The 72,089-nt window shown below is 38.3% G+C and overlaps 2 protein-coding genes and 1 long non-coding RNA gene across 7 annotated transcripts in view; 1 reads left to right on the top strand and 2 right to left on the bottom strand.

The window, feature by feature from the left end:
• LOC107811791 (transcription initiation factor TFIID subunit 2) overlaps positions 1-2,975 on the bottom strand; it is a 16,886-nt gene extending 13,911 nt beyond the window's left edge. Inside the window, exons 1-4 of one of the 3 annotated variants that reach the window (XM_016636787.2) lie at positions 2,665-2,975; positions 1,803-2,133; positions 1,127-1,288; positions 979-1,045 (exon numbers count right to left, since the gene is read on the bottom strand). In XM_016636787.2, coding sequence (XP_016492273.2) covers positions 979-1,045; positions 1,127-1,288; positions 1,803-1,834 — 261 coding nt within the window. In that variant the 5' untranslated portion in view covers positions 1,835-2,133; positions 2,665-2,975. The remainder of the gene's footprint in view (positions 1-978; positions 1,046-1,126; positions 1,289-1,802; positions 2,134-2,664) is intronic. The other 2 variants (XM_016636785.2, XM_016636786.2) reach the window with 2 other exon arrangements.
• Positions 2,976-40,565: 37,590 nt separating this feature from the next.
• LOC107778226 (uncharacterized) lies at positions 40,566-41,491 on the bottom strand. Its single transcript, XR_001646344.2, has 2 exons — positions 40,903-41,491; positions 40,566-40,815 (listed from the first exon to the last, which is right to left on the bottom strand). It is a non-coding gene; the product is annotated as an uncharacterized LOC107778226 (long non-coding RNA).
• A 9,894-nt stretch (positions 41,492-51,385) lies between these two features.
• LOC107814206 (uncharacterized) lies at positions 51,386-60,174 on the top strand. Of its 3 annotated transcripts, none has more exons than XM_016639570.2 (10): positions 51,386-51,667; positions 51,762-51,884; positions 52,152-52,272; positions 53,281-53,409; positions 53,745-53,854; positions 53,945-54,128; positions 56,134-56,328; positions 57,001-57,228; positions 57,372-57,570; positions 59,581-60,174. In XM_016639570.2, exons 1-10 carry the CDS (start codon positions 51,645-51,647, stop codon positions 59,634-59,636), a joined length of 1,368 nt encoding a protein of 455 aa, XP_016495056.2. In that variant the 5' UTR covers positions 51,386-51,644; the 3' UTR covers positions 59,637-60,174. The 3 variants fall into 3 exon arrangements, with proteins under 3 accessions (XP_016495056.2, XP_016495054.2, XP_016495055.2); XM_016639568.2 differs by having other exon boundaries at positions 51,387-51,667; positions 59,533-60,174; XM_016639569.2 differs by having other exon boundaries at positions 51,387-51,667; positions 59,471-60,174.
• Positions 60,175-72,089: the final 11,915 nt, after the last annotated feature.

The following is a 72,089-nucleotide window of genomic DNA, read 5'->3' as shown; positions in this document are numbered from 1 at the left end:
TCCCTCTTTTTCACATATCCCTCTTTAGTATTTACCACCATTAAAACAAAACCTACTTGTTTCATAGATTCAAAATCCATCAAAAAAAATACCTCCAGAGGAAAAAAAGGGTATAGAAGGGGAGAAAGAGTTACTCTTACACCATGACCAGCCGCCAGAAAACTTCAGATAAAGAAAAGACCTAGCAGTTTGAAAACATTTGCTCACTGAGGAGCCTCTAATTGCATTCAGGCAAGAAGAAAATCACAGCTAGCACAACATAAGGCATGAGAACTGCATAAGAAGGGCAAGCGGCAACGCAATCTTCAAGAACTACGGTTGTAAGTTGTAACATCTACTTGCTTTTCGCAACCTTTTCCTGAAGGTTTATGTTGAATCGTGCCAAGAACTTATTTTGAAAAGAATTTTAAGCACCATTTTTACCATGGAGGCTGTCCGTTCTTTCCAATTGAAAAGTCATGCACACATGAAACTTCATACAAATTGATCTGTTGTATACAACTTCACTAGCTAACAAACTATAGTTTTACTTAAAAGAATATTAGCAATGAAACAACAACATTCTGAGAGGCACCATCTTTTACTCTTTTAATCCAACTTTTTGGGTTCTCGCTCCTCACAAAGGAACCGGAAACTAAAACAACTGCTCCTAGGCACAGAACATTTCCAGAAACAGCTAGAAGAAGCCTTAGATGTTAATATTTCACAATGAAATCTTAAAGCCGAAGATACAGGAATTAGCATTTCACTAAATATTTATCAAGAATATATTTGTCAAGAAAAGAAGCAGATTCTAAAAAATCATAAATATAGCTCTGTCATCAACTAACCAACTAATACTCATTCTTGTCATCATAAAGGTAAAGCATGGTGGACTTTTACGGATCACAAATCCTCACTCCACTAGAACCACTTCCTCACCATGATTTTCACCTCAGTGGACTAGCTAAGAAGAAGAGATGTAATGTATCCACCCACCTGATAAAGTAAGGTTCCAGTACTAACAGCCACAAGATTACTGGCCACTGTAAATTCCAAATCATAGCTGCAGAAAAAGCAACAATAATGAATATAGTAAATTTAAATTCAAACAGCATCCATAAGTTTCACAAGTCTTGCATCTTACCAGCAACATTGTAAATTGTCGTCCATGCAGGGGAACCAACATCGTGCACGCCGAATTTGGTTGTCAGTATGTAAAACATCACCATCAAAATGGATTCCAGTTTCAGCCTTCTCTACCCAATAATCAATACGGACCTTTTTCACATTCTGCATCCAACATAACCTACATAAGTCACAGAAGTGTAAACCTCATTACTTAAATATCCTAAAGGAAATCTGATCAAAGTTATAAGACAGAAAATCTCTCTATAAATTAAAGTACCCAGATGGAAAAAAAAATTCCAATTATATCGCACTTCAAATCTGACTAGGGCGTTTAAATTTTGAGACAATATTTCCTTTTGAGTATCATATGGTGGAGACGTGTCAATTTGCAACCTTTGGGCTGATTATGGTGCTTAAACTTTAGAGAAATATAGTTATGTGGCAACACATCAGTTTTGTTGGATGAAAGTTAAATTCATGAGTTAACCAAGATTTTACATTTCAAGCCAACTCACGCGAGAATGATGTGACTTTAAGTTATTTTTTTAATAAGGACAATGTGACTAAAATTATGTTATTGCGGGTGAGCCAAAAAATCTGAAAGCACATTTCGTGCAGTGAACCAAAAATATAGTCAGCAGCACTTAAAGCTTGAGCAGTGAACCAACAAACTAAAATAAATATGCAAAAACCTGATTGTTTTCAGCTGAAGAGTCCACCCCATTCTCTAAATGCACTTCCTGTTTTTCAATCTCATCCTTCGCGGATTTTCTGCACATTATCAACAAATTTGGTACCAATTCTCTATCTAGAGATGATAAGTACACTGAACCCGCGGCATCAGCAGCTGAAGTAGTTGATGATACAGAGCACCATCTATCCCCATTCTCCAAGGGTAAATAGTGCGGGAAAACTTCAAATTCTGTAGGCTCCCCATCAACTGTAACACTGTCTATTACCAAATTATCCGCGTGCAAGCCCAAAATTCCGTTTTCTGGTGGAACTATATCAAGTTCTGTGTAACTGAAAAGCCAAAAAGTTAACACCCAAGTTGGCATTAATGTCCAAAGCTTACATAACTCAGTCTAATAACAATCCAAATACCAAGGGTCAAGGGGCAGAGCTAGCTTGAAGGAAATGGGTTCAATTGAATCCCATTACTTGTACTTGAGAAAAAAAACTTAACCAAAACAGATTTTTAAAATTTCAAATTTTTAAAGAGGTAATTTGATTGTCCAAAAAAAACATGTGAATCTCTATAATGAATCAGCTGAGGAACATAATCTCAACTATACGGTCTAAACCTTGTAGGTTTTCTAAAATTTATAATTCTTGAAATTTTACTTGGTGGGAAACAGTTTGAACATCGTGAGCTTCAACAAGAGTGGATATTCCCAGTTTTCTTGAAATTTTACTGAGTGATAATGTAATTTATCTTTAAGAATCTTGATGTTCACAGGTTTCTTGAAATTAGTAGAACAGCAGGATGCGAATTTGGACAGTAAATTCGAGAAAATGGAAAATCTTGGTGGGTAAAAGAGAAAGAAAACAGACCCATAAATTCGACGTTTGTCCATGTCGATAGAGAGACATAGCTTCTGATGACGAATCACTGCTTCAGAATTATCCCCTTTCTGCTCTTCGTTCTTCCCCTTATTACGAGCCTTCGCCATTTTTGAACACGCATATATGTATTGTATCGCTTTCTTCGCTCAGTGTAAAGACAAAACGAACACTGAAAAAAAAATGGAAAAAGTGTAAGCTCGCAACTCGCAAGTCTCAGCGAAGGTGTGGAGGGAGTCGAGGGGGTTGATTTATAGAGCTGAAATTGGAGAGGAGAGGGTCTCTGTGTTTGGGATCTGCTTGGTCGGATCGTGCCCTAGATTGCAATTTTATATCTTGACCGTCCGCGTGTCGGTGACTTTATTATTTAACGGTTAGATTTGATTTATTACGCTAAAGTGAGGAAATCTGTGGTGGGGAGATTGCTGGATATGGTGCACGGGAGCATTGACTCAATTCATTCTATACTTCATGTTATACTTAACCCAAATTGAAACATAGTACTAAACTCTTCCCCAAAAAAATATAAAATAACCAAAATGTTAGTATAAAATAAAGGTAGTAAAGTAAACTAATATATTATTCAACTCCAAGACGATGTACATAATGAACTGAAATAATGTACTAATATATTATTTATAGAAGAAAGAAAGTTGTTGTGTAAGCTTCTACTGCAAGCTGCTGTGTAAGTTGCTCGTAAGTTGCTCGTAAGCTGCTGCTACAGGTTGCTATGTAAACTGCTTGTAAGCTATTATACAAGCTACTGTGTAAGTTGTTATTGTACCATATATGGATAATCTTCTATCGGGGGTAATATTTATCCATAACGGAGTATCGAAATGATAAGCTTCTTTATGAGGCTTATTTCTAATAGAGTACTAAATAGATAAGCATATTTATGGCGGAGTCCTATATGGATAAGCTTCTTCAGGAAGCTTATTTACAACAGAGTACTAAATAAACATACATAATATAATATATTTATAATTGTAACGACTCGACTGGTCGTTTTGAATATGTAACTTCGCTTGGTAATTTAGAGTCAAACTGTGTTTCGAAGCCTTTAGAGCCTCATTCTAGCCTTCTTTTATTTGCGTGCGCAATCCGGGTATTGGCTTAGAAGGCTTATATGCACACAAAAAATTGATAAAAATAAGAATTTCTGCCTAAAAAGTTAATTTTAGTTGATTTCAATCAACGTTTTGAATAAATGAACTCGGACACGTATTTTGATGGTCTCGGTGGGTCCGTATTGAAATATGGGATCTAGGCGTATGCCCGGAATCGAATTCTGAGGTCCCTATCTTGAGTAATGAATTTTTATTCAAAATTAAAAGTCTAAAAATCTATTGTTTTTAAGAATTGATTGAATGTGTGGCATTGTTGATACCGTGTTTGTATTTTGGTTCCGGAGCCCGGTACAGATCCAATATAATATTTTTGACTTATTTGTGAAATTTGGTGGGAAACGGAGTCGGTTTGATGTGATTCGGACGTCCGGTGATAAAAATAGAGATTTCAAAGCTTTCTTGAAAATTTCATTTGATTTGGTGTCCAATTCGTAGTTCTAGGTGTTATTTTAGCGATTTGATCGCGCGAGCTAGTTCGTATGATGTTTTTAGACGGGTGTGCACTTTTGTTTTGGAGTCCCGAGGGGCTTGGGTGTATTTTTGGATCATTGGTTGAGAGACTAGTAAAGTTAAGAAACTTGGAGTTTGACCATGGTTAATATGGGGTTAAGACGGCCTCTTTTCAATGTTTTGAGTGCGCGAACAGGTCCGTAGCGTGTTTTATGATTGAAATTGATATACGGTTTGTGTTCGGGAGATTCCGGATAAGTTTCGGGGTGGTTTTGGATTATTTTGGAGAAATTTAGTTTTTGCTGGTTTCTGGTGCAACACTGTTCATCCGCAAATTGCGAACCTTTTATGGAAATTGCGAAAACATTATTCATTGGGAAATGCAAAATTTTGTTCGCAAATGCAACATCTACGCCCTGTTAAGTGCTGAGAATCCCGAGTTTTTGCTTCATTTTTTCATATTTTTGAACCCTAGCTTCGAGGTGAGGCAGTTTTGGGAGGGGATTTTCATGCCAAATCATTGGGTAAGTATCTTTAATTAATTTCCAACTATATTTAATGATTTTATACAAGATTTAACATCAAATTCATGGGAAAACCATGGAAAATTTTGGGGATTTTGTCAAAGTTTTGAAAAATAAAAAATTGAGATTTGGGAGTCGAATAAGACTCGAATTTGAAAACAAAACACATTATATGGACTCGTGGGGCTATGAATAGTCAAGACCTACTTTTGGACTCGGGTGTTTGATCGGGCAGGCCCGGAGGTTGACATTTTAGAAATTGCACAAAAATTATAGCTTTATTAATTGAAATTATTTTCTCTTGCATCGTGTGGTGTATTCAAGTCGTCATTGGCTAGATTGAGTCAAGCAGGAGCGAATTTATAGGCTAAGTTGAGTGTTGAGTTAGCCGGATCGAGACAAGTGTTTTGCCTAACTTTGTTGAGTGAATTTTTCCTCCTATTTGTCATTGTTTGCTACATGCAGGGGTGATACATATATGAGGTGACGAGCGTATATGTATGTGTCAGGGTTAATCATGCTCGGGGAGTGGATTATGTTATATTTGTGTTTGTAGAATTTTGTGGCATGCTGCTTAATGCCTTGTTTGACTCTTAGATACTAAGGATTGTGAGCACGTGATTTTTGCCTCACACGAATTACTCCAAAAGAATTCTCAAAATTAGGTCTTTTCTTTAATTGTGTGTTATTTTTAGGAATTATTATGTTATTTTCCTGATTGTTTGCATATGTTTGTGTATATGTTTAATTTTATTAACGCATTAAAAAATACAAAATATAGTATCTACATTTAGGATTTGATTTTACATTTTTTTTAATTAATAATTAGGTGTTTTATAAAAATAAAAAATTAAAAAATAATAACATATTTTTTTGTCAAATTGTGTGATTTTTTTTTAATTTAGTATTTTAATTATTCGTGATAATTATCATTTGGAGTTAATTAGTATTTTTAGATTAATTTTGGTTTTATAACTTAATTTAGGATTTTAATTTTTGAAAAATTAATAAGTAAAACAAGAAAAGGAGTGAACTAATTTGAAAAGAAAAAGGAAAGAAATGATAAATCAAAAGTTTGGGCTATTCTTCAAACCCAAATCTACAGGCCCAAAATATTCTTCAAAAACCCAACTAAAACTGGTCCAAACCCGCCCCAATACCCAGCCCATCACCATACTAAACCAAACGACGTCGTTTGGACATGCTTCAATCTGAGCCGTTAAAAATCGTTCATCCAACGGTCTAGAACGCACCCCATCACCCGTATCCGACCCAGACCCATTTTTCAGAGACCGATCCGGTCTCAAAGGTGTTTAAAACGGTGTCGTTCCATTTAGTCAGATGATCCAAGCCGTTGATCTCGTTTAATCGAACGGCTTGGATCCAATTTTACACCCCAGTATATATTTGTCCAAACAGACCCCACCCCCCTCAGAACACCCCCTCCTCTCACTCGTCTCACGTCATCTCTTCATAGACGAGTAACCCTAGTAGCCGCCACCCTTTTCCACCGCCCTAAACCCGGCGGCGCCGGCTCCAATCCGCCTGAAAACCACACCCCATGAACATCACAAGCCCCTCATACCAAATCCCTGCTCTAGTTCCCTCGAACATCCCTAGAACTGTTCGAATCTCGATTTAAAGGGATGAACCCTAGCAGCCGCCACCATTCACCACAGCCTTCTGGTGGCGGCGCCGGCTCCAATCCCTCCCAAATTAACACCCTGAATCCACCTCCCTCTCCTCTTCCTCAATCCACGATTCGTTACCCTCGATTAAACCAGAACTTGTCGAATAATGAATCAAAATTGTAAACCTAAAACTGCAGAGTCAAGATTCGTTGATACTTTAAGCTAATTTTGACTTTATCTGTGTGTTCTTGATAGTTAAAGTCAAAATCTGGTTTAAAAATTGAAGATTCGAAGGTTTTCTTCAATCATTAATGACCGGTGAGTCTCTGTCCTGATTCTATGTTTATATTCTATTAATTTTATTCTGATATTCGTCTTCCTCGTCTCTTTTTCTTTTTTGGTCAATTTCATTTGAAATTCGATCAGTTCTTTGTATAAATTATTTCTATTCACTGTTGTTTCTTTAATACTGCTCTTGTGGATTTGTTTCGTATAATTGGGATATCAGCTTGTTTTAAGACTTTGAAATCGTATCTCGTTTAATCACTTAGTCAGAATAATTAGGATTAGTTTAGTAGTTTGGTATAACTTCTTGTTTAACACTGTGTTAACAAAAATTGACTATTATAAGTTTTATGCAAGTGGTCACTAATTGAGAAGCTTCTAATAGTGGTAGGGTAATAATTGCATTATTGAATTAACTAAAGGCACTAATTTGAGTGGATAATTTAAAATGGAGAAGATAAATTGTAGTGGAAAAGACACTAATTAAATGCCCTTTTAAGGGAGCTGAAAATTAGAAGAAGAACACGGAGATAGATATAAAAGAGAGAGGCTGGTACTTAAAAATACAAAGAAAAATAACTCTGAAAATACTGGAAAAAAACTGGAAATTACTGTTTCATTGATTTCTATTTTCTGGTTTTCAATCTCGAATTGGCTGAAACCATCTTCCATATACTTTTTTATTAAATTATCTGGGGTTAATAGCTGTTTTCTTGGGTTAAAACTGGGTCGTTCCTTCCTATATCTGCTGACTACTGAGCTTTCATTTCTTTGGTGTTTCCTTTGCTATCATCAGGTACACATTTTGAACCTCAATGGTTTATGTAATGGATTTGTAGAATAAATGAGAAGTTGTCTTAAAGCATAAATTCAGTATTAGGTTGATCCGTGTAAAATTTTCTTTTCGATTCTGCTTGTGATGTACTGTGTTAGTCAGTCAAGTTTAGCTCAAAATGTATAAGTTTTCTATTAATGCGTTTAACTAAGAATTGTGGTAGATTGGGAATTGTTTGCTTGAACTCTGTAGTTTAAATTATGCATATTGAGTTTGGGGTATGGATTGTTTGGTAGAACTTTACCATGTTGATCTTCATAAAAGGTTCCTCTTCATTTATTTAATATTTGGTTCATATATATTGCTAAATATGTTAACGCTATATTTTTAAACATTTTATGGTATAAGAATTTGAGAAGTTCTAGCCGTGTTAACATTTAGTGTTAACGCTCTTAATATCGTCCTTTGTAATTAAAGGTTTGAAAGAAGAATCATTCCAAGAAAACGAGTATTCTAATAAATATAGTCAACAGAGTGTAAATGACCGAGCTATTCTTGTAAGCTTAAATCACTTCCGTAAATTGTTAATTTGATCGTGCATTTAGTCTTAAAGGGAAAGTATAAAAAATAGTATATATATAAAGGAGATAATACTAGGATAATTTTGTTTGAAATAGTTTCAAGAATTGGATTAGTTTGTTGATTCCCATTTTTTAGAGTCAAGAATCGGTTCTCTTGATTGTGATAGTTATGTGACTGTATTTTCAAATTATTGTCTTGTTATTACGTTAATTAGTTACAAAAGGTCATGGCTGAATTTTGGCCGAGTTGTTGCTCGCGTTTATATGTCAATTTTAACAAAAAGGTTTCACGATGAGTATACTAAATAGGCATAGAATATTTTATTCCTATTAGTGAAAAATAATCATAAGAGAGGAAGTGATGCGGGTTGCGAATTAATTCAAGAACATTGCAAGAAATAAAAAAAGTGCTAAGAAATCATAAGAGGATGAATCAAGAACTAATTTAAGACACTCTATAATAGAAACAAAATATAATAATACACAACTAAATGTCTCGAATCTAAAAGGAAAAATAAATGGAATATCCCGAATACACTAGTATGTTTTAGGTTGGTGTTAACTAGTCAATTTCTTTTTTTGATTATGTACACGTCCGCGTGACATAGTTATAATTTTTCAAGTTAAAATCAAGGTATGCGTTCGCACAACCTCAACCAAACTTGTCTTAATAAAATAAACAAAGCGTTATTGATTGTGGACACGTACGCGTGATATGATTTTGACGCGCCAAAAGAAAAGAGTATACGTACGCGCAACTCAATTCTTTAATTACACATAATTCAAGTGATTTAAAAGTGATAAAAAGATAATTGCACATAGATTTTTAAGAATGAGTAATTAAACAATAAAGCCAAGTATAAATTGCTAAGGGACCGTGCTAGAACCACGGAACCCGGGAATGTCTAACATCTTCTTCCGGGTTAACAGAATTCCTTACTTAGAATTTCTGGTTCGCAGACTTCAAAAGGAAAGTCGAAATTTCCTCGATTCGGGATTTAAAATAAACCGGTGACTTGGGACACCATAATTTATTCCAAGTGGCGACTCTGATAAAAATAAATAAATAATCTCATTTCGAATAATGTCACTTTAATTGGAATAAACTCCTTTATATCATCTTTCGGGGTGGTAAAATGGAGGTGTGACAGCTTTGGCGACTCTGCCGGGGACAAGAACCCAGAATTTCTGGTTCAGGGTTCAAGAATTCGAGCTTATAGTAACTGTTATATTTGGCTTTATTATTTTTTCATGTTTGTGCTTAATGTGCGAAATATTGCTCTTTATCGCTTAGATATTATCTGAACTGTATATATAAACTATTGCGAAACCCTTCTTCTTTCTGAGTCTTCTGAATTTATGGTGCACACGTGCGCGTGACCCACATTTCTGTTAGAGGTCATACCAAATAGAACGAAGTTGGTCCAAGTAACTAGGTCGGGTAGACTTTCGTGCTCCCGGTACGTTACCTCCACTTCGGCTCGAGCTGTCCGCTTGGGAAAGCCAAGTCTAGAACAGTATACCCCAGGTTTTACACTTAGAATAACTCAGCTTCATGCCGGATCCCTAGTAGGAACGTTTGTTGCATCATGTGCATTTGACTTCGGAGACTCAACACAGGAGTTGGGTCTGTCTAGGGCAGATGTACCCTGAAATGAAAAGATCATCCTGATGCATCTTACTTGTGCATTTATTTGTTTCGGATTTGCATGTTGACCAGCTTATAGGAAAAGTTAGAAAAGGAAAATCAAGGTGAGGACCGAGAAAGAAAATTGGTTGTTTTTCGGGAAAAAAAAATCCAAAATATTTTGAAATTCTTTCAAAATTTTGAAAAACAAAAGAAGGAAATTTTGTGTTTCTTTTAAAAATAGTTTTATTATTACGAACTACGTAAGTTTGATTCTCGCCGGATGTGAGATACGTAGGCAACCCACATCGGGCCCAGCTATTTTAAAAAAAAAAAAGAGAAATAGATAATAAATAAATAAAAATATGGGTACATAAATGTTGTCGTGTTGTCATAAGTAAGGCGATGTCATTCTTATCCAAAATATGTCGAATGTCCCCAAAAGGGCGTCGGAATGCTGTTTTTGCAAGAACAGCCGCCTTTGGTTATTTTTCAAAAAGAATATATAAATAAATAAAAATAAAAAATTTGACGGTTAGCAAACACAGCCTTTAAATCTTCTTCATCGAAGTGTTTTTTTAACGATTTTTTTTTTCAAAATGAGTCTTGATTTTTGTTTTTAAAATTAAAATCACTCGTAGGTACAAAATGAGCACCATCCAAAACCCACCGTTCACAGATGTAGATGAGTTTCTATTTCGGCTTCAGATGTGGTAGTATGAATTAGGAGGAGATGGTCAGAAATGGGTCATTAAGTATTTGGGAGCTCTCACAGATATTATGAAAGTTAAACCACGCGTTGATTTGATTACGGCACTAGTGACTTTTTGGGATCCTGTTCACAATGTCTTTCACTTATCTGATTTCGAGCTTACTCCCACATTAGAAGAAATAGCTGGATATTCCGGTTTTGACGGAGATTTGAGAAACCAGAATCTTATATTCTTAAAGGCTCCCTCAGTACACCGATTCTTTGGTCTTCTGAATATCAGTAATCAAATCAGAAAAAGCAACGTTGTCAAAGGGTGTTGTTCTTTCAACTTTCTATATTCAAGGTTCGGAAAGCCGGATGGATTTGAAATTCATGAAAAGGGCCTTACTAACAAACAAAACAAGGACACATGGCAGATTCACCATCGCTTCGCTTTTATGGTGGCTTTTCTAGGAATCATGGTCTTCCCAAACAAAGAGCGGACGATTGATATTCGCATAGCCAGAGTCGTACAAGTCCTCACTACCAAAGAACATCACACTCTTGCCCCGATCATTCTCTCAGACATTTATCGGGCGTTGACTTTGTGTAAATCCGGGGCAAAATTCTTCGAAGGGTGCAATATTTTGTTGCAAATGTGGTTGACTGAACATCTCCGACATCACCCCAAGTTCATGCAGTATGGTCCGGGTAAGGACAATTTCATCGAAAGTTATGAACAAAGAATAAAAGATTATAAATCTCCAGAAGGGGTGGAAGCCTGGATATCCCATTTAAGATCTTTAATGGCAAGTCAAATTGAGTGGACTTTGGGATGGCTCCCGGTAAGAGAGGTGATACACATGTCAACCTTAAAGAGTTATTTGCTGCTGTTGGGTTTAAGAAGTGTCCAGCCGTATGCGCCACAGAGAGTTCTAAGACAGCTAGGGAGATACCAAGTGGTGCCTGATGATGAAGATTTGAGTGTGCAAGTGATTGAGCTACACCTCGAAGCCACTCTCCCTGAGTCTTTAATCCAGCGGATTTGGAATGGTTGTCGATACTTGAAAGGTGAGATAAATCCGGGTTATGCTAGGTGGTTTGAGAAAAGATACCGTGTGGATGATGCATGTGACAACCCGACCAGTCGTCTCATGAGTTACCGCTTCATTTCCCCCATTTCAGCTTCTTTACGCTTCATTATCCGTGTTTTATGTGATCGAGTTTATTAGTTCGAGTTCAGAGAGGATTTGGTAAGAAATGAAACACTTAGTCTCTTTTAAGAAGGCTTAAGTTGGAAAAATCAACCAGATGTTGACTTATGTGTTAGAAGTCTCAGAAGTGAGTTCCGTCGGTTCGGTTAGCTTCGGGAGGTGATTTGTGACTTAGGAGTGCGATCGGAATGGGTTTTGGAGTTGTAGAGAAAATTTAGGCTTGAATTGGCGAAATTGATATTTTGGCAAATTCCGGTTGATAGGCGAGATTTTGATATAGGGTTCGGAATGGAATTCCGAGAGTTGCAGTCGCTTCATTGTGTCATTTGGGATGTGTGTGCAAAATTTCAGGTCATTCATACGAGATTTGATAGACCTCTTGATCGAAAGCATAATTTAAGAGTTCTTGGAGTTCTTAGGCTTGAATCCTATGTTAAGTTGGTGATTTGATGTTGTTGTGAGCATTCCGAAGTTTTGACCAAGTTTGAACGATGTCATGAGATGTGTTGGTACAATTAGTTTGAAGTTTCGGGAGTTCCGGGTAGGTTCCGGGATATTTTAGCGCAAAAATCATAATTGTAGCAGGTCTACAGGGGTTGCAGGCCCCGGAACTCACTCACGCGGTCCGCAAAAAAATGAGTGCGCCCACGGTGAGTGCTGTGCGGACCGCACAAAAGCGGGCACGGGCGCGGTAGGTGTCGCGCGGACCGCACAAAAGTGGGCGCGACCGCAGTGAAGAACCCTCCCACTGGTCATACTTCGGAAGCTCATATCTTTTGTTATACAAGGAATTTTGAGGTGATTCAAAAACGAAAGTTGTAGCCCTTCGTGTCTAGCTTCCAGAAAGGTAAAGATATAGCAATTTGGACATCAGTAGCAAAAGTTATGGCCAAAACATTAAAGCCTATCACTGCAGAGGGAGGCATGTGCGGCCGCGGCTGCAAAGATAAGTGATTTTAACTCAGATTTGGCTAGAATACATGAATCTATCACTGAATTCATCATTTAATTAGTGATTTGAGATGGAATTTGGGAAGAAAATTGTGAAACATTTCAAAAATGTAAAATGATGATTTGAAGGACCAAATGGTATCGGAATTGAATAATTTTGGTATGGTTAGACTCGTGAGGGTATGAGGATTCTGAAAATGTAAATTTTACCCGATTCCGAGACGTGGGATCGGGGCTCGGGTTTTGCTAATTTCGATATTTTTCGAATGTTTTCGCTTGGGCTTTGTTCCCTTAGCATATTATGACATATTCGTTCTGATTTTGGATAGATTCGATGTGCGTGGAGGCCAATTCGAGGTGAGTAATAGTTGTAAATGATGTCCTGAGGGTTTGAAACCCCGGATTGCACAACGTAGTGCTATATTGAGGCAAGATACGCGCTGGATGATGAGCGTGGGGTCTTTCACTAGTGGGGATTGTGACTTGGTCCATCCCGATTAATGATTTTACCGAATATTTGACTGAAATTCATTTGTTATCATCATGATTTGGGTTGATTGCCATATTTGGGCTTCGTGCCAACTATTTGAACCCTTCGGGGATTTTTATCACTGTTTTCCTCACTGCTTGACTTATTATTTGAACTCAGTCCTATTGATATCTACTGTTTTACAAACTCATCCACTTTTACTCAGAAACTAAAATGATATTTTTACATTATGTTTTGGGCTGAGGACTACTGTTTTACTAATGCCCAAGGGGATTATGATGATTTCCGGACTGAGTGAGGCCGATGGCCATATGTGAGGATATGCTGAGTGATATGAGGCTGAGGCCCTGAGAAACTATTTATGCCATGCGGTGGCTTGAGTGATGTGAGGATATGCTGAGTGATGATGCCACGAGGTGGCTTGATATAGCGCTTGGGCCGTAAGGGGGCCCTCCGGAGTCTGCACACCCACAGTGAGTGCGGGTACCCATGCGATTTGAAACAGTGGTAACAATAACACTGTATGATGCAATTTGGTCAGGTAACAATGGCTGACCATTATGCTGAGTGATTGTGAGATAGCCCGATGGGCTGATACTGTACTGAGAGTGAGCCCGAGGGGCTGATACTATGCTGAGCGATTGGTACTGTGCCCGAGGGGCGGATTTCTACTTGTTAATTACCTGTTAAATTACCTGTTTTACTTGTTTTAAAAAGGAATATCATTTGATTTCTTCACTGATTTACTGCTTTAAGTGATTTTACTGCTTGATATGGAATTGCCTTGTGCCTTTACGTGTTTTCATACTTTCAGCCATTATTTGTAATTATTACTCACTGAGTCAGAGTACTCACATTACTCCTTGCACCGTGTGTGCAGATTCAGATATAGCAGAGTCCGCACATGAGCGCTGATTCCTTCTGGGCTAGGCAGTGATTTGGAGTTACGAGGTAGCTGTTGACGTCGGTAGCCCCTTGTCTCTCTTATCCTCCATCATTTATGTTTTCTTTAGACTGTTGTATCGGATTCCGTACTTTGTAGACCTATAGCAGATTCTGTAGTAGCTCATGACTTGTGACACCCCGGTTTGGGCTGTGTCGGAATGGTTCCTGCTGTTATTATCGTTAAATTCCGCAATTTATGAATATTATATTATATGTTACTACTATTTATGATGATTAACTATTTAAAAGAGGTGTTCCGTTTTGGTCTGGATGGCCTTGTCTCCGCGAGAGGCCATCACGACCGTATTCAGGGATTGGGTCGTGATAAGTTGGTATCAAAGCCTAGGTTACTTAGGTCTCACGAGTCATGAGCAGGTTTAGTAGAGTCTCGTGGATCGGTACGGAGACGTCTGTATTTATCCTCGAGAGACTGCAAAACCTTTAGGAAAATTTCATATTCTTGAAACTCTTGTCGTGCGAACTTGTTGGTCCGAGTACTAAACTTCTGATATTCCATTCTCTCATAGATGGTGAGGACGCGAGCTACCGGACGAGGTGGACGACCACCAGTGCCACCCACTGAGGCCACCAGAGGCCGTGGACGCGGTCATAGACGTGGCAGAGGCAGAGCAGCGAGGGCAACACCTGTTGATGCACCTGCTGCCTCGGTTCCGGATCAGGCTCCCGCTATGGATGCTCCAGCAGCACCAGTTCAAGCACCAGTTGTGCCTATCGTGGTTCCGGGTCTTCAGGAGGCCTTGGCACAAATCTTATCAGTTTGCACTAGCCTGGCTCAAGCAGTTTCAGCCACTACAGCTGCTGTCACACCTCCTTTTTGCGCGCCCGCCCCGAAGGGTTAAATGCGCGATGGGAGTTTTTCCAATTTAAGTGACAATATTCGAAATGGGATTATTTATTTAATTCAGAGTCGCCACTTGGGAAAGGTTTGGCTTTTGGTGTCCCAAGTCACCGGTTTATCTTGAATCCCAAATCGAGGAAATTTTCGACTTTTCCAAATGAAGTCTGCGAACCAGAAATTCTAAGTAAGGAATTCTGTTGACCCGAGGGAAGGTGTTAGGCACCCTCGAATCCCGTGGTTCTAGCACGGTCGCTTAAATTGTTATAATGGCTAATTATCTGATTTAAATACATGTTGTGACTTATGTGCTTTATTTAAGTTTAAAACCGCTTTTATTATTATCTTTTATTTTTTATAGAATTGCAACGTCGTAAAAATGCAATCTCGAACCACGTCACAATCAATGTACCCGTGGTCATCGACACATTTTGACTCCGTTGAGATTTGGATTTGGGTCACATCAATGTGCACCCGAATTTAAGAATATAATTTACTTAAACCGTGCCTAAAAAGTCTAAACGCGTTATTATTTTGAGGAAGGCCATGAAATTCACTAAACGGCATGTCCTGAATTCTAAATATTTATTATGGTTAATCATTGAGGGCCCCGCAATTTACATTTTTATTTGGCGAGGCTCGTCTCATTATTTTAGAAGGAACATCCTAAAGCGACTACATTTCTAATGCGTTTGTCTCTAAAAATAGAAGAAAAGATGCATGCTAATTCAATTATATGCTTTGGCCAAATCCAGATTTTGGTTAATCGTCTGATTAATTATTTACAGAGTGAAGAAACGTTGTACCTCATGAAACATGCTTTTAATTTGATAGAAGAATTATATACAAGATTTATGAAATGTTACGACTACTACAAGAGCTCCTTAACTTTAACTTATTTAGACAAGATTAATTAAAACCACTTATTAGAAGATGCGACTAATGATATTTGAAACTCATCCTATAAACTGCCTAATGAAGTTGAAACTCGAGAATCTAAAACTGTATTGTATTTTCTGCGAAATTGAAACGGACCATTCACCCTATATATTCAAAATATGCTGAAGAACGAGTTTGAATTAACAATCACACTAATGGTTGCATATGCCATGAATTATAGTTACATCCGGTATACCTTTAAACGAATTACATATCGTGGTTTAGATCGGCATGAGCTTCGATTAAATACACACTTGCTAATATATTCTCTATTGAACTACAAACTAAAATTTACATAACTTAACAACATTTATAAAGGGTTGTAAATAGAACAAACAGATGATTATAATTCCTTCAGACTTTTCGATTCATGCTTTTCATTGTTACAATCGGTTACACAAATATGGAGGCTTGAAATGTGTACCTGGAAATGCTTACAACGAAGAAGCAGGGAAGTCAGTTAGACATATAGTAGCATACACCAAACAGCAGCAGTAACAGCAGATAGTAACAGAACAAATCCCAGTGCAAGATGCAACTATAACCAATGGGAAGAGGCGGCAAAATGACAGCAATAAGCAGGGGAGTGGAATCAGAATTCAGACAATCCAACTCCAAGAGAAAAGCAGCCAATACGAACCAAACAACAAAACCTAGCTGATACTTGAGAGGAAATCAGAACTTATTTGAACAGGTCGAACCAACTAAGGATTGAACAATCAGCAGGAAGAAAACAGTTTCTGATTTTTATGATATCCTTCTCCCTCTATCTTTCTGTGTGTGTGTGTAATATCTGTATGTATTTCGGCTCTCTTCCTCTAATCTCCAGGGTCTTTCTTTTCTTTTCAGGTGGTATCCCCTTTCTTTTCCTGCTCCCCTCTGTGTATCTATGTATATCCTCCTCTATCCGATGTCCTCCCCTGTGTGTCTGTCTGATCCCCCTTTTTATAAGCCTAAAGTCATCTCTTTATCAGCCTGTTTAGGCCATCAAAATACCCCCCCCATGTGCTGCCCCTTTTCAGTTCCACTTAGCTATTTAATATTAGACAAAACCCCATGATATTCCCTCGGCAGGCTTACCTTTAGTAATGTTTATTATTTCTCAAACTAAAGTAGGGTGTGGGCAGCAGGATGTAGTCTGACAGCACATGCTATCAAACTATTTAATTCAAAAGCACTTAGGCAGGGCACAGGCTGTGCACAAAATGCACATGTTGTGTATAAGTGCACATGCTCTCCAATTTCAGAACTGTGACTAAACATTCCTTTTACATTTCTGATTCAAATTAAACACTATAAGTATACAAACTTAGTTCCTAATTGATTCAAACAAATGCTTAGCAGAAGTAAGTTGATTTGTTATTGTTCAGATAGTTGAAACTAATTGACAACATATGTCGACTCGACTATACTAGTTATAACACATACAATCGTAGCCAAAAATCAGACATTTAACAGTATCGACACATGATTTGAATTATACTGACTAAGCAAAGTGGTACTCGAGGAATCAATTAGTCAGTCCAAATTTGAAAATCAGCTAATTGCACAACACTTACATACACATTATCAGAACAAATGGAAAGACTCAATCAAACAACAGAGGTTCAGGCAAAGTGGTCAAGGCACAGTTGATAAAAGTCAAGGACACAAACAAAACATGAACAGACCTTTACAACAATCAGATGAACCAAAACAAATAAGAAAAGAAAGAACTCACCTTAAACCTCGAAAGATCAAAACCTTAACTCGGACTCGGACAAACCTTTCTTAAGGCTGAACGGACTTTGAGAAACACTTCGATTAAGGTCCATTAGACCTTAATTTCTTTGGCTCGAACAAGACACGGACCAGTGACGAGGAACCCTAAGGTTCAAAAACTAGATCCGGGATTCATGCTTCCCTGGTCAGATTCGGACCAAACCAAGTATGGTTTGGTCACGAGGGGGGTCTGGGGAGTGTCTAGTATGAATTTAGGGCATATCGGTGTAGATCAGGTTCCGACTCGAATCTTCAAATGAAGATTCGAGAAGGTGGGATAGGATTCGAGGTGTGTGGTTGGTAGATTTGGGTTCAGGACGGTGAGGATCATCTATGGTGTTGATGGTAGGGTCACCGGCGTCCATGCCGCCGGCTTTCATGGTGAAAGTGTACAGAGGCGGCTCTAGGGTTTGGGGTTCTGGTGAAGACGATGAAGGCTGGGGTTCGGATAGGGGGGGCAGGGTAAGATTATGAGCTTATATAGTTAGTGGGTAGGTGGATCCTGGCCGTTGGATGAGATGTGATGAAGGGCCAGGATCCTTCGACTAACAGGGAACGACGTCGTTTCAAGGGTAAAGGGTTGGGGTCGGTCCGGGTGAGACGGGTCGGGTTTGTTGGTGGGTTTGGGGTGAGAGATCTTGGCCGTTAATCAATCTGAGATCAACGGCCCAGATCAGACTGGATTAAACGGTGTCGTTTGGATGGCTAGGGGTGGGCAGGTCACGGACCGGGCAAGCCTGGTTTTTGGGCTGAGTTTGTTTGGGCCAATTTATTTAAAATTGGCCCAAGTCCGAAAAGATTTCTTTCTTTCTTCCCTTTTTTTTTATATTTTATTTTCTTCTTTATTTTAAAAACAAAAACCTAGGAAAATCAAATTAAAAATAAACACTTAATACAATTGTTTGCACACACCTTAAAATATTTTAAAATAGGTAAAATCAAGCAAGAACAAAATCACGGACAAAGATGCCTATTTATGATTTTCTATTTAACAACCGGATTACGGTTCAAATTATGCATGACACATACATTTTTGTATTTTGTTTTAATAAAATAAAATGGGTAAAAAAATCATAAATAATTAACAAAGTGCCATGTAAAAATCCGAAAATTGTACAGCAGGACCAATTATTATCATTTTTATTTCTTTTGGAGCGATCTTCGCGCGAAACAAAAATCACGTGCTCACAGCTGCAACTACTTCACAGGCCGGGGGAGGCAATCAGACCCCCGCTGCTCGCACACCTGAGCAAGTAGTGCAAGGACTATAGACACCGGGGGCACCTCCAGCTCAGCCGGTTGCACCAACTCAAGAGTTTATTGTGCCAGTTATGCCGGATGATGAGCAGCGTCATCTTGAGAGGTTTGGTAGACTCCAGCCTCCGTCATTTAGTGGTACTGAGGGCGAGGATGCCCACGGTTTTCTTGATAAGTGTCAGCGGATGCTCCGTACAACAGGGATTCTTGATATTAGTGGTGTGGCATTTACCACCTTTCAGTTTACTGGGGTTGCCTTTACATGGTGGGAGGCGTATAAGAGGCGTATGCCGGTTGGAGCAGCGCCCCTTACTTGGCAGCAGTTCTCCACTCTCTTCTTAGAGAAGTATGTGTCGCAGTCCCGCAAAGAGGAGCTGCGTAGATAGTTTGAGTGGTTGCGACAAGGGGATATGACTGCGTCACAGTATGAGTCGAGGTTTTCTGAGTTGTCTCGTCATGCCATTTGGATGGTTCCAACAGATCGTGAGAGGATCAGGAGATTTGTTGATGGCCTTAACTATCACCTCCGTATTCGTATGACCCGAGAGAGGGTGTTGGGTGCTACGTTCGAGGAGGTGGTCGATATCGCTCGCGAGATTGAGACGGTTCGCCGTCAGGATCGAGAGGAGAGGGAGGCCAAGAAGCCTCGAGGATCTGGCAGTTATAGTGGTGCTTCTTCGATGGGCTAGTTTCAGTATGGTAGAGGCCGTTCTTTCAGGCATGCTAAGTTAGCCCGCCCAGAGTATCGCGGGGCATCTTCGGGTCATGGTCATCATTGATCTCAGCGGGGCTAGTCATCACTCAGTGCCCTTCCAGCCCAGAGTTCATCTCGTGCCCCGTCAGCTCAGGGTTATTTTATGCCGAGTGCATCAGCTGGTTACTCCGGTGTGAGGGGTTCCCTTCAGTCCCCTTCTCCAGCACTTGGGAGTTGTTATGAGTGTGGAGAGTTTGGACATGTGTGGAGGCAGTGTCCTCGTCGTATAGCTAGTTAATCTCAGCAGAAGGGTCAGCCTTCGACTACTACTCCAGTTACCTCACCACCCACCCACCCAGATAGGGGTGGAGGTCATGCAGCTAGGGGTCGCCCTAGAGGGGGAGGTCGATCAGGGGGTGGTCAGGCCCGTTTCTATGCATTTCCTGGTAGGCCAGATGTTATTGCTTCAGATGTTGTCATTACAGGTATTGTTTCAGTTTGCCACAGAGATGCCTCTGTATTATTTGATCCCGGTTCCACCTTTTCTTATGTGTCATCATACTTTACTCGTTATTTGGGTACGCCCCATGAGTTTCTTGCTTTACCTATTCATGTATCTACCCCAGTGGGCGATACTGTTGTTGTAGACTGTGTGTACCGGTCATGTGTGGTGACTATTGGGGGTCTGGAGACCCCAGTGGATCTATTGCTATTGAGCATGGTGGATTTTGATGTCATTTTGGGCATGGATTGACTATCTTCGTGTCGTGCTATTCTAGATTGTCATGCTAAGACAGTCACTTTGGCTACGCCGGGTGTACCGCGGATCGAGTGGCGTGGTGTGACTGATTATATCCCTAGTAGAATGATCTCTTTCTTGAAGGCCCAACATATGGTTGGGAAGGGTTGCCTTTCATTAGAATTTGTGAGGGATGTTGGAGCTGAGACTCCTAGTATTGATTCTGTCCCAATTGTGAGGGATTTTCCCGATGTTTTTCCTGCAGACCTACCGGGCATGCCACCGGACAGAGATATTGATTTTGGTATTGACTTGGTGCCGGACACTCAGCCCATTTCTATTCCGCCATATCGTATGGCACCAACAGAGTTGAAGGAATTGAAAGAACAGCTTCAGGAACTCCTAGATAAGGGGTTCATTCGGCCTAGTGTGTCCCCTTGGGGTGCACCGGTTTTGTTTGTGAAGAAGAAGGATGTCACGATGAGAATGTGCATTGATTATAGGCAATTGAACAAAGTAACAATCAATAACAAGTATCCTTTGTCTATCATTGATGATTTATTTGATCAGCTTCAGGGAGCGAGGGTGTTCTCCAAGATTGATCTCCGTTCGGGTTATCACCAGTTGAAGATCAGGGATTTAGATATTCTTAAGACTGCTTTCAGGACCATATATGGTCATTATGAGTTTCTTGTTATGTCCTTCGGGCTAACCAATGCCCCAGCAACATTCATGCATTTGATGAACAGTGTATTTCGGTCTTATCTGGATTCATTCGTTATTGTATTCATTGATGATATTCTGGTGTACTCGCGTAGTCAAGAGGAGCACGCGAAGCATTTGAGAGTTGTGTTGCAGAGACTGAGGGAGGAGAAACTTTATGTAAAATTCTCCAAGTGTGAGTTTTGGCTCAGTTCAGTGGCTTTCTTGGGGCACGTGGTGTCCAGCGAGGGTATACAGGTTGATCCGAAGAAGATAGAGGCGGTTCAGAGTTGGCCCAGACCGTCCTCAGCCACAGATATTCGTAGTTTTTTCGAGTTAGCAGGCTATTATCGCCAGTTTGTTCAGGGATTTTCATCCATTGCATCGCCCATGACCAAGTTGACTCAGAAGGGTGCTCCATTCGTATGGTCAGACGAGTGTGAAGAGAGCTTTCAGAAGCTCAAGACAGCCTTGACCACAACTCCAGTGTTGGTTTTGCCATCAGCTTCAGGTTCATATACTGTGTATTGTGATGCTTCAAGAGTTGGGATTGGTTGTGTGTTGATGCAGGAGGGTAGAGTTATTGCTTATGCTTCTCGGCAGTTGAATCCCCATGAGAAGAACTACCCCGTTCATGATTTGGAGTTGGCTGCCATAGTTCACGCATTAAAGATTTGGAGGCATTACTTGTATGGCGTATTTTGTGAGGTGTTCACTGATCATCGCAGTCTTCAGCATTTGTTCAAGCAAAAGGATCTTAATTTGAGGCAGCGGAGATGGTTGGAGTTGCTTAAGGATTATGATATCACTATATTGTACCATCCGGGAAAGGCCAATGTGGTGGCCGATGCTTTGAGCCGAAAGGCAGTGAGTATGGGGAGTTTGGCATATATTCCAGTTGGGGAGAGACCTCTTGCGGTTGATGTTCAGGCCTTGGCCAATCGGTTCGTGAGGTTGGATATTTCGGAGCCCAGTCGGGTGTTGGCTTGTGTGGTTTCTCAGGCTTCTTTATATGATCGCATCAGAGAGCGCCAGTATGATGATCCGCATTTGCTTGTCCTTATGGACAGATTCCAGCATGATAATGCCAGAGATGTGACCGTCGGTGATGATGGGGTGTTGAGGATGCAGGTCCGGATTTGCGTGCCCAATGTGAATGGGCTTCAGGAGTTGATTCTGGAGGAGTCCCATAGCTCGCGGTATTCCATTCATCTGGGTGCCGCGAAGATGTATCAGGATTTGAGGCAGCACTATTGGTGGAGAAGAATGAAGAAAGATATTGTGGGATTTGTAACTCGGTGTCTCAACTGTTAGCAGGTGAAGTATGAGCATTAGAGACCAGGTGGCTTGTTTCAGCGGATGGTTATTCCCGAGTGGAAGTGGGAGAGAATCACTATGGACTTTGTGGTTGGACTTCCTCGGACTTTGAAGAAGTTTGATGCTATTTGGGTGATTGTGGATCGGCTGATCAAGTCTGCGCACTTCATTCCTGTGTGTACTACCTATTCTTTAGAGCGGTTGGCAGAGATTTATATCCGAGAGATTGTTCGGTTGCATGGCATTCTTGTTTCCATCATCTCAGATCGAGGTACCCAACTTACTTTGCAGTTTTGGAGAGTCGTGCAAAGAGAGTTGGGTACTCAGGTAGAGTTGAGCACATCGTTTCATCCTCAGACGGACGGACAGTCCGAGTGTACTATTCAAATATTGGAGGACATGTTGTGTGCTTGTGTTATTGACTTTGGAGGTTCATGGGATAAGTTTCTACCACTTGCAGAATTTTCTTACAACAATAGCTACCAGTCGAGTATTCAGATGGCTCCATATGAGGCTTTGTACGGGAGGTGGTGTAGAACTCCGGTTGGTTGGTTCGAGCCCAGCGAGGCTAGACTATTGGGGACAGATTTGGTTCAGGATGCCTTAAAGAAGGTGAAGGTGATTCAGGAGAGGCTTTGTACATCGCAGTCACATCAGAAGAGTTATGCGGACCGGAAGGTTCGAGATGTGTCCTACATGGTCGGTGAGAAGGTCTTGCTGAAGGTTTCGTCCATGAAGGGTGTTATGAGATTTGGGAGGAAAGGCAAGTTGAGTCCTCGGTTCATTGGGCCTTTTGAGGTGCTTCGGAGGATTGGGGAGGTGGCTTATGAGCTTGTTTTGCCACCTAGCCTGTTGAGTGTGCATCTAGTATTTCATGTTTCTATGCTCCGGATGTATATTGGGGATCCGTCTCATGTTTTGGACTTCAACACGGTTAAGTTGGATGATGATTTGACCTTTGATGTGGAGCCAGTAGCTATTTTGGGTTGCCAGGTTCGGAAGTTGAGGTCAAAAGATATAACTTTAGTAAAAGTGCAGTGGAGAGGTCGGCCCATGGATGAGGTTACCTGGGAGACCGAGCGGGAGATACAGAGCAGATATCCTCATTTGTTTGAGGCTTCGAGTATGTTTCTTGACTCGTTCGAGGACGAACGTTTGTTTAAGTTGGGAGGATGTGACGACCCGACCAATCGTCTTATGAGTTACCGCTCCATTTCCCCAATTTCAGCTTCTTTACGCTTCGTTATCCATGTTTTATGTGATCGAGTTTATTAGTTCGAGCTCGGAGAGGATTTGGTAAGAAATGAAACACTTAGTATCTTTTAAGAAGGCTTAAGTTGGAAAAGTCAACCAGATGTTGACTTATGTGTTAGAAGGCTCGAAAGTGAGTTCTGATGGTTCGGTTAGCTTCGGGAGGTGATTTGTGACTTAGGAGTGCGATCGGAATGGGTTTTGGAGTTGTAGAGAAGATATAGGCTTGAATTGGCAAAATTGATATTTTGGCAAATTCCGGTTGATAGGCGAGATTTTAATATAGGGGTCAGAATGGAATTCCGAGAGTTGCAGTAGCTTCATTGTGTCATTTGGGATGTGTGTGCAAAATTTCAGGTCATTCGGACGAGATTTGATAGACCTTTTGATCGAAAGCATAATTTAAGAGTTCTTGGAGTTCTTAGGCCTGAATCCTATGTTAAATTGGTGATTTGATGTTGTTGTGAGCGTTCCAAAGTTTTGAGCAAGTTTGAACGATGTCATGAGATGTGTTGGTACAATTGGTTTGAAGTTCCGGGAGTTCCGGGTAGGTTCCGGGATGTTTTAACGCAAAAATCATAGTTGTAGCAGGTCTACAGGGGTTGCAGGCCCCGAAACTCACTCACGTGGTCCGCAAGAAAATGAGTGCGCCCGCGGTGAGTGCTGTGCGGACCGCACAAAAGCGGGCGCGGCCGTGGTAGGCATCACGCGGACCGCACAAAAGTGGGCGCGACCGCGGTGAACAACCCTCCCGCTAGTCTTACTTCGGAAGCTCATATCTTTTGATCTACAAGGAATTTGAGGTGATTCAAAAACGAAAGTTGTAGCCCTTCGTGTCTAGCTTCCAGAAAGGTAAAAATATAGAAATTTGGACATCGGTAGCAAATGTTATGGCCAAAACATTAAAGCCTATCACTGTAGAGATAGGCATGTGCGGCCGCGGCTGCCTTTGCGTGGACCGCGTGAGTTTTGGTGCGGCCCGCGGTAACTGAAACTTGAGGGGTACCTATAAATACGAGGTTTTGGGTTTTATTTAATATTTTGACCTAGAGAGCTCGGATTTTGGTGATTTTTCATAGGTTTTTCAAGAAATTCATCGGGGTAAGTGATTTTAACTCAGATTTGGCTAGAATACATGAATCTATCACTGAATTCATCATTTAATTCGTGATTTGAGATGGAATTTGGGAAGAAAATTGTGAAACCTTTCAAAAATGTAAAATGATGATTTGAAGGACCAAATGGTATCGGAATTGGATAATTTTGGTATGGTTAGACTCGTGAGGGTATGAGGATTCTGAAAATATAAATTTTACCCGATTCCGAGACGTGGGATCGGGGCTCGGGTTTTGCTAATTTCGATATTTTTCGAATGTTTTCGCTTGGGCTTTGTTCCCTTAGCATATTGTGACGTATTCGTTCTGATTTTGGATAGATTCGACGCGCGTGGAGGCCAATTCGAGGGGCAAAGGGCGTCGCGAGCTAGAGAATTAGCTAGTTCGAGGTGAGTAATGGTTGTAAATTATGTCCTGAGGGTTTGAAACCCCGGATTGCAAAACGTAGTACTATATTGAGGCAAGATACGCGCTGGATGATGAGCGTGAAGTCTTTCACTACTGGGGATTGTGACTTGGTCCATCCCGATTGATGATTTTAGCGAATATTTGACTGAAATTCATTTGTTATCATCATGATTTGGGTTGATTGCCATATTTGGGCTTCGTGTCAACTATTTGAACGTGCTTGACTTATTATTTGAACTCAGTCATATTGATATCTATTGTTTTACAAACTCAGCCACTTTTACTCAGTTTTGAAACTAAAATGATATTTTTACATCATGTTTTGGGTTGAGGACTACTGTTTTACTAATGCCCAAGGGGATTATGATGATTTCCGGACTGAGTGAGGCCGATGGCCATATGTGAGGATATGCTGAGTGATATGAGGCCGAGGGCTTGAGAAACTATTTATGCCATGCGGTGGCTTGAGTGATGTGAGGATATGTTGAGTGATAATGCCACGAGGTGGCTTGATATAGCGCTTGGGCCGTAAGGGGCCCCTCCGGAGTTTGCACACCCACAGTGAGCGCGGGTACTTATGCGATTTGAAACAGTGGTAACAATGACACTGTATGATGCAATTTGGTCAGGTAACAATGTCTGACCATTATGCTGAGTGATTGTGAGGTAGCCCGAGGGGCTGATACTGTATTGTGAGGTAGCCCGAGGGGCTGATACTATGCTGAGCGATTGATACTGTGCCGAGGGAGGATTTCTACTTGTTAATTACCTGTTAAATTACCTGTTTTACTTGTTTTAAAAAGGAATATCATTTTATCTCTTCACTGATTTACTGCTTTAAGTGATTTTACTGCTTGATATGGAATTGCCTTGTGCCTTTACGTGTTTTCATACTTTCAGCCATTATTTGTAATTATTACTCACTGAGCCGGAGTACTCACATTACTCCATACACCATGTGTGCAGATTCAGGTATAGAAGAGTCCGCACTTGAGCGCTGATTCCTTCTAGGCTAGGCAGTGATTTGGAGTTACGAGGTAGCTATTGACGTTCGCAGCCCCTTGTCTCTCTTATCCTCTATCATTTATGTTTTCTTCAGACTGTTGTATCGGATTCCGTACTTTGTAGACCTATAGCAGATTATGTAGTAGCTCATGACTTGTGACACCCCGGTTTGGGCTGTCTCGGGATAGTTCCTGCTATTATTATCATTAAATTCCGTAATTTATGAATATTATATTATATGTTACTACTATTTATGATGATTAACTGTTTAAAAGAGGTGTTCCGTTTTGGTCTGGCTGGCCTTGTCTTCGCGAGAGGTGCCATCACGACCGGGTTCGGGGATTGGGTCGTGATAATGCACCAGAACCTGATCCTAGAAGGCCCATAAAAAGACCGCATGTTCAAGCCTTTGATGACAAAATCCAAGAACGGTTGGCTTGGGGTGAAAAGGAAAAGGGGTACAAAGCAAATATTCATGCCTTAGAAGAAAGCTTAGGGACCCTCAATTTGGAGAAATACTTACAAGCGCAAGAAGCAGAAGGTGAAAAGAAGAGTCTGATTAGCGAGAATAAAACTCTTCGCGCTTAGTTTCAACAGATGAAGAAAGCCTCTGAAGCGCCAGTGAGAAGTTGGAATGATCAGAAAATCATTGCCAATCTGATGGAAAAAATGCAAGATTATGACTCCATCTTGACAAAGACTGAAAAGACGTTAGACAAAGCTAAGGAAAAATCATACAGTTAAATGAAGAGGCCAAATCTAGTAAGGAACGCCAGGTAATGAGATGTGAAGAAGAAATGGCTCAATTCAAGAGAGAGAAGGACCATTGGATACATTCAGAAGCTCAACTCCATGCACAGTTGGAAGAAATGAGAAGGTACAACAAAGAACATCATCACGCAGATATTGATAGGGAGAGAGCACAAGCAAGACTCGATCAGGCCAAACTTCGGGCTCAATTAGAGTCGGCTTTAGATCGCAAAGTCCACATAAGAGATATAGCCACCACTCGCCAACAGCAGTTACAAAACCAAGACCAGAATCTCCAGGACTTCAGAGCACAAATCCATGATTTGGTTGTTTACACCTCTCAAAGTTATGTGAACTGTCAAGAGATGGATTATGAGAGGTTTCTAGAGCATGCACCTACTTTTGCCTGTCATCTTGCAATGGAGTTAGAGAGGATGTACCGTACACTAGGAGGTCATCCGGGTCAAGCCCCACCGTGAGCAGATGTTCCAATTATTAAAAGCAAAAGATTGTGGAGTGAAGCATGGTCATAGTTGTTGGAACTTTTCATATAATAGTCATGTTTTAGTTTAAGTCCATGTTGAGTCTTTTAAACCATTTTTTTAAAAGTATTGTCCAAATGTAATGTCATTTCTGTCTTTGTACTATTTCGTTTGTTAAAATAAATAAAAGTAATAATAATTGTTTCCGCCAGAACTACGCTCGGTCTGATTCATGCGGGGTCATGATACATAGGCAATCTTCATAGGATTCGACCATAACCAAAAGAAAAGAATAAAATGAATAAAGGGGAGAGGAATAAAAGATAGGCGTGAGTGACAATAAAAGGGAAAGGTCAGGAAAAGATGGGATGACACAAGCAACCGAGCAAATACATGGTAGAAATGACTAATTGCCTAGGTGCATTACATCCCTATGTATGGTTGTTTATTTGTTAAAACTCTAATCACTAACAAGTTTGGTTGTTGTTATCAGAATTCAAGCAGTTAGTACACCTAAGCATACTGGCAACCCACCCCTACCAAACCAGATCCAAAGGAGAAATAATCATGTCTATCCCAGATGTAGACACCAGTGTCATTGAAGGAAAAGAGTTGGACGTTAACGCCATAAAAGAAGAGATGTACAAATTAAAACAACAAATGGCCGAAATGTATCAGGCCTGGGCTAAAGGACAACCGCCATCCGCCTACCCGGCTAACCCTACCTTCACTCCACCACCGGCTCAAACTCAGGATCATCCTGCTACCGATCTATCCCCGAGGTTTCCCATTTACCAACACTATCGGGGCACCACTTCTCATACACCACAATCTCCCCCCCTAAACCGATTCCATACTCCCCCTCCACCAGTAACTCCTGTCTTCGTAGCATCTCCACCAGCTACACTCCACAAATCTCCTAGCGAGCCTATGTTCCAGGCCCAGGACAACCAATACTACCCCTCGGAGTCCACTTTCAAAGCTCTAGAAACCCTTTCCTATACTCCTCACTTTGACCTCCCGATAGAAGCTGATAAACCAATCAAAAATACCGAACAAGAGGAGATGTTCAGGAAAGTTAAAAGCTTAGAATAATCATTCAGAGACATGCGGGGGTTGGGAGGGCAAGTCAGCGTGGCCTACAAGGACCTATGTCTGTTCCCGAATGTGCAATTACCGGCAGGTTTCAAGATGCCCAAGTTCGATCTATACAACGGGCACGGCGATCCAGTAGCCCACTTGAGGGGTTTTTGCAGCAAGATAAGGAGATCTGGAGGAAAAGATGAATTGTTAATGGCTTACTTCACTCAGAGTTTGAGTGGGTCAACATTGGAATGGTATACCCGCCAAGACCATGGGAGATGGTACACATGGGATGATCTGGCACAAGCATTTGCTTGTCACTTCCAATACAATCTTGAGATCATTCCAGATCGACTGTCCTTGACTAAACTTGAGAAGAAGCACAGTGAAAGCTTTAGAGAATATGGTTTTAGATGGAGGGAGCAAGCAGCAAGAGTAGATCCCCCAATGAAGGAAAGTGAGATGGTAGATTACTTCCTACAGGCTTTGGAACCTAATTACTATGGCCATTTGGTCTCAGCTGTGGTAAAGTCATTCAACAAAGTAGTAAAGATGGGGTCATGGTAGAAGAAGGCCTCAAGTTGAATAAAATCATGGGCTATTCGGCTATCAAAGCGACTACTCAGGCTATTGAGGGCGGCATAAGAGGGATTGGGAAGAAGAAAAGAGAGGAAGCAACAATGGTTGATTCAGGAACTTGGTTCGGATCCAGAGGTTCACCTTACCACTAAAATCAACCTCGACCCCACCAACAAACTTATCACCACAATCCACCCCAACACTACTATCCCCCACAAGTACCTCATTTTTTCGTCCACCATGCACAAGCATACAACCAACCTCCTGCCCACACTCAATGGCGTGCTCCTGTCCTACCAAATACTTATCCACATCCACGAGCCTACCAAAACACTCCCGGACCAAGTTTCAGGCCTAGTCAAGCATTCAAGGGTGAAAGGTTGCAGAAAAAGAAAACCTTTACTCCGTTGGGAGAATCATACACTAGTTTGTTCCACAGGCTAAAACGGCTAGATATGCTAAGGCCGATACAGTCTAAACTGCCAAATCCTCCTCCAAAGAATCTTGACTATACTGTCAGCTGTGAGTATTGTTCGGGTACTCTGGGTCATGATACAGAAAAGTGCTGGAACTTGAAAAGTGCGATACAAGAGCTTATTGATACTAATAGAATTGAAGTTCAAGCTCCCGAAGCACCCAATATCAACAGGAATCCGATGCCAGCCCATCATGAGGCAAATATAATCAAAATAGTGCATGCGGAGGGAGAACCCAAGAAGCCATAACAGACCGTCATAGTGATTCGGTCTAGTAGAGTCAAGACAGATGAAGAATCAGCAGATGAGAAGTTGGTGCTCAAGTAGAGCAAAAAGAGTGTTGAGCCATCTGTGGCAGTTGAGAAGGGGTCTTTAAGAAAAGTTGCAACGAAACAGGAAGGGGTGAAGGTGATTGTACCGGGAGCGGCCAGCAAACCCATCATAATCGTGGAAGGAGCCCACACAGATCGAGTTATTATCAAGCCAGTAACCCAGTTACCAATAATCAACAACAAGGCTATTCCATGGAATTACGAACGGGTAACGGTGATGTACAAAGGGAAGGAAGTCAAAGAAGAAATCTGAGAAGTACATGGTTTGACTCTCTTGGGAAGGTGTTTTACTCCCGAGGAGTTAAGAAGAGCTAAAGATAATCCAGTGCTAGTAAACAAAGCCGTAACTGAAGAAGAAGCAGAAGAATTCTTGAGGAAGATGAAGTTACAGGACTACTCTATCATGGAACAATTAAGAAAGACGCCTGCTCAAATTTCCCTATTGTCATTATTAATCCATTCATATGAGCACCGTCAAGCTTTAATGAAGATCTTGAATGAGGCGCACGTTCCCGATAAGATCTCCGTGAATCACTTGGAAAAAATAGCCAACAAAATCTTCGAAGCAAACAGAGTCACGTTTTCTGATGATGAATTGCCTGTAGAAGGTACTAAGCACAACAGAGCTCTACCTCACATTAAAATGTGAGAACTCTGTGGTGACCTGGGCATTGGTTGACAGCGGGTCAAGCGCAAACATCTGTCCTCTCTCCACTCTAAGCAAGTTGAAAATAGAAGATGAGAGGATACATAAGAATAGTATTTGTGTGCGGGGATTTGACGGCGGAGGTAAAGATTCAGTTGGGGACATAGTGCTGGAACTGACGATAGGGCCAGTTGAGTTCACAATGGAGTTTCAGGTGTTGGATATAACTATTTCCTATAATTTACTGTTGGGTCGACCATGGATCCACGCCGCTAAAGCAGTCCCATCAACACTACACCATGTAGTCAAATTTGAATGGGATAGACAAGAAATAGTTGTGCATGGGGAAGACAGTTTATGTGCTTGCAGCAATGCCATTGTACCAGTCATTGAAGTGGAAGATGACCAGGGACTAATGGGTCTACCAGGTTTCTGACACGATGTTGGTAGAGAAAGTTCCGGAGGGGAAATACATTCCAAATCCAAAGATAACCGCCGCATTAGTCATGGTAGCCTATGAGATATTGAAGAATGGTTTTGTACTCGGTAAAGGTTTGGGCTCATCTTTGCAAGGCATCATACAGCCGGTGTCTCTTCCCGAAAATTTGGGAACATTTGGTTTGGGATTCAAGCCCACTGTCGCAGACATAAGAAAGGCCAGAAAGCTAAAACAGAAGGCATGGGTCCTTTCAAAGCTAGTCCCACATCTTTCCAAATCATTTGTCAAGTCCGGTACCAGAAGTCGCCCAATAATAGCAATTCCCAGTTTTGTGACTGATCCTGACTTTGAGAAGTTGTTCGACAGTGTGAACATGGTAGAAATTGGAGAGGGTTCTAGCAACGTGGAAGTGCAATTTGTCGGGCCAAAAACAAAGCTTAACAATTGGAAGGCTACTCTTCTCCCCACTCGGAAAGAGTCTTGGTACTTTATTTTGAGTTTCCTTCAGTTTGTCTGGGTTATTCCAGGGTTGTAATCCAGATTTTTTATCTTTCAGTCTGTTTGAAGTGTGTAAACCTTGTTATCTTTCATCATTTAATGAAATGCGATTTCCCCTTCTTTATCATTTCTGATAGTTTTTCTTTTGTTTTCTTTTCTTTTTGTAAAGTTCTTTTTACTCTAGTTCTAATGACATGACATGCATGAGGAATCCTCAACCCAGTCTTAAAAATCAATCTGATTCCGAAATAATAGTTCAAGAAGTAGATTGTGACTACGAATCAGAATACAATGAAGATGAAGCCTTCGAAGAGATCAGTAAGGAGTTAATTCACTTCGAAGAAAAACCCAAACCCAACCTGAATGAAACATAAACCGTCAATTTAGGGGACACAGATAATGTCAGAGAGACTAAAATAAGTGTCCATCTCGAGCCAAAGATCCGGGAAGAGTTAATCAAAGCACTCATCGAATACAAAGATGTTTTTGCATGGTCGTATGCCGACATGCCGGGTTTGAGCACTGATTTAGTGGTCCACAAATTGCCCACTGATCCAGCGTTTCCTCCCGTCAAGCAAAAGTTGAGGAAATTCAAAATTGATATGAGTGTGAAGATTAAAGAAGAAATCACCAAGCAGTTGGATGCAAAGGTTATTCGGGTTACTCGATATCATGTTTGGTTGGCTAATGTCGTACCTGTGCCAAAGAAGGACGGTAAGATCAGAGTATGCGTCGATTACCGCAATCTCAACAAAGCAAGTCCGAAGGATAACTTCCCACTACCCAATATCCACATTTTGATCGATAATTGTGCCAAGCATGAGATTGGATCTTTTGTGGATTGTTATGCAGTGTATCATCAGATTCTAATAGATGAAGAAGATGCAGAAAAAACGACATTCATCACACCATGGGGAACTTACTGCTACCGGGTAATGCCATTTGATTTGAAGAACATCGGGGCAACTTACATGAGAGCGATGACTACTGTGTTTCATGATATGATACACAAGGAGATTGAGGTATACGTGGATGATGTGATCATAAAATCAAAGCATCAGGCCGACCACGTTGGGTATTTGAGGAAATTCTTCCTGAGACTTCGCAGGTACAACCTCAAGCTTAATCCTGCCAAGTGCGCATTTGGTGTTCCATCCGGAAAGTTGTTGGGACTCATAGTCAGCCGGCGAGGCATCGAGTTGGACCCATCAAAGATCAAAGCCATCCAAGAATTGCCACCTCCGAGGAACAAGACTGAAATGATGAGTCTGTTAGTGAGGTTGAGCTACATCAGCAGGTTTATTGCTCAACTCACAACAACTTGTGAGCCTATTTTCAAATTGCTGAAGAAGGATGTTGCGGTCAAATGGACTAATGAGTGTCAAGAAGCATTTGATAAGATAAAATGATACTTGTTAAACCCACATGTGCTAGTTCCGCCAGAACCAGGGAGACCTTTGATTTTTTACTTGACAGTCTTGGAAAATTCATTTGGCTGTGTACTGGGGCAGCATGACATTATCGGCAGAAAGGAACAGGCTATCTACTATCTTAGCAAGAAGTCCATGGCTTATGAGGTTAAGTACACTCATCTGGAAAGGACATGTTGCGCCCTAACTTGGGTGGCTCAGAAATTGAAACATTATTTGTTATCCTACACTACTTACCTCATTTTGCACTTGGATCCGTTGAAGTATATTTTTCAAAAGCCTATGCCGACAGGGAGACTTGCGAAGTGGCAGATATTGCTCACAAAGTTTGACATCATCTATGTGACTCGGACTGCGATGAAAGCCCAAGCATTGGCCGATCATTTAGCATAAAACCCGTTTAATGAAGATTACGAGCCATTGAGAACTTATTTTCCCGATGAAGAAGTGATGCATATCGATGAACTGGAGCAAATTGAAAAACCAGGCTGGAAACTTTTCTTTGATGGGGCTGCCAACATGAAAGGAGTCGGAATAGGAGTTGTGCTTATTTCTGAAACAGGGCATCACTATCCTGTTACGGCTCAGCTTCGATTTTATTGCACCAACAATATGGTTGAGTATGAAGCCTGTATTTTAGGTCTTAGGCTATTTGCAGACATGGATATCCAGGAAGTCTTGGTCTTGGGAGACTCGAATCTTCTGGTACATCAAATTCAAGGAGAATGGGAAACGCGAGATTTGAAGCTCATACCGTACCGACAATGCTTGCATGATCTTTGTCAACGGTTTCGATCAGTGGAGTTCAGGCATATTCCAAGGGTCCATAATAAGGTCGCCGATGCTTTGGCTACCCTGGCATCAATGTTGCACCATTCGGACAAAGCTTATGTCGATCCTCTGCATATTCAAGTCCAAGATCAGCATACTTATTGTAACATGATTGAAGAAGAACTTGATGGCGAACCATGGTTCCACGATATCAAGGAGTACATTAGAATGGGGATATATCTAGTGCAAGCCACGGGGGATCAAAAAAGAACAATTCAATGGTTGGCAAATGGATTCTTCTTAAGTGGAGGAGTTTTATATAAGAGAACATCAGACTTTGGATTATTAAGATGAATATATGCTAGACAAGCTACAGCTGTCATATCCGAAGTACATTCGGGAGTTTGCGGACCACATATGAGCGGATATGTGATGGCAAAGAAAATTCTTCGAGCAGGCTATTATTGGCTTACCATGGAGCGAGATTGTATCAATTTTGTGCGCAAATGTCATCAATGCCAGATACACGGAGATTTGATTCATTCTCCACCATCGGAATTGCACACAATGTCGGCACCGTGGCCCTTCGTTGCTTGGGGCATGGATGTCATTGGACCAATTGAGCCAACAGCATCCAACGGGCACAGGTTCATTCTGGTAGCCATTGATTATTTCACCAAGTGGGTTGAGGCCAAAACTTTCAAATCGGTGACCAAGAAAGCAGTGGTTGAAGTGGGTCAGCAAGTACTGAAATGTATCCTTCCACATCAGGTTGAAACAAAAGGCAAGTTCGCCCCGAATTGGCAAGGGCCATTTATTGTAACCAGAGTATTGTCCAATGGTGCTCTATGTTTAACAGATATCGAAGGAAAATGCATAGACATGGCCATAAATTCTGATGCAGTCAAGAGATATTATGTATGATTTCTTTGTTATAATTGTTGATTGTTTGTACCGGGCATTGTTTCGAAGATTGAAATGACGAAGGCAATTCATTCTGCTATCTAAACACTTTACCCTTTGTTCCCCCTTTTGATCTTTATTTATTTATTTATTTCATACCCCTCTTTTGGAATCAATAAAAGAAAGAAAAGAAAGAAAAAAGAGAAAAGAAAAGAAGTGAAAAGAGAAAGTATAACAACAAGGAAATTCAATTGTGAACTACGTTTGACCTGATTCCTGTTAAGGATACGTAGGCAGCCTCACGGCTCGGTCATAGTAAAATAAAATATCAAAAGATCCCCAAGCAAGAAACTGTGGCAGAAGTTTGTACTTGTAATAAGAAATGTGATTCCAAGAGTTGTAATTTTAAACCCATGTCAAATTATTTTGAGCCTTTGATACCCTTTCTTTCTAACCCCATGTAATTTTGGCCGAGTTGTTGCTCGCATTTATATGTCAATTTTAACAAAAAGGTTTCACGAAGAGTATACTAAATAGGCATAGAATATTTTATGCCTATTAGTGAAAAATAATCATAAGAGAGGAAGTGATGCGGGTTGCGAATTAATTCAAGAACATTGCAAGAAATAAAAAGAGTGCTAAAAATCATAAGAGGATGAATCAGGAACTAATTTAAGACACTTTGTAATAGAAACAAAATATAATAATACACAACTAAATGTCTCGAATCTAAAAGGAAAAATAAATGGAATATCCTGAATACACTAGTATGCTTTAGGTTGGTGTTAACCAGTCAATTTCTTTTTTTGATTATGTACACGTCCGCGTGACATAGTTATAATTTTCTAAGTTAAAATCAAGGTATGCGTTCGCGCAACCTCAACCAAACTTGTCTTAATAAAATAAACAAAGTGTTATTGATTGTGGACACGTACGCGTGACATGATTTTGACACACCAAAAGAAAAGAGTATACGTATGCGTAACTCAATTCTTTAATTACGCATAATTCAAGTGATTTAAAAGTGATAAAAAGATAATTGCACATAGGTTTTTAAGAATGAGTAATTAAACAATAAATCCAAGTATAAATTGCTAAGAGATCGTGCTAGAACCACAGAACCCGGGAATGCCTAACACCTTCTCCCGGGTTAACAGAATTCCTTACTTAGAATTTCTAGTTCGCAAACTTCAAAAAGAAAGTCAAAATTTCCTCGATTCGGGATTTAAAATGAATCGGTGACTTGGGACACCATAATTTATTCCAAGTGGTGACTCTGATAAAAATAAATAAATAATCTCATTTCGAATAATGTCACTTTAATTGGAATAAACTCCTTTATATCATCTTTCGGGGTGGTAAAATGGAGGTGTGACAAGGACATAATATTAAATGATAGATATAAAGACTTAGTTTGTTATAACTTGATCAAACTTGATGGAAATTGTAAGAATGTGTTGATATGCCTAATTCGGTCATCCTATGCGAAATCATTACCACATTACTACAACCGAATTTCTTTAGATGCTAGGCTCTATACTTGTGTTGTGGATCATTTATGAGATTCGTGGAATTATTTGAATAATACGGTTCTTGAGGGTCGTTGGACCATTGTTGACTTGGAAAGTTGTGATTTGGAATGTGTTTGGAATATCCGTTTAAGCACTCTCCTTGATGTTATTTGTACTTCCTACCTTATTTGTCATTGATACTCATATGCTTGGTAAGAAAAAGTGTAAAGCACGAAGGGTGATGTCGTGCCATATCATTGAGAGTAAAAGCACGAATGGTGATACCGTGCCATATTATTGAGAGTAAAAGTACGAAGGGTGATGTCGTGTCATACTATTGAGAGTACAAACACGAAGGGTGATGTCGTGCCACATTATTAAGAGTAAAAGCACGAAAGGTGATGACGTGCCATATCATTTGAGAGTAAAAACACGAAGGGTGATGCCGTGTCATTCCATTTATATTGTTATGTTTGTATGTTATGGTGAGGTCATGGCACGAAGGGTGTTTCCGTGCAGGTGAGGACGAGAGACATGTATTTTGATGTGATATCTGTTTCTCGTGTATACGATTGTGCCCTTACCTTAAGCTGTTATTATTGTATTTACATATTTGGGGTGACTTGTTGTTATTGTCATGTACTTGACCTTTATCTCGATTGTTGTTGTAATGCTCATGTCTTTTACTTGCTTAACTTACAATTACCATGTCTAATTCTGCGTTTATATTATATATTATATCTATTCCATTGCACTTTAGTATAAGCCTTCCAATATGCTAGTCATTCATGCCCTTACTTGTTAATTTGCAAAGAACATGTGTTTTACTCTTAATTGTTATATTTGTACTTAGGCCTCCAACATTCTAGTTAATTGAAGTTGATATTTTCTGTTTTCCGATTGTTGTGGTTACTCATGTGCTTTCCGCTTAGTCCTTTACTGTGACCCACATATGTAACCTTGTCCACGGTTGCTACTTGCGTATTTCCTACTTAGAAGTTCCTATTATTGTGTTCTTGTCATATGGTTGGTTCTGTTATACGATCACTTGGGAAAGATGAGTTGAATGCACGAAAGATGTTGCCGTGCTAATTGAATTGCTACACAATTTCATTTATACATGGTGAGGATGAGATAAAAGAACAAAGGGTGTTACCGTGCCATGTAATTTGGCATTTTGACATTTTTGACATATATCTCATACTAGGAAAGATTGTAAATATTTTATTGTGGTTCTTATAGTATTCATTATCTGACTCGCCGGGTTGTATTTGATACTTTTATTCGTTATACTTTGAACTGCTTTACTGTTTATCTAATGTACATGTTATTTAAATAAACATCTTTTTAACTAAAAGCCTCGTCAATACTTCGACGAGGTTAGACAAAATACTTACCAGTACATGGGGTCGGTTGTACTGATACTGCACTTCTGCAAGTCCCTTGCAGATTTTGGAGTGGAGTTGCTGGTGACGTCGGGTGCTGATTCAGAAGATGTTTGTGCGTTTAGATATAGCTGTCACTTATCCTTTGTAGTTTAGATTATTGCTAATCTGTTTATGTAATCTTCAAACATAACGTGTATTTATTTGTATCAGTTTTGAAGTTACAAATCTTAGAAGCTCGTGATTCGTACTACCTTGTCTTGGTAAATTTGTATATGTTTAGTTATTTATTTTCTATCCTCTTATAATCTCAGTTGGGCGGTATTTTCTGTTAGTTGGCTTACCTAGCATGTTGATTTAGGTGCCATCACGACTTGTGATTTTTGGGTCGTGACGATGTGGTATCAGAGCATTAGGTTCGTAGGTTGTACGAGTCATGAGCAGGTGTCTAGTAGAGTCTTGCGGATCGGTATGATGACGTCAATACCTATCTTCGGGATGCTACAAGGCATTTAAGAAAAATTTCCCTTTCTTTTTTCCTTATCGTGCGGCCTTGTTTCAGCTTGAAACCTACGACTTTGACTCTTCCCGATCGCTCATATGTGATTTTGTGCGCTCAGTATTCGGTATGTGCCGACGATCGGTGATGCTGAAGATAGATTACGGCGGGTTGTGGATGCTTGATCACCATCGTGATGTGTTGTCTAGCCTTTGAAGTAGATGTAGTGTTAAATATTCTAGTCGTCCATTTGTGGTGCAAGGCGGGTTTATAAGTCTGGTTAGTAGGCGCAGATTTGGAAAGATTAGTTGGTGGCCTGGCTATTGTGATTAAGGTAAGTTCATGGCAAGGTGTCGATATGAGTATAACCGGCGGCCACCTTCTGCAGGATGAGTTTGGATCGTATGTCTCATATAAGGTGTTCTATGGCTTCAAGCTAAGTGGTGGAGGCTGCAAATGACGATTGGATTGTAGGATCATGGGTCGTATCAGTTTCGGAACCAAGAGCTTTCATGGTTATTTCTTTGAATGAGCATATGTTGGTGAAGCACGGGTTGCTCAACGCGTATTAGCTGCGTATTAAAGATTAGAATAGGATGAGTGGATTTAAGGACTTTTGAATTTGTCTACAGAGCAACGAATGGTAATTGGATCCGCGGTATTTCCTTGTCAATGAGGGTCTACATGTCAATGTGGGAGTGATGTGAGAAATGGCTTCGGGTTCCTAGGAGGTTCCCTCAGGATGGGCATATTGGGTTGAGTTACTTCTGGGTTGTCAGTCTGCGTGACCCGATTGAGTTAGAGGCGATTGATTCTTATTCATCGATTATGTGTTAATGAGTTCCAAAGAATTTATCATGATTATGACCACGGTCGGAGTTGGTTTCTACTTGTATAGAGGCTATATTGTGTGTGATGGCGTTTTCCTGGATTTGGTTAAATGAAATATTCTAGGTTGATAGGGTGTTCCATTTGCTTATGGTTCAGAGTTGGCTAAGAGATTTTCGTAGTGTTGCGAGTGCCATATTAGATGCGATGCGCTGTGTGGGTTTGAAATTGCAGGTATAAGGTTGCAGATAGTTTCGGAGGGAAGGATATGAGCTCTTGATGTCTCAGACGATTTTGGGTATTTAAGGTTTTGCTGGCACTATGTGTTCCTATCGGAGTAGGGTTCGCCTGTTAACAGGTACCATGTGTTTTGACTTATGGGTATTTTTTCGTGAGATAACGGGGTGTTAGATATGTGTCAGCCATTGAGTAGCGGTGTTGAGATTGGGTATGAATCTGGTATTCGTGAGGCTCAACGATTGAATGTTCTTATTGACAGACTATTCCTGGATTGCGAGTTGAGAAGAAATGTAGGGTATTGGATGATTGACGGTAGGTGTTATGGGAAAGTTGTTATGGACTTTTGTAGGGTTATTACATGGTTGAAGAAGATTGGAATTTGGTTTAGGGATTATTTTGAGCTTAATGAGAATGTGAATTCTATCTCGGATCGGACCTGTTTGTTTTACGCAATTGTTGCCATGTGTATATCATCGGGTGGAATGGATGTTATTCATGCCTTCGTTTATGCTATATGTTTCTCTCTTATACTATGGCGGGTTGTGAGGGTTACATGATTCTTCGTACGCATATTTTGATTCAGTTTAGGCCTCATGGCATTATGGGTGTCACACCTCCTTTTTTACACACCCGAAGATATATATGAGAGTTTTTCCAATTAAAGTGACATTATTCGAAATAAGATTATTTATTTAATTTCTTTAGAGTCGCCACTTGGAATATTTTAATTGGTGTCCCAAGTCACCGGTTTATTTTAAATCCCAAATCGAGGAAATTTCGACTTTCCTTTTGAAGTCTGCGAACCAGAAATTCTAAGTAAGGAATTCTGTTAACCGGGGAGAAGGTGTTAGGCATTCCCAAATTCCGTAATTCTAGCACGGCCGCTTAAACTATTAATAATTGGCATATTATCTGATTAATACACACTTTAAACCTATTGTGTATTTTTAAACCTTTTAACCACTTTTAATTATTTTAAGCCGCTTTTTAGGATTTATGGAATTATTTCTTGAACAAATTGCGATTGTCGTGCACTTGCCGTTTTGGAACACACCGCAAACTACGCTACATGAAATGCACCCACGATTCATGATATATTTATTTTATTATTATTCAAGGTTGTTATGATCGGGTTACATGAAATGCACACCCGAATTTTGGAATTAGGCATCATAATTATGTCACGAGAACCGTACCCATAGTCACAATGGTTTATTAATCGCGCCTAAAGCAAACTACGATGTTCATAATTGTTTTCCCTTTTGGTTTTCCTAAATTGACAATTCTTTTAGATCAAATTTGTTTGGCTAAAGCAACAAATAAAACTAACAGAAGGAAGTAGTATATGGATCTTGACAATCATTTCTTAAGAACGTAACCTACATACACATACAGTGTAGAGATTCTTCCACATCAATGCAATTTGCAATTACAACTTAAAAACTAGTATTATTCATAGTTCATTTTTGGACCCTAGCTTTTGTAAGGATTCTCATACACTAGCAGTACTAAACATGTTCAAACCAAGAATGATCCAAACATTTTAAAGTAAAGAAGCTTACGTAAAGTTGAAGAAAAATTAAAGTACATAGGCTTCGAGACTGAATTATCCAAAGTTCAGATTTGCAGTCTGGTTAGTGGCCCCTTATTACCAGCGAATTGAGTTTAAAAAATTCACAAGACAATGAGCAACACTAGAAAGTGGAATCAAAGATTATTACAGAGCATATTGACATATCATTTTAGAGTGCCAAAGTACCATATGTAATTACACTCCTTTAAATGATGACATTCCAATAAAGAAAATGACAATGCATATATGTGAGAGAAAAGCACAGTTTTGCGTCAGATTCAGATGCTATTCTCTAAATTTGTCTTTTTCCTGAATATGCATAAACAGAATCAAGACATGAAATCATCTTGATCCATCCCTAGCATATCCACTTTTCTTCCTAATATAAGCGTGAAGCAAGTAAGAACACGTTTTAAAAAAAAATACAAAGGAACAATCAATTGAATCATAAAAGAAGAAATAGCACCTTAAAATTGCAGAAGATGGAATCTAAAAGCGTAGTGCCTGTAATATGCAGGAAGACAGATCTACTCCCATACACCAACACCCAACAAGGAATTAGGACAGGGTTTCTGAAATTGACTCATGAAATGTGCTATAATATGCCGAAAGCCAAATAAGAGCGAAATTCTTCAAATCGGAACCCAGCAAAAGTTTCAGCATTCAATAACACTTTCGAAATCCAAGCAACTGATTATGCTGGAATCAACTTGGAGATTACAAATAGAGGCTAGATAAGAAATAATCGGAGTTCACTAAAATAGAAACAACAGATTTTCAGCAAAAACAATAGTGATATTGGAATTAAATCCCTCTCTTAGAACCCAGCGAGTGAGGAGCAAACAATCCCAGGTTTTCTTCATGTTTTTAGCCCTTTCAGATCTAACTTCTGCATTTTTAGTTACTACTAAGGTCTTTTGGCGTATGAGTGAGATGAGAAGAGGAGGAAATCGAGAAGAAAAGGGGGATGGTGTTCGTTCTTCTATGAAGGAATAGGGTGCGTTCTCTGGTTTTCTTTGAAGATGGAGAGCGCCGTTGTTCTCTGATGAAGGGGGATGGAGCATCTGAAATTTTTTCAGGTGTTTAAATAAAAGGAAGGAAAAAATAATTGGGCCAGGTAGTGAAATGGGCTGGTATTGGGCCGATTTTGACTTGGGTTGGGGAAATTTATTTGGATTGATTTTGGCTTTAAAATGGCCCAAGTTCCGAATTTAAACCCATTTAATTAAACTCCTTATTTCCTTTTCTTTTCTTTTTTTTAATTAAAAATCCTAGATTATCTAAAAATGTGAAATTAAACTAATTAACTAATTACAAAAATTATAAAAGATACTTAATCCTAAATTAAAAGAGAAAAATCAATAACCTAAAAATAAAAGGCAAAAGTGTAAAAATGAAGCATTTTTGTGATTTTTATTTTATAAAACAAATAATTACTAATTAATCCTAAAAATGTAAAAAATAAAGCCTAAATGCAATGCATGATATTTTTGGCATTTTTCGTGATTTAAATAAAAATTAAACATGCATAGAAAATGTAAACAATTAATAAAATTCTACAAAAATTCCTAAAAATGGAAAATAATTAGAAAAATAATCTATTTTCTTAGGACTTTATAGGAGTAATTCATATAGGGCAAAAATCATATGCTCACAATGGGCGAGATAGCCTTTGTGATGTGGATTTACTTATTGCACTATAGTTATGCTTGTCTTTCTCAGTATTGTTTGTTCCTAATAATTTTTTCCCACAGTTATATTTTTGTGCACTCGGTTGTGCTTGATATTGATGCAAGTGTGATCAGTGAGTCCGAGCATTATGGCTCGAAGGGTACCCTATATGGATTGATATGATGGGGATCGGGTTGCATGCCGCAACGGTACAGTGATGAGATGTGGCTCCTTATTTCTATTTTGTGTATGTTGCTTTTACTTTGTTGAGGATAGTTCATAATAAAGTGCTAAAAAATTTCCCTGCCTGTTTAACTTGCTTAGTAGTTTTCTTATTTAGAATTCTTACTGTTATCTGTCATGTCTGAATTTTTACTTGTTAGTGTACGGAACCGAGTTGCGTGTGGCTCCGGATGATTATTGTTGGTACTTATCGGTGTGTCTGTTTGTATTGGCTGAGATGAGGTTCCTAGACCTAGATTTGCACTATTGTATTTGGATGAGGAAGGTTTAGAGGAATAACACTATATTTTTTGGGGAAGTTGGCAATGACCCTAGTCGGGCAAGTGAGTTTCTTGACTTATTAATTAGATGAGTGGTTAAGCAATTATGCATGTTCTTTCATCATCGGTAGGGTATAAAGGTTTTGAATAAGGTTCTAATCAGTATGGGGTTTACTACCGGCATCATATTTGTTTTGGATTTGGTTTGGGCAGTAATGATGGTCAACAATTCATGTTGTGATTGTCGAAGTGATGGAGCATGTCATGTGAATAATCACATGACATACAACTTGTTCAGACTTATGCATCGTGTGACTGTGGAGATCGAATCTTGTAATGAATCCTGGATGATAGAGATGGAGTTCTAAGGTTTAAGGCTAAGATTGAAATGAGACCTCTAATTATGTTGTTTTGGGGGCCTTATATGGATTAGAGTAACGTGGGATCGCCCCCAGGTTTATGTTTAGTAAGGTTACACCGTGATTTGATAGCTTTGGAACAGCTCCTAGCACGTTCGAGGACGAACGTGAGTTTAAGTGGTGGAGAATGTAACGACCCTATTGGTCATTTTGAGTATCTGCACTTCACTCGGTAATTTAGAGACAAACTCTGTGCTTCAAAGCCTTTAGAGCCTCATTCTAGCCGTCCTTTATTTGCGTGCGCAGTCCGGGTATTGACCCCGGAGGCTTATATGCCAAAAAAAACTGATAAAAATAAGATTTTTTCCCTAAAAAGTTAATTTTAGTTAATTTCAATCAACATTTTAAATAAATGGACTCGGACTCGTGTTTTGAAGGTCCCGGTGGGTTCGTATTGAAATATGGGATCTGGCGTATGTCCGGAATCGAATTCTGAGGTCCTTAGCTTGAGTTATGAATTTTTATAGAAAATTAAAAATCTAATGTTTTTAAGAATGAATTGAATGTTTGGCATTGTTGATACCGGGTCCGTATTTGGGTTTCGAAGCCCGTTACATGTCTAATATAATTATTTTGACCTATTTGTGAATTTTTGTGAGAAACGGAGTCGGTTTGACGTGATTTGGACGTCCTGTGGTAAAAATAGAGATTTCAAAGCTTTCTTGAAAATTTAATTTGATTTGGTGTAAAATTCGAAGTTATAGGTGTTATTTTAGTGATTTGATCGCGCGAACTAGTTCTTATGATATTTTTAGACTGGTGTGCACTTTTGGTTTGGAGTCCCGAGGGGCTTGGGTGTATTTTTGGATCATTGGTTAAGAGACTAGGAAAGTTAAGAAACTTGGGAGTTTGACCATGGTTAATATCGGGTTAAGACGACCTCTTTTCAGTGTTTTGAGTGTGCAAGCAGGTCCGTAGCGTGTTTTATGATTGAAATTCATATATGATTTGTGTCCGGGAGGTTCCGTATGAGGTTCGAGGTGATTTCGGATTATTTCGGAGAAGTTTGGGTTTTGTTGGTTTCTGGTGCGACACTGTTCATTCGCAATTGCGAACCTTTTATGGAAATTGCAAAAACACTGTTTATTGGGAAATGCGAGTTCGCAAATGCGACATCTGCAACATGTTAAGTGCTGCAACCTCTTAAGTGCTGAGAATTCCAAGTTTTTGCTTCATTTTTTCATATTTTTGACCCCTAGCTTCGAGGTGAGGCGATTTTGAGAGGGAATTTTCATGCGAAATCATTGGGTAAGTATCTTTAATCAATTTTCAACTATATTTCATGATTTATACAAGATTTAACATCAAATTCATGGGAAAACTATGGAAAATTTTGGGGATTTTGTCAAAGTTTTGAAAAAATAATAATTTAAGATTTGGGAGTCAAATAAGACTCGGATTTGAAAACAAAACACATATTTGGACTCGTGGAGCTATGAGTAGTCAAGACCTACCTTTGGACCCGGGTTTTTGATCGGGCGGGCCCGGAGGTTGACTTTTGTTGACTTTTTAGAAAATGCATAAAATCATAGCTTTATTATTTGAAATTGTTTTCTCTTGCATCATGTGGTATATTCGAGTCGTCATTGGCTAGATTGAGTCGAGCGGAGGCGAATTTGTAGGCTAAGTTGAGTGTTGAGTTAGCCGGATCGAGGTAAGTGTTTTGTCTAACTTTGTTGAGAATTTTTTTTCTCTTATTTGTCATTTTTGCTACTTGCGGGGGTGATACATATATGAGGTGACAAGCGTATATGTATGTGTCAGGGTTAATCATGCTCATGGGATGGATTATGTTATATTTGCATTTGTAGAATTTTGTGACATTCTGCTTAATGCCTTGTTTGACTCTTAGATACTAAGGACATAATATTAAATGATAGATATCAAGACTTAGTTTGTTATAACTTGATCAAACTTGATGGAAATTGTAAAAATACATTGATGTACCTAATTCGGTCATCTCTGTGCGAAATCATTATCACATTACTACAACCGAATTTCTTAAGATGCTAGGCTTTATACTTGTGTTGTGGATCATTTATGAGATTCGTGGAAGTATATGAATAATACGGTTCTTGAGGATTATTGGACCATTGTTGACTTGGAAAGTTGTGATTTGGAATGTATTTGGAATATCCGTTTAAGCACTTTCCTTGATATTATTTATGCTTCCTGCCTTATTTGTCATTGATACTCACATGCTTGGTAAGAAAGAGTGTAAAACACGAAGGGTGATGTCGTGCCATTATTTATACATTATCATGTGAGGGAGAGTGTAAAGCATGAAGGGTGATGCTATGCCATATTATTGAGAGTAAAAGCACGAAAGGTGATGTCATGCCATATTATTGAGAGTAAAATCACGAAGGGTGATTCCGTGCCACATTATTGAGAGTAAAAGCACAAAGGGTGATGACGTGCCATATCATTTGAGAGTAAAAACACGAAGGGTGATGCCGTGCCATTCCATTTGTATTGTTATGTTTGTATGTTATGGCGAGGTCATGACACGAAGGGTGTTTCCGTGCAAGTGAGGACGAGGGACATGCATTTTGATGTGATATCTGTTTCCCGTGTATACGGTTGTGCCCTTACCTTGAGCTATTATTGTTGTATTTACATATTTGGGGTGACTTGTTGTTATTGTCCTGTACTTGACCTTTATCTCGATTGTTGTTGCAATGTCCATGTCTTTTACTTGCTTAACTTACAATTACCATGTCTATTTTTGCGTTTATAATATATGTTGTATCTATTCTGTTGCACTTCAGTATAAGCCTTCTACTATGCTAGTCATTCATGCCGTTACTTGTTAATTTGTAAAGAACATTTGTTTTACTCTTAATTGTTATATTCATACTTAGGCCTCCAACATTCTAGTTAATTGAAGTTGATATTTTCTGTTTCTAATTCTTGTGGTTACTCACGTGCTTTTCTCTTAGTTCTTTATTGTGATCCACATGTGTAACCTTGTCCACGGTTGCTACTTGCGTATTTCCTACTTAGAAGTTCCTATTATTGTGTTCTTGTCCTATGGTTGGTTCTGTTATACGATCACTTGGGAAAGATGAGTTGAACGCACGAAGGATGTTGTCGTGCTAATTGAATTGTTACACAATTTCATTTATACATGGTGAGGATGAAATAAAAGCACGAAGGGTGTTACCATGCCATGTAATTTGGCATTTGACATTTTGACATATATCTCGTACTAGGAAAGATTGTAAATATTTTATTGTGATTCTTACAGTATTCATTATCTGACTCGCCGGGTTGTATTTGATACTTTTATTTGTTATACTTTGAACTGCTTTACTGTTTATCTAATGTACATGTTATTGAAATAAACATCCTTTTAACTAAAAGCCTCGTCACTACTTCGACAAGGTTAGACAAAATGCCTACCAGTACATGGGGTTGGTTGTACTGATACTGCACTTCTGCACGTCCCATGCAGATTTTGGAGCGGAGTTGCTGGAATGTCGGGTGCTGATTCAGAAGATGTTCGTGTGTTTGGATATAGCTGCCACTTGTCCTTGGTAGTTTAGATTATTGCTAATCTATTTATATAATCTTCAAACAGAACGTGTATTTATTTGTATCAGTTTTGAAGTTCCAAATCTTAAAAGCTCGTGATTCGTACTACCTAGTATTGGTAAATTTTTAAATGTTCAGTTATCTATTTTCTATCATCTTATAATCTCAGTTGGGTGGTAGTTTTTGTTAGTTGGCTTACCTAGCGGTTTGAGTTAGGTGCCATCACGACTAGTTAAAACCTTAGTAGGAAAAATCTCGTGAAAAATAATTCTAGTGAAGGAAAAAGAGTACACATATTTAGTAATACACATTGCTAGTTACCTCATTAAAAACCTTATAAGGAAAACCCTGTGGGAAAAAATTTTAGTAAGGAAAAAAGAGTACATCGCGTATTTTACTCCTCCTAATGAATACCTTGTTTCAAATATTTGAGACTCTTCCAATCTTGTACACCATTTTCTCAAAAGTTGAAATTGACAAAGATTTAGTGAATAAATCTACCGAATTGTCACTTGAACAGATTTGTTGCACATCAATGTCACCATTTTTTAAAGATCGTGTGTGTAGAATAATTTTGGTGAAATATGCTCCGTCTATCTCCTTTTATATATCCTCCCTTCAATTGGGCTATGCATGCAACATTATCTTCATATAAAATTGTGGGTCTTTTCTCACATTCTAAACCACATTTTTCTTGAATAAAATAAATTGTTGATCTCAACCATACGCATTCCCTACCTGCTTCATGAATAGCTATTATCTCAACATGATTTGAAGAAGTAGCTAATAAATTGTAAACACGTATCCAGTTTGAGATCGAATTTTATGGGGATCAGATAAATAACCTGCATATGCATAATCAACAAGATCTGCACTATCTTTGTTAGCATAAAATAAACTCATATCAAAAGTTCCCTTTAAATATCGCAATATATGATTAATCTCGTTCAAATGTCTTAGTGTAGGAGAAGAGCTATATATTGCTAGTAAATTAACATAAAATGTTATGCCAGGCCTTGTAGCATTAGCAAGATACATAAGTGCACCAATTGCACTTGGATAGGGTATTTTGGAATCAAGGAGTTGCTCATCCTCTTCCGGAAGTCGGAACAGATCCTTATTTACTTTAAGTGATCGAACAACCATTGGTGTACTTAATGGGTGTGCTTTGTCCATATAAAAATATTTTAAGACCCTTTCTATATAAGCAAATTGATGGATAAAGATTTCGTTTGCTAAATGTTCAATTTGCAACCAATACAAAGTTTTGTCTTTCCAAGATCTTTCGTCTCAAATTCTTTCTTAGAATATTCAATTATCTTTTGGAGCTCTTCTGGAGTTCCAACAAGATTTATGTCATCAACATAAACAACAAGTATAATAAATTCTAAAGCTATTTCTTTATAAAAATACATGAACAAATAACATTATTTATGTAAACCTAGTTCAACAAATATTCACTGAGACGATTGTACCATATGCGCCCATATTGCTTTAAACCGTACAAAGATCTTTGCAATCTGATTGAGTACATTTTCCTAGATTTTGAATATGCTTCAGATATTTTAAATCCTTCGGGGATTTTCATGTAAATTTCATTATCAAGTGACCCATACAGATAAGTTGTAACTGCATCCATCAGATGTATTTCAAGCATTTCATGTAAGGCTAAACTAATGAGATATCGAAATGTTATGACATCCATAACGGGTGAATATGTTTCTTCATAATCGACTCTAGATCATTGTGAGAATCCTTGTGCGCCAAGGCGAGTCTTGTATCTTTCAACTTCATTTTTATTATTCATTTTTCGTACAAAAACCCATTTATGACCAACTAGTTTTATATCAGCGGGTGTTTGGACTACTGGTCCAAAGACCTCTCCTTTAGCAAGTGACTTCAATTCCGATTGAATTGCCCCTTGCCATTTTGGCCAATAAGATATATGTCAATATTCTTCGACAGATCGGAGTTCAAGATTCTTGCTATTTTGCATAATGATAAGTGCAACATTATATGCAAAAATATTATCCACCGCTGTTTCAGATCGATTTAAATTAATCCTATCATTAGTAGAACTTATTAAAAGTTCCTCACTCACCTGAGTCTCGGGTTCATTGTTTTCTTCAGGAATCTCAGAACTAATAAGATCTTAGGTCTCTTTAGGAGATCCCTTCGTAGTATCATTTTGATCATTTGTCAATTTTCTTTTTCTAGGTTTTCTATCTTTAGAACCCAAAAGGCCTACCACATTTTAGTCGTGCTTTAGGTTCAGTAGCTCTCATGCTAGTAGATGGTCCTGTTGGGACATCAATTCGGATATGCACATTCTCTGTAGGGATATGTGACTTAGTTATCATTTTCAAATCAGTAAATACGTCTGGCATTTGATTTGCTATATTCTGTAAATGGATGATCTTTCGGACCTCCTAATTACATTTAAGGGTACGTGGATCAAAGTGAGATAATGATGAAACTTTTCACACAATTTTTCTTTTTATTTCTTTTTTCTCTCCCCCTAATTGTGGAAAATTTATTTCATCAAATCGACAATCTGCAAATCGAGCAGTAAATAAATCTCCCGTCAATGGTTCAAGATAGCGAATAATAGAGGGTGATTCAAACCCAATATATATTCCTAACCTTCTTTGGGGACCCATCTTACTACGTTGTGGTGATGCTACTGGCACATCTACAGCACATCCAAAAATTCATAGATGGGCAATATTTCGTTCATGACAAAAAACTAATTGTGATGGAGAATATTTATTATGATGTGTCGGTCTGAGACGAATAAGTGATGCTGCATGCAAGATAGAATGACCCCAAATAGTAGTGAGCAATTTTATTTTCATAAGTAATGGTCTTGCTATCAATTGCAAGCATTTAATAAATGATTCTTCAAGGCCATTTCGAGTACGAACATAGGCTACACGGTGTTCAACTTTTATCCCAACTAATACATAGTAATCATCAAAAGTTTGAGATGAGAATTCTCCAGCAAGACTTACAAAATTTAGAAAAATATATCTCATAAAATCATGTTTTAAATGGCAGGACAATGTACTACAAAATTCAGAAAAAGTTCCAAATTTGCGCGGCATGGGCAAAGAGAAAGTGGTCTTTCTAATAACTACACTTCTTTTACCTTCTCAATTTACAACTCTTAATTTTTTGTGTCATTAGTAATTTTAATTTTTTAGGAAATTTATTAACACTCCTTGAACTTTCTTAATAGATAAAACTTAAATAAGCTTCATTAATATACATTTAATTAACTGTACATTACATAAAAGTGTAATGCAGACAAATAAACCAAATTTACGAGTTATTCCACAAATATATTTTAATTTACAAGTATTTTTTTCCTCATATAAAAGAGGGATAATAATGAATTCGTTATTGCTTTCTGATTTTTCTATAGACTATTGAAGCTTTATAAAATCGCGCGAAGCGCGATTAAATTCACTAGTTCATCATAAAATCGCAGTAGAGTTAAGAGCTCGCTCCAGTACTCAAATCAATACTGTTCATAAAAGCTAGTAAAAGAACTTTTAATTACTAGTAAAACGTATTGTGAAAGTAAACAAGAAAATCTCTTAAATTGTAAGAAAATGTATGGATAATTAGCTAATAATGTGACATACGACAAATACGAAAAAATAGGAGTTTCCACTTTGTTCCATGACAAAGACTTCTTTCTCCTTATTTCTTCATGTGATATGTTATTTGCTCACTTTTTTTTTTCTTTTTCTTTTTATTTCTTTGGTCTATCTACCTTAATAAGGTAAAGGTTATGTATGCGTAAACATTATCCTCCATATACCTCATTTATGAGATTCTAATGGATTTGTTGTTGTTGTTGTTTACTTATTTGGTTCGTCTTTTCATGCGCTCAATTTCCACCTTGCTATACCTCCTTATATCACGTGAGCTCTCCATTCTTTTTAGTTAGATTTTAATTTTCTCCTATATTTTTTAGAGATACATTTCTTTCTTGTTCTCATCCATGTATACACATTGATTACTTAATACAGTCGTCTATTTTTTATATTTTCGATGATATCTAATTTTTTATATCATCGATGATAATCCTTCATCGTTTTGACATGGTAAGATTACAACTAACATAAAGAATGGTGTGGTGCATATGAGGTCATGCCAAAAGGAGTGTGAAATTGCTCAATTGTATTGAGATGATTAAAATGGAATCGTTATGACCTTTACTATGTGGATTTATGACCTTTTCATATTTAGGGTATTCAACTAAGTCAACCCAAATTTAATGTGGCTCGTTCACCAATAGATAAGTTGAGGAGACATATGCTCTTTTTGTAGAGACTTACGAAAAAATCACATTGCTAGCAATCCACTGAGTACGACAACTTAGGGAATATCAAACTAAGATAAAATAACAAGCAATATAAATTATATTCAAAATCAAATAATACATATGTGTCACATATATATGCTAAATATTGGTGACTTTAAACTAACTAAACTAAATTTATTTGTGAAAAAAATATATCACCGTAATAAGATAATAAAATTCTGATGAAAAATATACTCGATGTGAAACATATACTCAAATGACAAGTTAAAGCACATTTAAATTTATCTCGTATAAAATACCATTTTTACTATATAAATTTTACCAAATAAAATTGTATAAAAATTTATTATTACTATTTTACTATATATATATATTACCAAATAAAGATCCAAATGCAAGTAACGGAGAGAAGATCCCCAAGCAAAGTACAGGGGCAAAATTGTGAATTTGCGGGGATATTAGGGTGGGGTAGTGAAATTTGGAAACTATTCTGGGCGAGGCGGAGAGATACGGCGAAATATTTGGGGCTTGAGCTATTCTTTTATAAATAAATACCAACTCAAACCCCACAAAAGAGAACACAACAATCAACAAGCATTCCACCTCCTTATGGATCTCCTTCGGACTAATATCAGAAATCACTACAGAACAGAACGGTGACAGCGAATCTTGGTGATAATTTAGGGATTCAGAATCGTTTTTTTTCACGTCTCACTGTATGAACTTTCGGATTTAATTCATTCAAATGAGTATTGAACCCTTTAATCGGTAAAGTTCTTGATGAATTTATCACTTCATATATGTTGAATTCGCCAATTATTCTTCTCTTCTCTGTTTGTTCAATTATTTTCTTGTTGGATAGATTGGTCAAACTTGCGGCTAGAGCTTTCTACGATGACATTACGACTAAAGGCGACAATCAGCCCAAATCCGGCAGAAGTGACAATCGAGGAATTGCGGTGGTCATTCTAGACGCACTCACAAGGTTCTCAACTTTTACTGTCTCATTAAATATTGTAGCTATTTTGACTCTCCGAGGAAGATAAATAAATTACTCCATTTTGAAGCTGAACTATAGTCAGTCTACCCGTCAATACTTTTCCTTTCATCTATAGTCTGTTTTTGGTTTAGAAAAAAGTTAATATTATGGAACTACAAGAATTCCATGTTTAGCGTCTTCAAACTCGCCCAGACTCCCCCAAACTACACTGTATGGAGCAGTATATGTGTGTATTAAAATCATATCTTTCAGGCGGCAATGGGTGAGGGAAGAAGACTTGGCAAAGGATTTGAAGTTGCACACAAAGCAACTCCGGCGCACCTTGCGTTTCTTTGAAGAAGAAAAGCTCATCACGCGAGATCATAGGAAAGAGGTTGGTTTTATGCTCTATTGCTACAAAGATGATCTTTTTGGTGGACTTGAATTATCCCTTCTTGTTAACTTTACTCTATCTTCTTGCATTAGTTTCAGACCGAGTGTTTCTGACTTTAGATATCTGAAGCAGCACTGTTTGTTTCCTTAACTTAGCAATTGAATCCCTTTTACATAAATTCCTCTTAAGTAAATAGTAAGATGTGAGAAATTTGTTGTTTTGAGCATGCTAAGTTGTGTCTCTTTACCCCATTTTGAGTATTGATTTGTGATGTAATTTATTTAAACGACATCTTATCTAAAGAATATGAAATTGTTACATTGTGTTCCTTTGCCTACCTACCAACACAAATAAATGATAAGGAAGCCAAGTGTGAAGTTCGGTCTTACGAAGCTCATCAATGTTTAATCTAGGCCAAAACGAATCCTAGTTTGTTATTGCCTTAATCATTAATATGTTCTCTTACACGGAATACTCCTCCTAGTTGATTTTGTGGCAAATTCTATTTGTTCTTCACTGCCTTGGGAAGAAACTAAGACCTTTCAGACAAATGCACTGCGACAACTAGGAAGAAGAGTTTTTCTATTAACAATACAATAAAGTACCATTTTGACTTTTATGAGCTCATTTTTAAGCTTAGCCCTCATTAACTTAATTGCTAATGCCACAAACTAAAGGCGTTCTAATGAAATGTTTACATTCTAAAAAAAAAGGTGTTTGCATATCCCCCTCCTTTTCCAAAAGCCGTGATAGGTGACAAGGGGGCTTTTGATTGCATATGTTGTCTGTGATGTCGAGGGGTGATTTGCCCGCATTTTTATCCCCCCTAACCTAGTTGTTAATGTGCAACCAACTCCCTCCTCTTCCAAAAGGTGATGGGTGAAAATGGGGTGATTCAATAATATGTTCGTCTGTTATTATCACATACTACTAACTTTTTCCAGATTTTGCCTACAATTATTGTGCAAAATAATCTGCCATTCATTCTCTGTCAATCTATTGTTGCAGGGAGCAAAAGGTGCAAAAGTATACAATGCTGCAGTTGCAGCTACAGTTGATGTCCTGCAGAATGGGAAAGAAGGAGATGACAAAATAAAGATGCATACTCATTCTTATTGCTGCCTGGACTATTCTCAGGTTCCCACCCCAAACCCCTGGTTGCTTAGTTAAATTTACCAAATTTGTAATTATTGAAGAATTCTGGTAGTTCTAGTCATAGCATTCCCAGACTGACTAATCGACGAACAGCCAAAAGATAGTAGTAAACGTTTTATCTAATTTTAGGTGGTTGAATTCAACTAAGAGAGATTTAAGTAATCTAAAGTAACACCAGTTTTGGTTATTATGGTACTAGCACAAGCATGATTGTTGACCAGGGATAACTTCTCATGCATCTTGGATATCTTTGATGTTTAACTATATTGCTACTTCCATCAAAGTGAAAGATTTTGGGGGCATTTAAAATTCTGCAGATATTTGATGTCGTGAGGTACAGACTACACCGAATGAAGAAAAAGTTAAGAGATGAGCTGGATAACAAAAACACAGTGCAGGAGTATATATGTCCCAATTGTGGGAAAAGGTTCTGCCTTCAATACTGCTGAGTTTTAGCTTTTTGATAGGTATACCTCTCATGACAAAATTCAGGATTTCCTTAAATATGCGAATTCAGATATACCGCGTTGGATGCATTGCGGTTGGTGTCTCCTGAGGATGAGTACTTCCACTGCGAAAGTTGCAACGGGGAACTAGTGGCAGAGAGCGACAAGTTATCCTCTCAAGGGACTGTAGATGGGGATGATAAGGATAGGAGACGGCGTCGTGAAAAATTGGAAGACATGCTTCATAGGATGGAGGTTTGTCTTTTTTCTATGCTGTGTTTAGATGTTATGTTGATATATAAAGTGCTGTCCACAATTTATTTTGTTTTTAATTCTAGGGAAACATTTGGTTATGTAATATTGGTCGATCTTGGGTGGAAGGTATTTGTGAATATGTTAAATGAAGCAAGAGCAAGAGTGCAGCTACAGTGAACTCCATAAGGGTTTATTGCTCCAGGTCTCTAGGTAGATACGCGCACACATACATGGGAAGAAGTGAATCAACTGTTTTAGCATGTACTAATCTATACACCTTTGCCATCCACCAAAATCTACACCTGTTGGGTACTTACTATGTCAGTAGATGCACTGCTATGATTCTGAACTTCTTTTGAATAAAGCTTTGTGTTTGATGTTTTCCACGTCAAAAATTGATTTTGCTGTACAGATATGATATACTCCCGGTGTTCATTTTATACGACACTCTTTTCCTTTTTAATCTCTTGTTAAAAGAAAGACATCATTCTATATTTGGAATCTCTTTAACTTTAAACTTCCATTTTTTTTAAACTTTAAACTTCCATTTTAGCCTTAATGACATGCTCTTATAGCCATGGAAATGTAATAGCATGTCAAAGTTACCAGTTCTAAGGGTACTTTTAGTATGTGCCAAAAGTATTTCCTTTCATGAAGTCTTGGTTCACTTATAAGGTTCCTATCTGTATAGAAGATTGGGTGCAATTTGTAGAGAACCATATTCTTGTGTAGGGATTTGTATATACCAGCTCTGGTGTTGCACAGTTGAATAGTAAAAAGGCTCGTTGGATTGACATCCCGTCGGGCATTTTGGTTTCAATGGAAAATAAAGGGTTCATTAACTATGGGTATTTGACTAGCACATCTTATTCCCGCAATCATCATTATTAATTTTTTGGAAACAACCTCTCTACCTTCACTGGGTAAGTGTAAGGTCTGCATACACACTACCTTCCCCAGACCCCACATGTGGGAATATACTGTGTATGTTGTTGTTGTTATCATTATTGGTTTTGCTTGTTAAGTCAGACAGAAAGAGTTGTATATGGGAGAGATGACAGTCTCATGAAAATGGAATGCCAATAAGGAAAATCTTTTTAAAGAGGAAAAGTGATGAACTTTGGAGTATTTCTTTAAAAGCTTGATGAAAGATCTGCTGAACCCAATAGGCAACAAGAGAATAAAAAGATTTCCAGTTAGTGTCTGTTTAATTAACTTGATGCACTCACAAGCATTTGCGCAGCCGCCGTAGTGCGCTTTGAGACTACTAGCTAGCTATCTAGCCCCCGATAGCAAAGAGAACTAGAGAGCCAACAATAACTTAATTTGGCATTTTTCTTCAATGGATTAGTTCCTTTTTTATAAGCAGTGATTTCTTAAATGGATTAGTGGACTGCTGCATAAATTTTTGGCATGGTTGTGTAAGGATGCTCATAAGACACTTCTACAAAATATTCTGGTTTCATTTTGGTTGAGATGGACTAGCCTCTCTCTCTCTCTCTCTCTCTCTCTCTCTCTCTCTCTCTCTCTCTCTCTCTGCCAAACTGAATGCTTCTCTATATATATTTTGGTTTCAATATAACATGATATTTCTGGTAGCTTTAAATTATAACTTGTGGCCAAATTTTTTAAGGAGACATTGGATCTTGTTATCCAGTTTGATTATTTGGCTTCGTACATCTTTGTATCTCATAAAGAAGATTCGCAACTACTCAATCCCCAAAATTGGGACAATCCTAACTGCATCCATTTTAATGTTACTGCCCTTGGTTAGTTTATTTTGCTAATAATGAGCTAGAGGGGGTCGTTGTCTTGATTTCTATAGCCGTTGATGAACTCTTAAGAGCTGCTTCATCCATTCTTTTTTCTCTTATTGTAATGTAATCCCCGGATATCTAAGATAGTTGATTTGTTTTTACTATCTCTTTCCTGTGCATCTCGTTTAGTTTGCTGAGAACTAAATTTTTTTTTTTGGACCAAGTACTGATAACTAAAAGAATTGTAGGCACAACTCAAACCGTTGATGGATCAACTTAACAGAGTAAAAGATTTACCTGCTCCCGAGTTTGGAAGCCTTCAAGCGTGGGAAGTGCGAGCCAATGCTGTGGCCCGAGGTGCAAATGGAGATAATGCAAATGACCCTTCAAAGTCAGGACAAGGATTTGGTGGAACACCTATGCCTTTTGTTGGAGAGACAAAGGTTCTTTTACCCAACTGGAAAAGGAAAAAAGAAATACTGTTGTTACAGGGTTTTACTTGGAAGCTCATCATTATGTGTTTCTAGTTGCTTCTGGGAAATGCACTGCAGTGAATTTGGTGTATATTCTTGCTCATGCATCATAGTTATGACTCCTGCACCCCTACATGAATTTTTCCAAAAATCGACCCAAATATGAATTGGATTTTCATGCACTAGTCCATACAGTGAGGTTACACTATTAAGCTTTTGCTCCGTGTTACTCTTCTTATAAAATCTTGAGGACAGCGTTTTTAACCCTCCTATTTAGTGTAACATTGGAAGTTTTCTCCATTTTGCGCGTAGCAACGTTTGGTTATTTACTATACTGTGTACAAACTTCTGTTTCCTTTCTCACTAATCACTTGACTCTATTTTTATACTTTAGCAACTATTCTGAATGCTTCCATAAAATATCTCTGTCTTTCCTTGTGAACTTGATGGAGAAAATATTGCCCGAGTTACGTAGAATGTAGGGGTTGTAGATTGGTTGAGTTCTAAAACTATGTTGTCTATGAATTTATACCACTTTTTGCTGTTTACTGCTGGTTGAGTTGCTTTCTCTGGTCTTGAGTGAAATAGGCTCTTAAACGATGATGACTACAAATTTATACCACTTTTTTCTGTTGATTGCAGGTTGAAGTTGCTTTCTCTGGTCTTGAAGAAAAAGGAGATATCAAATCTGAGATTTCAGCTACACCAATGAAAGTTTTGCCTCCATGGATGATAAAGGAGGGAATGAATCTTACAAAGGAGCAGCGTGGAGAGGTCAAGCAAGAGTCCAATATGGAGGGTACTTCTGCTGCAGCGGGGTCATCTGACGACAAGAAGTCCATAGAAACTGAGGACGTGAAAAATATAAAGGTTAAGCTCATTGCCTTTTGTATGGTTCCTAACCTCTTCCTGCCCTTCCTCCTTTTCTGCCCCTTCCTTTCTTGCTTGAATTCCTCTATGCTCTTTAATGATGCTTTAATGCCTCACCTTTTTTTTTGTCTTACTTTTGGTAGGATGAATATGTTAAGGCATATTATGAGGCTCTATTCAAGCGACAGAGAGAGCAAGAAGAAGCTACCAAAAGTTTACAGGAACCATCAACTACAGATGGAGTGGATAACACCTCTACTGAGCGCCACGTCGGCATGAAATCTAAACGTGAAGAGGAGGATGAAGGAGAGGATATTGAATGGGAGGAGGCCCCACCTGCAGGTAAATTTTATAGTGTTCGTATACTTCAGTCTCTTTTCAAAGACGTTGAAAATGGAGAAGCAAGTGAGAAGTTTGTTATTCAAGTGAGTAGCAGTAGCTTGCTCCATCATGTGTTCAGCTCCTTACCTTATACGTTGATTGTGATCCATTATTTTGAGTCTAAAATGGAGAGACCTAAATGATACAAGTCTGCAATTTTATATTGTTCATATACCTCAATCTTTTCAGTAGTTAATGATACAAGGACTGTTCAAAGATGTTGAAAATGGAGGAGCAGATGATTGAAGTTTGTTATTAAAGTTATTAGCATGCTACATCATGAATTCACTCCTTAACTTATATGTTGATTGTGCAAATCCATTTTTTGAGTCTTAAATGGAGAGACCATAAATGAAAGAAATGAATAAAAATGATATACTTTGTAGCTATGATTAGTCTAGCTTTCTCAAGTGTTTTTATACGTAATGACATGTGTAGCGAATGTGAGTGACACGTGTTATGCACTTCACAGAAAGTAGTCGTAGACTGTCTAGAGTGCCAGTAGATACACTTTGGACAAGAATATGGGAATAATAAGTTCCCTGCGAAGTTTAGTTATGTAGGTGGAACTTCAAGACAAATTACAGGGATATTCTTGTACTATCCCTTTTCTTAACTTCCTCATGATCCGTATCAAACCTAGCTAGTAAAGCAGTCTGCCTTAAGATATAGTTTCCAGACTCCCCCGTAATTGACCCCAAAGCTCGGGTGTACCGGGGATGCGGCTCGGGTATAGTAGGTCTGGATTAAATTCAGAGCTACCTGCCATCCCACAACAAATAATAGCATAAATGTGACATTGCAACTAGACAATATTCGACCAACTTCTGCATCCTTGCTTGATCCTTATCAAACTTAGCTAGTGAACAGTCTGCCTTAAGATATCTCCGACCAAATAAAAGCATAAATGTGACGTTGCAACTGGACAAATTCACCAACTTCTGTGTCCTTGCTTGGGTCAGTTCCTCCTGGGTCAAATTATTGACAACTTATCCTTGGGATACCTTTCTGAGTCACACTTTTTTTTTTATGGATCTAACGCCTTGGGAGGTTAAAGAAAACTTCTCCAATTGGACTCTTTTTTCTCATTGTTTTCCTCAAGTTAATACAAAATATCTACTGCGTCAGTATGTGTAAATTTATTTCTTTTCTTTTTTTAATTTTAAACTGAGTAAACTCAAATGGAGTATTTGTCATATTCTCTATCACAGCTGTAGGTTGTTCTATGTTGACGTTTTCTCTTCTTTATGTCAACTTTGTAATATTGATTTTCATATGTCTAATCTCATTTTTCAGTAGGATTTCCCTCTGCGGATTGTATTTATTTGTCCGGATGACGGCTGAAAGGAATACCTGTAGTAAAAAGGATGAACAGATAACGGATAACAGATAAGCCTTTGGTGAAAGATTTAAAGAAGAAGAGCAGTAAATAAGTTATTGTAGAGACTAGGAGTTGATCTGCAATTGCTTGCAGTGTTACAATAATAATAGCATAAATTAGGATAGATTTTTTTTCACAACCTAATAATAAGAAGATTGACTCGTGATGATATTCCTTCCTGGTCAGTGGTTCTACATTCCATACTGGCCATAGTTTTATTGCACTCTTTTTGTGCTCTTTCATATCGGTGGCTCCTTCAACTTACATGCAAAGTCAACATGCTGTTACGAAAGAATTACTGTCTTTCATTTCTATATTCAAAGAGCGGGTTTACTATGTATAATGTAATACACGACAACCTTGTATGAGAATTATCTAACTTCTTATAGCTGGGATGACGTGTTATTTTGTTCTGTCTGCTTGAATAGAGTTTTAAATCTGCTGATTGTTGCTAAATTTTGTCTTCTTCCAATTCTTTAGATTCTTCTTCCTCCCCCCCCTCTTCCCCAGAGAGAGGGGAAGATGACATAGATATGTTTCAGGTGATAATACAACTGGAAATTTCAAGGTTGACTTGAATGTGCTAGCAGATGCTTCAGGAGATGACAACGATGAGGAAGATGACATAGACTGGGAGGAAGGTTGATGATCAAAGTAATCCTTAAGCCATGGATTACTTCAGGAGTCTAGCCATGATGTTACCCATGCTATGGCTGGAGAAGAAAAGGGGCAAAGCGGACGGTGCAACTGTGACAGAATGATTAAGCTATGTGAGTGCGACAAAATTAGAGAAGAAAACTATTTAAGGCAAAATGGTTGAAGCCGGCATATGGGTTTCGTCAATGGATGCTCTATCTGGTTTCATCTTTCTCGAGTTATTATTCTTCATGAAAGCAATTTTAGGTGTCGTTTTGTTGGTTACATAAACTTGCAGCAAGTGGGTGTGGGTCTTTTTGTCGAAATGGAATGGCAATTGCTTTGGATGACGGAAATAAAAGATTGTTGAAGGATCAATGTAATACTAACTTTAGGTACACGATCTTCTCGTGAACACTGTATTTTATATCTACCTTGTTTCCATTTTCCTCGGCAATGGTTTTAGGGGTAGCGGATTTGTTCGCTGTATCATACATCAAAGTTAACTATTGGGAGCCAGAGAAATTATAGTAAGAAAACAGTACGCGGACAGATCTGTTGTGAAGTTTTTCATGTTCTCGAGTTGGGGCTGGAAGCTTAGCTTACAATAGCAGACACACATTGCTGAATGCTGATAACGTAAAGTATAAGTTTGGATTAAAGCTTTTTGTCAAGACTTATGAACTAGTTAAGATGTGACAATAGATTTACACTACCTAGATCCTTCCTGCACGAGTTCGTGCGTCCTAAGCTGTGAACAAATCATGAACTGGATCCTTAATATCCTTAAAGACGGAACCTAGCAAGTTTTGCTTCTAAAGTTTTGTTATGGTTGAGATTTAAGAAGAGGATTTTTTCATAAACCACTATAGTTTAGAGCCTAATAACAATAATTTGCGTAATTACCATTCGTAGCTAACCTGTATCACTTGTATTCGAATGCGCAACGAATACAACCTATGTCAATTGTATTCGTTCTATTCATTCGTGCAACGAATAAAATATGTATCAACAGTAACCAAGGTGAAATACAAGGGTGTATACAAAGTATACAACTTGTATCAACTGTATACATGTGTATATACAAAGGATACAACTTGTATCGATTGTATTTGTTCACGCAACAAATATAACTTAGGCGAAATACAGAAATGCAGAAAAATAAACGCTCTTGTTGAGATTTGAACTAAAGACCTTCTCTAGCTAAGCAAGCTCTCTAACCAACATTTCAGTTCAAAATAATTAATCTCTTATTTTATGGATTTGCTATAAAATTTAAATATAGCTACGATTGATAAATTTGGTGAAAGTATAGCTACGAATGGTAAATATAATGTAAATGTTTGATGTGTCGCGTAATTTTCTCATTTTAACAAACAAAGCATTTCTGGAGGGTGCGTCACGATTGACAACCGAAATGTCGTTATTAATATCTATATCTCGTGTGCTTTTGCGTATCAATTGTAATCGTGCTTAACTGCTTAAGTTTCTCTGATTGGATTAACAAAATGGTGTTACTCTATTTGTTTTTCTTCCAAAAAGAGAATAATACATAGTGCTTAATAACAGGATCATGTTCCAGCAAGAAGCTAGCTGTATAAGCTAGGGAGATTAAGCCAGCTGGAAAACAAGATAGGCCTTGCTTGTCTTTTTTTTTGGTAATAAAGACATATATTAAAAAACATATACTAAGAGTCATTCCATAGTACATTACAAATGGGAACTGTTCTAGGACACGTAGTTCCTAGCTTGTCCCTTTCCAAAATAGAAATAACAAAAATAGGAGGAATAAGATAAGTTGTTAAGTAAGTGTTGGTAAACTGCTTCCATTCTTCGCCATTGAATCAGTCGCCTGGTTAGCCTCTCTGTAGATGTGCTGTAGTGGCGGATCACCTGCTCTACTCAATAGGCATCTGCAATCATCAATTAGATTATAGGCACATTCCTTATTATCAATTAGATTAATGAGCTCCTTACAATCCGTTTCAATAGTGAGATAGAGGTAATTGTTCTCTATAGCTAATTTCAGGCCATGCAGTACTGCGAATGTTTCCATGTAAATGTTGGTTGCATGTGAAATACCCATGTTGTATCCCAAAACCCATTCTCCATTGCCCCGTCTGATGATTCCTCCTATTCCACCTTTACCCGGATTTCCAAAGCACGATCCATCCACATTTAGTTTATAGATATTTTGTTCCGGCGGGTTCCATTTGATGAGGATGGTATCTCTAGTTATTGAGGATCGATTTTGGTTTGTGGCCAGGAGTTTATATTCCATGGGTTTGATAACAATGTTTTTTAATAGGAGAGGTTTGCTAGTGTTGTTGAATATCGTCTCATTTCTATGCAGCCAGATATGCCAGAGGATGAAGGGAAGGACATCAGACCGGACGAGATATTCATTGAATCTAATGTTCGAGCTACTTTGAGCTTTTAACCAGATGTGCAATGTGTATTTGTCTGATGGTTCTGGAAGGAGAAGTTTGAAGCCAGCTTGGCCCCAGATAGTTTTGGAGTGCTTGCACCTAAAGAACATATGCATTATATCTTCCCTCTCAATGCTACAAATGTTACAGGTTGGAGAGTTGGTGATGTTCCTGTTGAAGAGCATTTGTGATGTGGGGAGTTTATTATGAATAGTCGTCCAAAGGAAGAATTTTATTTTATTGAGACTATTAATTTTCCATAGCCATTTGTAATCTTGTGTGACCCCTTCTTCTCTCCATTGGAGCATTTCATAAGCTGATTTGATAGTGAAGATCCCATTGGTACTCTTACCCCAGCTATATTTATCTTCGATAGGTTGAAATTGCTTGATGTATGTGCTATTGATTTTGTTCTTAACCTCGATGGGAAGCTGGAATGATAATTTGTTAAAGTTATAAGAATTATTTTCAATAATGTCTGCTAATGGTTGGTGTTGTTCATGATTCATCAATGACCCTTGGATTTGGGCTCTTAGAGATTCCTCATTGCTTAGCCAGGCGTCTTTCCAGGTCCTAATTGATTGTCCGTTTCCAACTTCCCAATGTATATCTCTTTTACAAATGTTTGCGCCCCGGACAATATTTTTCCATATATGGGAGCCATTTTTATCTTGGAGATTCCAACTTTGTTGGGTGTTCTTATTATTATATCTACTATGAAGTACCCTACTCCAGAGGGATTTATGATCTTTTTTATATCTCCAAGCTAAGCTAGCACTGAAAGATTGGTTTTTCCATTTTGTTTTGTATAGTCCCAACCCCCATCTTTCTTTTGCTTTGTAGCAGTGTCCCAATTTATCAAGTGGCATTTTCTTTTTTCTGAGGTGCTCCCCCATAAGAAATTTCTTTGTATTTTATCAATATTATTAATAGTAGCTTGGGAAAGATTGAATATTTGCATAACGTGGTTAGGAGTTGCGGCCAGAGTTGACTTTATGAGTGTGGTCCTTCCTGCTATATTAAGGAAATTGATTTTTCACCATTTTAATCTATTGTTTAGTCGATCAATGATATACTGGAAGTCTTTCTTTGAGGAGTTAGAGAACCCTATAGAAAATCCTAAGTACTTTCCGAAATCTCTAGTGTGGCTTATTGAAAAACAGATGCTAAAGTCGTTTTTATGTCAATTGGAATATTTTTGGAAAATATTAGCCTTGATTTGTTATAGTTGATGGATTGCCCCGAGTATGCGCAAAATTTATTGAGGGTATCTATGATGGAGTTGCAACTTTTTTGGTTAGCGTTTGCTAGTAGGATTAGATCGTCTGCAAAGAATAGATGTGATAACGAGGGGCTGTTTGGAGAGATCTTGATTGGGTCCCATCTGCAACAGTCAATTTCATGATGGATTAGTCGTGACAGCATTTCCATGCAGATGATGAATATTTAAGGGGATAGGGGGTCGCCTTGTCGGATACCTCTTGACGGTCTAAAGAATTCAGAGTTGGATCCGTTGACAATGATAGAGGTAGACATAGTGGAAATACAGGACATGATTAGATCAACTAAATCTTGAGGAAAGTTTAGGGAAGTTAGTGAGAACTTTATAAAGGACCATTCTAGTTTATCGAAAGCTTTTTCTAGATCTATTTTAATCAGCATTTTCCCTTTTGTTCCTTTTAATTTTTTAAAGTGATTTAGGGTCTCGTGGACAATAATAACATTGTCTAAGGATCTTCTACCCTTCATGAAACTAGTTTGTGTTGGGTGGATTAGTTTAGCCAGGAGAGGTTTGATTCTGTTGACTATGACTTTTGTTATAATTTTGTAGGCGGTGTTACATAGGCTGATACATCGATATTGCTTGATGGTTTCAACATTTTGGGATTAGGCAGATACAGGTGCTATTCATATCCTCGGCCATTTTTCTCTCCCTAAAGGTGTATTTGTAGAAGTCAATTAGTGCTCCTTTGGTTTCGTTCCAGAATTTTCTGGTAAAAAAAGGAGTGTAGGCCATCCGGCCCGGGAGCTTTGTATGGCTTGAAAGAGTCTAAAACACTTTTAATTTTACGGACTATGACATCTTGGCACAGGGTTTGTTGGTCCATGTTATCAAGAGTTGCATAAAAGGACATGTAGTGGTTCGTTTTATGGGACTTGTTATGACTGGTTGTAAAGAGATTTGTATAATAGTTGTTTATTAAGAATTTAACATCTTTTTGGTTGTAGTACCAATTGCCCACTTCGTCTTTAAGACTTAGAATTCTATTCTTTCTTCTTCGTTGCATGGTGGTGATGTGAAAAAATTTTGTGCTCGCATCTCCTTTATTCAACCACCGTATTCGAGATTTGAGCCTCCAAAATTCCTCTTCCAGTTTTAGGGTGTCATTTAATTCCTTCAGAAGGTTTATTTCGAGATCTAGAAGGAATTGACTGGTCGTGTATTTTGGGAAACTTTGTATCCCAGTAATTCTAGAGACTAGTACATTTTTTTATGAAAAATATTGCCAAATGTACTAATGTTCCATTCTTTTACATTTTTCGTAAAATTTTTAGTTGCTCCTAGTCTATTCTCTTGGTTGGTCCATGACAAGGTTCTTGAAAGAAGGGTGAGATAACCACATGGACTCTATTCTGAAGATGTTATTACTATGGAAAAAGTTTTTGAATATGTCTAGTTTTATAGGACAGTGGTCAGAATGGATTCTAGTTAAGTGAGTGACGTGTGCTTCTTTAAAGAGGTTAATCCAACTTGCGTTAGCTCATGAGAAGAAAGAATGTTAAATGCCAAGTATATTCCTTTACTATGAGAAATAGTTTAAAATGTGAAAATTTCACATTAGAACAATTGAGTTCCTTACTTTTCAATTTTATAGCCCATATTTTAATTTACAACCAACTAGCCAAAAATAATAGGCTAATATTCAACATTCAATTCCAATAGATTCTCGAAATTACTATTTAGTTTTTAAAAAAGATTGCTCAAGCTTTTAAGTTAATTTTCGAATCAGTAACTGTGACTCAATTATTAGTTTAACAAACCAAATCCATTTGGATGGTGAAAATTAGATTTTTAACAAGCTTAATTATGTGGATTTAAATTCCGAATTTGATTTTGTGAAAAATTTGGAGTGGGTGTTATTTAGGCTTGTTAGAAATAATATAAGGAGGTTGTATATAAAATTTGAAGTCGTTTAATGGGGATTTGAACTAGTTTTGAAAAGAATTGCAACTGAAAATCGTGAAAGATGTTCGTCTACAGACGCTTGTATAAATGTGTTTAAAAGTGTATAATAGTGTATAAGATGTGTTTATACATCCATATATACTATTATACAAGATTATACAAAAAACTGATTTCGTCTTCTTCCTTGCGTCTTTTCTGAAATTTAACTCAAATCTTGCTCAAATGTACTCCAAATCACTTCAATTTTAAAATTTAAACTCCTTTTGATATTTTCAATCAATTGGAACAACACCCAATCCGAACAACTAACAAACTCAAAAAATTCTATTTTCGAAAGCAAAACTTTGAATGACCTTCAATGGTGGACTTCTACTTTTCAATTTTCTTACATTGCAATTAGGTGACACAGGGAGAGAAGCAGTAATGGTGGACGACCCTTTGAAGCATATGTAGAAGATGTGAGGAGAAGAGAGAGTGAAAGCAATGATTGTGAGAACACGGATTTAACTCCATAGCTTTTAGAAGCAATGATTGTAAGAACACAAATTTTGAATTTACTAGTGCTTTCAAAATATGTACAATATGAGCTAGGTCAGGTAAAACTTAAAAACATATGCCATTTTTTATTATGGTGTGAAGTCATGTGTATATTCTTGTAATTCTTTCTTAAAATTACCCTGCATTTGAATATTGGTCTATAGCTACCCCAGCGTTATACAATTGAATTCCATGTATTACTCACGAGACATTAAAGAACCCTCAAAAAAATAAAGAATTCTGTTATGTTATGGTAGATTTTGAATCCCTATTGGATTTCTTACTCCAGAAAAAACACTAATCTTAAATATTCTAAACACTCTCACACAACTATGCAAATGCTAGTATTATCCAAGAACAGACGATAAGAGAAAAGGATCCCAAGCTGCACTTTCACCACCACTCCATAATCCATTTTCAAATTGCATCATCTGTTGTTCAGTTGGAACTGAAGCTGCCTGCGGTGTTACTCCATTATTCATATGGGGCATCATTACTGGCACATTTAAATAATCTACTTCCCCAAATGTAGACAAATCAACCGTTGGTTCACTTGTCCCTAATACTGAAACTGACATTGGCCATGTACAACTAGTACTATTACCACCACCAAAAATGTTAGTGTTAATGTTATTATTACTAGTAGTACTAAATAAAACCTCGCCGTGACCGCGACTCATTTGTGGTTCTCCCCAAGGCAATCGTCCTTGTTCATTAGCCCACATTATTGCTGAATTCGTTCCACCATTGCACTGGTTATTTTGCCATAATTGTGATGAAATCAGGGGCTGATGATCGCTACTCATGAGGCTAATGTAATCAAGATTGTGATTTCCCCGGAATAAAGTATCACAGTAATTCTTACCTTGTCCAATATTATGTGAAATATCTCGTTTAGGTAATTTCTCAGCTTCTAATGTGACAGCTTGTCCTGTTTGTGACAATGTTTTCTTGTTTTCAAGTGAGGAAACTGATGGTTTAATTGCTGCTTTGGAAGTTGAACTAGAAGCATATGCTTGAATGAAAGATCTTGAACTCTTACTGTTAAATAATTTAGCCTTAAGTGCACCAACAAGTCCATTCTCAGGTTCTTCAGTTCTACAAGCTTCTTCAAAATTAAAAGGCTCAGCATTTTCAAAATTTATACCTTGGTGAGAATCAGACTCGGGTAGTTCGAAGTTTGTGCGGGCATTAGCCCCTCTTAATGTCCGAGCGGCTTGATCATAAGCCCGTGCAGCATCCTCAGCAGTGTCAAATGTCCCAAGCCAAAGTCTTACTTTTTGCAAAGAATCTTTGATCTCAGCAACCCATCTACCCGATGGCCTTTGCCGAACGCCGACAAATCTCGGATGCCCTCTTGATGATGGTTTTCTTCTGGTTCTGATGGTTTCACTTGGCTGAGGTGCAGATATTTTCATCTTAATTTATTTCCTCAGGTGTGGAAATTTCTTAATTTTGTTGCTTGAAAATTGGAATCAATTATTCTTAGTAGGTGGGGCTGTCTCTAAGCTCGGTGTCTTGAACCGTTAAAGGTATAAAATGAGAAGGTATCTACGACTTGTTACAAATGAACGAGAAGGAAATGACAAGTGAAAACTATATTCCTATGTATATATTTACAGAATGAGACTTTATAGCTGCAGGCGATGTTGGTTGTATCGACTAGAAATGGTAAAATATGAAGAAATCATGGAATGATATGAATCGATTGTATATAGTTGTACTATGTGCTAATGCAGAAGCCTCCAATTGTCGACGTTGTTTTCACAATGATGTGACCAATATAATTGTGATGGATAAATTCTCTGTTGAGTTTTTGTTTAAGATGAAATAGTCTTAAAATTAGAGTGAATGGGAAAGTGAATGGGAAATGAGATTTGGATTCGGATTTGGTCAAATGATCGATCGATTGATTAATTTTTTGGACCAAATTTATTTGTTAATAGTGAATATTAACGTGATATAATCTGTGTTTATAACGGATGTTTTCTAATCCGTGTATTGTGTTGCAACACTAAGCAATAAGCAGCCTAGTGCACCTCCCACAATGGTGCAAGTGGTCCTCCCACCAAGCAAGTATACATTCCACCATGTAAGTGCTTCCTCCATGATAGCCTAGTGCTTGTTGCACCATGGAGGGGGCAGATTTCTCTCAAATAACAGCTATAAATAGAGCATAAGTTGGAGCGAAAGAAGAACACATCGGAAAAAACACCCGAAACACTATGTATACACTTAATATACACTCTGTATATACTGGATATACACTCTGTATACACTGCGTATACACTGGAAAAACGAATTGCAATCTGATATTCTCTTCAGTAAGAACACTGGATATACACTCTGTATACACTGCGTATACACTGGAAAAACGAATTGCAATCTGATATTCTCTTCAGTAAGAATTCAACATTGGCTATACTTTGCATTCCTTCCTTTCAGAATTTCCATTCGACTTCTGAGTTGTCCTCCTTATTCTGCATTGTTTTTAACTACAAACAAAACATCCATAAGTGTGATTTGCTGCCGAACTTTGTGTTCGCTGAAATACTGGGGTTTGAAGTACCGCTACACCAATGTGTAATTCGTTCTATCCTGGGAGGAAATAATCTATAACCTTGGGTACTAGGAGGGGATTAAATTCCTTAAGGAAACACTGTGAATTCAGTGGGCCCGAATTAATTACTGTCGCATTTAAATTTACGTTTATAAGCTAATGTTTTATTTTTTCCAGAATTATTATTTACAAATACAGGAGAACCACGGATCCAACAAACTTAAGGAATTTAATAATTTTAATTTCCAGAATCATTATTTTACAAATACAGGAGGAACAACAAGCTTAAGGAATTTAATAACTTTTATTTCTGTATTTGTGTTATTCTTAATATTCTGGAAACTAAAACATTTGTGGTTTTTGTGTACTCCCATTTGGAGAGTAAAGCCTTCATGGCGGTTTGTTGGAAATTAAAATCTACGTGATTTTTTCCCCTCCAAATTTAAAACGTTTTCTAAACGTTTGTTTGTGTCATTTTTAACAGAAAAAATGGCAAATGAAAGCGGAAACCAAGCTGTTCCGATGATGACTGCCAACGCATCGACAAGTCGAACTTCGGCGTTGGCACCGACAGAGAAACCCGAAAAGTTTTCCGCTGGCAGCAAAAGATGTTCTTCTACTTGACTACGTTATGTCTACAGAAGTTAATCAAGAAAGATGTTCCTGATCTTCCAGATGAAACTCCAGAGAATGATAACTTTCTCGTGATTGAGGCGTGGAAGCATTCTGACTTCTTGTGTAGGAATTATATTCTTAGCGGACTGGAGAATAATCTGTATAATGTATACAGTGGCGTGGAGACGTCAAAAGAATTGTGGAATGCGCTTGAAAAGAAATACAAAACTGAAGATGCCGGGATGAAGACATTCGTCATTGCAAAATTTTTGGACGACAAAATGGTAGATAGCAAGTCTGTTATTACCCAAGTCCAGGAATTGCAAGTGATTATTCATGATCTACTTGCTGATGGTATGTTTCAAATAAATACTGACATTGAAAGTAAAATTTTTAGTAATTTTACTAACGGAATTTTCATTGAAGATCTTGTCATCAATGAAGCATTCCAAGTAGCAGCAATAACTGAGAAGTTGTCTCCATTGTAGAAGGACTTTAAAAATTATTTGAAACACAAACGAAAGAAGATGTCCCTTGAAGATCTCATTGTTCGATTGAGAATCGAAGAGGACAATAAAGCTGCTGAAAGGAGAGGCCGTGGAAATTCAACAATAATGGGAGCAAATATTGTTGAAGATAACAAAAAGAGAAAGAAGGCTTCTGGTCCGAAATACAACCCAAGCAAGAAGCGGTTCAGTGGAAACTGCTACAACTGTGGGAAAACGGGACACAAATCTACGGAGTGTCGTGCTCGGAAGAAAGACAAGCAAAGGGGTCAAGCAAACATGGTAGAAAAGCATGATGATGTTGATGACTTGTGCGCCATGCTTTCTGAATGCAACCTGGTAGGAAACCCAAAAGAGTGGTGGATTGATTCTGGAGCCACTCGCCATGTTTGTGCTGTGAGGGAAGCATTTTCTACATATGCTTCTGCTGGACCCGAAGAGACGCTCTCTATGGGAAATGCTGCTACAACAAACATTGAAGGATACAGTAAGATATTTCTCAAGATGACTTCTGGCAAGGTCGTAACTTTGAACAACGTCCTTCATGTTCCTGAGATTAGGAAGAATTTAGTCTCTGCTGGACTTCTTGTTAAACATGGTTTTAAGTGCGTTTTTGTATCTGACAAGGTAGTGATTAGTAAGAATGAAATGTTTGTAGGAAAAGGTTACCTTACTGAGGGCCTTTTCAAGCTGAATGTAATAGTTGTTGAAACTAATAATAAAACTTCAGCTTCTTCTTACTTACTTGAGTCAAATGATTTATGGCATGTACGTTTGGGTCATATCAATTATAAAACCTTGCGAAAAATGATTAACTTGGAAGTATTGCCTAAGTTTGAATGCAAAAAATCAAAATGTCAAATATGTGTGGAATCTAAGTATGTTAAACATCCTTATAAGTCGGTTGAAAGGAATTCAAATCCTTTAGACTTAATTCACACAGATATTTGTGACATGAAGTCAATACCATCTCGCGGTGGAAAGAAGTATTTCATAACTTTTATTGACGATAGTACTTGATATTGCTATGTTTACTTACTTAATAGTAAAGATGAAGCAATAGACGCATTCAAGCAATACAAAAATGAAGTTGAAACGCAACTTAACAAGAAAATCAAAATGATAAAAAGTGATAGGGGTGGTGAATATGAATCTCCTTTTGAACAAATATGTTTAGAATATGGGATTATTCATCAAACAACAACCCCTTACACGCCCCAATCCAATGGGATTGTGGAAAGAAAGAATCGTTCATTAAAGGAGATGATGAATGCATTGTTGATAAGTTCTGGTTTGCCACAGAACTTGTGGGGGAAGCCGTTCTTACGGCCAGCCGAATACTAAATCGAGTACCTCATAGCAAAACACAATCCATTACATATGAAAAATGGAAAGGAAGGAAGCCCAACTTGAATTATTTTAAAGTGTGGGGGTGTTTGGCAAAAGTGCAAGTTCCTAAACCCAAAAGGGTAAAAATAGGACCGAAAACAGTTGATTGTGTTTTCATAGGATATGCGACTAATAGTAAAGCATATCGATTTCTGGTTCATAAATCAGAAAATCCCGACATTCATAATAATACGGTTATAGAATCAGATAATGCTGAGTTCTTTGAAAATATATATCCGTATAAAAAGGAATGCGAGTCGATTAGTGAAGGATCTAAATGACCTCGGGAAGAAACAAAAGAAAGTACATTTAATCAGGGGGATCCAAGACGTAGTAAACGTCAAAGAACATCTACTTCGTTTGGACCAGATTTTGTGACTTTCTTATTGGAAAATGAGCTTCGAACATTTAAAGAAGCTATGTCTTCTTCGGAATCATTGTTCTGGAAAGAGGCAGTCAATAGTGAAATAGAATCCATATTGAACAACCATACATGTGAATTGGTTGATCTTCCTCCTGGAAATAAACCTTTGGGTTCTAAATGGATTTTTAAGAGAAAAATGAAAGATGATGACACTATTGATAAATTTAAGGCAAGACTTGTTGTCAAAGGGTATAGACAACGAGAAGGTCTTGACTACTTTGATACATACTCCCCAGTTACAAGGATTACGTCCATACGGATGTTAGTAGCATTAGCTGCAGTGTATGGTCTTGAAATTCATCAAATGGATGTTAAAACGACCTTCTTAAATGGAGAGTTGGAGGAAGAAATTTACATGGAACAACCTGAAGGGTTTGTGGTTCCAGGTAAAGAAAATAAGGTATGTAGACTTGTTAAGTCCTTTACGGACTAAAACAAGCACCCAAACAATGGCATGCGAAATTTGACCAAACAATGTTGTCAAATGGTTTTAAGATAAATGAATGTGATAAATGTGTATACATTAAAAATGTTCCAAATCACATAGTCATTGTTTGCCTATATGTGGATGATATGCTGATAACGAGTAATAACATTGCCAACATAAATGCAACTAAGCGTATGCTAACTAGCAAGTTTGATATGAAGGACTTGGGAATTGCGGATTTAATTCTGGGGATTAAGATCCAAAAGACTCCTCAAGGTCTGGCATTGTCACAATCTCATTATATTAAGACAGCACTTGAAAAATTCAAGCACTTAGGCTTTAAAGTTGCAAAGACTCCAATTGACGTGAATCTTGCACTAGCAAAGAAC

Source organism: Nicotiana tabacum, chromosome 6, assembly GCF_000715075.1.
Source record: "Nicotiana tabacum cultivar K326 chromosome 6, ASM71507v2, whole genome shotgun sequence".
Taxonomy (NCBI): Eukaryota; Viridiplantae; Streptophyta; class Magnoliopsida; order Solanales; family Solanaceae; genus Nicotiana; species Nicotiana tabacum.
The sequence above is the reverse complement of the archived record's forward strand: the minus strand, read 5'-3'. Positions and strand labels throughout refer to the sequence as shown.

Coding starts and splice junctions, on each gene's coding strand:
- LOC107814206 (XM_016639568.2), top strand. CDS start 51,645: ATGAGTATTGAACCCTTTAATCG. Junction 52,273..53,280: donor CGCGAGATCATAGGAAAGAG/GTTGGTTTTATG, acceptor CTATTGTTGCAG/GGAGCAAAAGGTGCAAAAGT. Junction 54,129..56,133: donor ACATGCTTCATAGGATGGAG/GTTTGTCTTTTT, acceptor AAAGAATTGTAG/GCACAACTCAAACCGTTGAT.